Here is a 66135-nt window from a genome sequence, read left to right as displayed (position 1 = left end):
GTAACCTTTGATCCTTAAAAATCAAGAACCCATCAGTCTCTGCTTTTAATACTGTCTACCTAATGACATGCCCTCCACAACATCTGTGGCAATGGATTCCACAGATTCAGCACCTTCCCGCTATAGAAATTCCTCCTCATCTCTGCTCTTCTAATTGGAGCATCAGGTTCTAGACTCCCTCACTGTAGGAAACATTGGCTCCATGTCCACTCTATCCAGGCCTTCCAATTTTTCAATAGGTTTCAATGAGTTCCTTCCTCATTCTTCTAAACTCCAGTGAGTACAGACCCAGAGCCATCAAAAAACGCCTCAATCATATACCTTTTCATTCCTGGGCTTATTCTTGTGAACCTTCTCCGCACCCTCTCCAGTGTCAGCTCATTCTTTCGTATACATGGGGCCCAAAACTGCTCAGAATACTCCAAGTGCAGTCTAGCTATTGTTCTGTCAAGCCTCAGCACTGCATCTTCACTTTTATATTCTGTTCCTCTTGAAATGAAGGATGCACTGCAGCATCCCTAAACCTTCTGAAGATACAGAGCCAGGAAGTCTAGTACACTACCAAAAGCCTCCAGTGTGACAACGACAAGGAAGGGGGCTAGATGGAGAATAATGAGGACGAATGTGAGCTTATCTTTTTCTTGCGAGGAAGAACAAGGGAACTACTTCAACAAAATGTGAAACATTGGCGAAGAGTCTCAGCCTGAAGCGACGACTGTTTATTCCTTCCCTTTTCATGCCTGATCTGCTGAGTTCCTCCAGCATTTTGTGCATGTTATCCAGGTATTGGCATGCTGGTTCCTGAGCAGCAGAGATAAACGTGCAAATGCCACAATAAATCAACAAGGCATACACTGCCCTCCATTGTAACTGAGTTGCCAAATGCAAGCACCAAACGCTTCCTTTGGACAGGAGGCACAAACTCCTGAGAGCCTGGGCCACCAGGCTCAAGCACAGCTTCTATATCATTATATGACTGTTAAACGTTTCCTGGTATGATATGATAGACTCTTGACTTCACAATCTACCTTGTTATGCACTTTCTCCTCTGCTTTTAACATCAGGTAGCAGATGCGAGAGCCACAAGGCTCGTGAACAAAAGGGGAAAACTCCACTCATTTGCCCCATCACTGCAATTCTCCTACAACCAATGATCTCACTTTAAGGACTCTTCATTTCATTATCTTGTGTTCTCGGTATTTATTGCTATTTATTTATATTTGCATTTGCATGGTTTGTCGTCTTCTGCACCTTGACTGATCTTTCATTGATCCTGTTACAGTTACTATTCTATAGGTTTGCTGAGTATTCCACAGGAAAATGAATCTCAGGGTTGTATATGGTGACATAACTGTCCTTGATGATAAATTTTCTTTGAACTTCATTAGGCATTGTGAATGTTTTATCTTGTAATGATTTGATCTGTAGGAACGGTATGCAAGTCAGGCTTCTCACTGTAGTTCGGTTCATGGGACATTAATAAACCCTTTTCAGATTTCATTGTCTCCTTTTTGAGGTGTTGCCTCTTGAAGACGACCTTGATGGTGGGTAGGTTTGTGCCTGTATTGAGTCTACAACCCTCTGCAGCCTCAAATGGAAACCTCCATACCAGGCTGTGATTTAACAGTGAAAATTCTCTTCACTGTACATCTGTAACATATTTGGTAACAACCCAAATCATAAAATTAACTGCAGCCTCATGAATTTATCTGAGATATTTATCAGGAGTGCTAAGTATGGAGGTCTCTCAGCATTGTCAATGATCCTTCCAAAGGTCCTTCACTGAAGGTCATGAATCTCTTTGACCCCTGACCTTCAGGCAGGAGGTACCGTAGCATTAGGACAAGGACTGTTAGGATGGGAAACAGCCTCTTCCCCCAGGCTGTGAGACTATTGAACTCCCTGCCACCACCCAGGCCTCATCACACATGAAGTACCAGTAGTGTTTTACTGTTTACTTTTCAATGTGTATAAAACACATGGTATTATTAGTTAATTTATTAGTGGTAATATTACTTTATGTGTTGTGCATCTTGGTCTGGAGGAACGTTGTTTCATTTGGCGACATACAGGTATATGTTTAAAATGACAATCAACTTGAACTTGAAATTTAACGAATTGTTTTGGCCAGTTACTTCGATGTTCGTTTCAGATAAATATGCGGTTATTTCACAAAGACTGTGTGTGTTGGACTATAGTTTGACATTTGCTTCCAAAGCTCTCAGTATGGCATGTGGGAAATTAATCCTGCTAACACGTTAGCTACGAATGTGAGAGGATCTGATGGATTTAGCCAGTTTGTACTAATGACAAAATAATTAAATCCATATAAATTGATGCAGAGCATGAAATTGCAAATTCTCTGAAATCCCAGGATTAAATGGATTGTTTTAGATTGTGAGGGAGTTTTGAAGTGCTAAAGAGTGTTGGGTCACTTGGCACTCGATCCCCTCATTCAGTTTCGTAACTTCAAAGGGTTAAATGTCTGACTGGCTGAATATTTCTCTCTTGAGATGGATGCACAAACATGCACAGAATAAACATGTATTTCTGAACCACCCTTGCAAACATTGCAACACACAGTAGCCAATGAAACACTTTGGAAGGTGCTGTGGAGGAATGCTGGAGAAGTCAAGTGCAGAAATCACTAAGAATTCAGCAATTCAAACTATATGCAATCTTGATTAACAGAAATCACTGGCGATACGCTGAAGAACTCAGTTTCAGTTTCATCCAGCAAAGAACCACAACAACCCAACAAAGAGGGGTTGGCATGCTCCCCTGAAATATATCCTGGAGCAGGTACGAATTCTGGACATTGGCAATACTGTGCTCAAATTGAATACAAGTGGTAAAAACAAAGAGCATTTAACAATCCAAAAGGGACACCTGCGAAATAAAGTGAAAAACTAGAGCGAGAGCAAAGACAATTGGTCATAAAAGGTAAACAACCAAAGGACAACACATACCCATGTGGTGACTACAGTCCACATACTAACTGACAAAAACTTGTTTTTGAAACAGTCTCTGGTTGTGACAGGTACTGTCACAGTTGTAGGTGATATTGCAGACACAGCAGAAACATGGAAATGAGCAATCCAGCTGATGGTGCGGTGTTGACTGGCAGACCAGCACTGACCAATGTACTGGAGCTTCTTCCTTTGCACTGCTGTAACGGATCCTTCACCTGTGGTGGACGCTTCTCAGCCAAGAAACAGTACTGTCACCGGCTGGGCAGCACTAGGCACTGCAGTACTAGCCAAAGCATCTGTTCTCAACTGATGGAGTGGCAGATGAAACCAGAAACCCCCCGTCCCCAGCATTTGAATCCAGCAATGAAGAAGGAATAGTTATAAGTTTCTCAGTAGAATGGTGTTCAGGTACAAACAGCTAATCAGATAATGATGTTCACTCCAACCCTTGTCCTTTCACCGCAGAGATTGCAGAGTTATGAGGTGACATCAGAATCAGGTTTACTGTCACTGACATAAGTCATTCAATTTGTTGCTTTGTGGCAACAGTATTGTGCAGGCACAACAAATTACAATGAGTTACAATAAATAAACAAATAAATAATGCAAAAAGAGGTATAGTGAGGTAGTGTTCATAGGCTCATGGGCCATTCAGAAATCTGATGGTGGAGGGGAAGAAGCTGTTGCTAAAGCATTGAGTGTGGATCTTCAGGCTTCTATACCTCCTCCCTGATGAGAAGAGGGCCTATCCCAATGGTAAAGATGCTTCATGATGGATGCTGCCTTCTTGAGGCATCGACTTTCGAAGATGTCCTCAGTGGTGGGGAGAGTTGTACCCGCGATGAAGCTGGCTGAGTCCACATCACTCTGCAGTCTCTTAGCGTTCTGTGCAGTGGCCCCTCCATGCCAGACATTGGTGCAACCAGTCAGAATGCTCTCCATGGTACATCTGTAGAGATTTGCTAGAGCCTTTGGTGACAAACAATATCTTCAGGCAAGCAACTGCAATACATTTTGGAAAAGATGGACGCTGCGGCCATAGTGTGTTACTGGTGTTGAGGGCAAATATTTAAGATGGAGGATGAGGTTCCAAATTAATAACATTATTGTCTATCACCTCCCTCTAGTACCCTCCTCCTTCCCTTTCTCCCATTGTCCCCTCTCTTCTCTGATCAGATTCTTTTTTTCTTCAGCCCTTTACCTTTTCCACCTATCACCTCCCAGCTTCTCATTTCATTTCTCCACTTTCCCCCTCACCTGGTCCTACCTATCACCTGCCAGCTTGACACACTTCTTATTCTGGCTTCTTCCCCTTTCCTTTCCAGTCCTGATTACAGGTCTTGACCCAAAACATTACTGGTCTATTTCTCCCCATTGTTGCTGCCTGACCTGCTGAATTCTTCCTGCTCTGGATTTCCAGCATCTGTGGAATCACTTGTGCTTATCATTTTTTTTCTTGCAATTATTCTCCTGTGTTTATTTCTCTAGAGGTGCAGATTTGTGATCAAAGGGGTTGGTCAGCACTGGAATGGCCTCTGCGTCAAGACCTTCCTCTCTCGATGATGCTTGTTGGTGGGCCATTTCACTTCTTCTCTGAGGATCATCACCTTGTCGTGGTGAGGGGCTTATGAGATCGGGAGATCAAAGCTGTCAGGAGCATAACCCCTGGTAGGATCAAGCATGGTGGTAAGGTCAAGGGGCAGGTTCCAGACAAAGGACGATCCAACCAAGGCCTCAGCAGTGGAGCTGGTGGAAGATGATGAAACATCCCAACGGCAGTGAATGCAGAGGAAGGGTCCCCAGTCATCTTGTATTCCATGCCACTGGACTCTGACTCTGTCAAGGATAGCGTGGTGGCTGCATGTGCATCAGCCTGCCTACATTAAGCACAGTCACACACAGGTGTTCTCCATGAAGGGAATAACTTCCTTAAGAGAACATCAAACTCAACTCAAGCAAATGCACTACTACTAATTCCAGTAAGACATGCATCACGCTGAATATTAGCTGTGGATTAGGAGTAACTCTTGATAAATGGAAACTTACAAAGTTTGTTGCCGAGAATGACTACACTTTCCAGTAAGTGCTATAACTGAGCTCTCTTTGGGTTGAAGTAACTGTTAAACAAAACCCTGTGCCTGACAGAAATGTTTAAAAAGTTTGAATTATAAATACTAAAAGTTAAAGCTGTGCTAACTTCATATTCATAAATTTTAAGCTAAGCATGTGATCAGAAAATTGAAAAAAACATATGAAAAAGCAAAGTTGATGAAATACAAACTCCACGTCAAGAGAAAAATGCAACCAACCCATAGAAATATCTTGCAGGCATAGATCTACACACAGTGGCCACTTTGTTAGGTACACCTGCTCATTAGTTCAAATATCGAATTAGCCAATCATGCTGCAGCAACTCACATAAAAGCATGGAGATGTGGTCAAGAGGTTCAGTTGTTGTTTAAACCAAAACATCAGAATGGGGAAGAAATGTGATCTAAATGACTTTGACTGTGGAATGATTGTTGGTGCCAGACGGGGTGGTTTGAGTATCTCGAAAACTGCTGATCTCCTGGGATTTTCACACAAACAGACTCTATAGCTTACAGAGAATGGTACAAAAAATAAAAAATAACACCCAGTGAATGGCAGTTCTGTGGGTGAAAATGCCTTGTAAATGAGAGAGGTCAGAGGAAAATGACCAGACTGGTTCAAGCTGACAGTAATTCAAATAACTACACATTACAACAGTGGTGTGCAGAAGAGCATCTCTGACTGTACAACATGTTGAACCTTAAGTGGATGGGTTACAGCAGCAGAAGACCTCAAATGTACACTCAGTGAGCACTGTATTAGGGACAGAAGGTGGTTAATAAAGTGGCCTCAGAGTGCATCTGTTGCAGCTTTTATGAAATATCCATTAAACATTTAGGCTAATGTGTTCTTGAGCTGTGCATATCATAAGTGGTTTCAAACTGTTTGTGACTTAAATGCCTCAGAAACAATCAGCACAACACAGTGTGAAGGATATTCATACAGTCTTTAACAACAGATCCTTTTTAAAATCGTGATTGATTTGCTGGCTTGTAACTTCCCACGAGGTCAATTCAGACCAGCCCTCTGAAGGAATATCAGCAGAGACAAACCAGGACCTTGTTCGAGAAATTCACTGAAAGCATTCTTGTTCACAGTGGGAACATGAACCGCAAATACAGCTGGCGCTGAAAATAATGGCAATAGGCAAACTAAGTCCAGATATTTGCAGTCGTAACTAGCTTCCAGTTGAGCTGCAGTATTTTGGTAAGACTAATACCTATGTCAGGCTAAGAAAAGAAAATCTACAGATGCTGGAAATCCAAGCAACACCCACAAAATGCTGGAGGAACTCAGCAGGCCAGGCAGCATCTATGGAACTGAGTAAAATAGTTGCTATTTCAGGCTGAGACCCTTCATCAGGATTGACAAATAAAGCTTATCTTTTCCCCGTTTACAGCTGGATTCTATTCCTGAGAGTGGATCAATACTCAATAGATCGTAAATGGGAAATAAACAGGAACAGTGGTGACGGGAGAGCGAGCACTGGAAGGCAGCACCAATGGGAGAGGCCTGTCACTAACCGAACAAGGATGCCACGCTAGACCACCTCTGGCTGGACTGTAGCAGTAGACAAACCTGTGGCTTGAGGCCTTGTCCTTACTACAACCATTCAGCCCCTTCAAAAGGAACTACAAATCAACGAAGTAATTCCAATGTGTAGCCACTGTTGTGAAGTAGGTGTGCACAGAAAACTCTATCAACAGGGATATTTTGATGACCAGACCTTTGTTTGTACTGTTGGTTCAGATATAAACATTAAGCTCAATATTGTCCTTCTTCAACATATACTCAGTGACCACTTTATCAGGTAGACCTCTAGATGGGCTTGTTAATGCAAATGTCTAATCAACCAATCAGGTGGCAGCAATTCAATATATAAAAATATGCAGATGTAGTCATGAGGTTCAGTTGTTGTTTAGACCAAACATCACAATGGGAACGGAATGTGATCTATGTGACTTTGACCATGGAATGATTGTTGTGCCAGATGGGGTGGTTTGAGTATCTCAGAAACTGCTGATCTCCTGGGATTTTCATGCACAACATTGTCTAGAGTTTACAGAGAATGGTGCAAAAAACAAAAAAAAATCCAGAAAGCAGAAGTTCTGTGAGTGAAAATGCCTTGTTAATGAGAGAGGTCAGAGGAGAATGGCTGGACTGGTTCAAGCTGACAGTAACTGAAATAACCATGCATTACAACAGGGGCGTGCAGAAGAGCATCTCTGAATGCACAGCATGTCGAACATTGAAGTGGATGGGCCACGCGGGTTCCTGATAAAGTGGCCATTGAGAGCTGGACACAGCTCAGCACATCATAGAAACCAGCTGCCCCTCCTCGGACTCTGCCTACCCTTCTCGTATCCAGCATAACCAAATACCCCACTCACCTCAGGCATTCTCTCTCCTCCGCACCCCCCCCCCAAATCAGGCAAAAGATAGGAGAGTATGTACCACCAGGTTCAAGGACAGCTTCAACCCCATTGTTATACGACCATTGGTAATAGATGGACTCTTGACCTCACAATCTACCTTGTTACGATCTTGCACCGCTCTGTCTACCTGCACTGCACTTCCTCCATAGCTGTTACACTTTATTCTGCATTCTGTTATTGTTTTACCCTGTTCTACTTCAATGCTCTGTGCAAGCTGATCTGCATGGGCAGTACACAAGACAAGCTTTTCACTGTATCTCAGTGCACGAGACAGTAGTAACCCAGTTTCAGAAGTAGAACCATGGGTACTACACCCGCACAGTCATGTAGATGGGGCTGAGTACCAGTATTCTGGCACTGCAGACTGAATCAGAATCAGGTTTAGTATCACTGGCATATGGCATGAAATTTGTTGACTTTGTGGCAGCAGGACAATGCAATACATAATAATAGAAAAAATCATGAATTACAGTATGTGTATATATATATATATTCAATAGCTAAATTTACTAAGTAGTGCAAAAACAGAAATAAATAAAAGTAGTGAGGTTGTGTTCTTGGGTTCAATGTCCATTCAGAAATCAGATGGGAGATGGGAAGAAGCTGTTCCTGAATTATTGAGCATGTACCTTTAAGCTCCTGTATCTCCTCTCTGATGGTAGTGGTGAGTTGGGGCATGTCCTGGGTGATCCATCCTTAATGATGGATGCTGCCTTTTTGAGGCACTGCTCCCTGAAGATGTCCTGGATACCACAGCAACTAGTTTTCATGATGGAGCTGACTAAGTTTACAACTCCGCAGCTTATTTTGGTCCTGTGTCATACACCACCCCCCAGCCCCCATACCAGATGGTGATGCAGCCAGTTTGAATGCCCTCCACAAAACATCTGTAGAAATTTACAAGTATCTTTGGTGACAGTGTGGCACTCCTGAAGTGACTCAAGGATTAAACACTGCTGTTACTGGGTCTGAGTGGACAATGCTGTGTCAAACATCAATAATGAATAGATCTCGAGGGATAAGTCAGAGGGACCAGTCCAACTGACTTAGACATTCTGTAGATGAGAGAAAGAATCCACATTTCCTGATCTTCTTTATGCCATGGACCAGTATCTTTAAGCAAAGGGTCTGTGAACCCCATGTTGGGAAGCCCTGGTCTAGGGCAGGCACTCCTGAACAAAAGAAATGGGCAAGAGTTGAAGCTGGTGGACAGAGGACTCTCCATCATGCTCACCTGGAATATATTAAGATGGAAAATGAAGCGGAGGGCCCTGAATGACGTTTGTTGCTGCTCTCTTGTGAAGTGAAAAAGGGATTCCTTCTCTTCTGATAGAGATGTAGCAGTAAAATGCTGGAGATACCCAGTGGGTCTGGCTGCATCTGCGGCAAGAGAAAGTGTTCCAGTGAAGGGTCTTCAAATTGAAACGTTAACTCTGTTTCTCTTTCCACAGATGCTGTCTGACCTGGTGAGTGTTTCCAACTCTTTCTCTTTTTGGTTTAGATCTCTAACACTTTCATTTACTAAGAGAATTAGCGGAATGGAAATAGACTGTTTTGCTGAACTACCTCATCTGGGTGTGTACGTCCCACACCGACCTCCCCTCCCTCTACTTAGCACAGCTCTGTAAAACCCAACTGGCTAACACAGGAAAATCTCCAGATGCTGTAAATCCAAAGCAACACACACAAAATGCTGGAGGAACTCAGCAGGCCAGGCAGCATCTATAGAAAAGAGTTAACAGTCAACGTTTCGGGCCAAGACCTTTCATCAGGACTGGAAAGGAAGGGGAGAAGTCAGAGTTAGGAGGGGAGGGGAGAAAGAAGTGCAAGGTAGGTGATAGGTGAAACTGGGAGAGGGGGAGCGGTGAAGTAAAGAGCTGGGGTTGATGGTTGAAAGAGATAACAGGCTGGAGAAGGAGGAGTCTGATAGGAGAGGACAAAGAACCATGGAAGAAAGGGAAGGGACAGGAGCACCAGAGGAAGGTGATGGGCAGGTAAGGAGATAAGGTGAGAGAGGGAAACTTTGGCTCAATATCTTTATAACCCCTTCTTCCATTGCCTGCTATTGCTTAGCCTTAGTAACTTGTCAGGCATACAGATGCCTCACTCACTACTGATCATTCAATTCCCCTAAGACAGCAGCTCCTCTCAATATTCTGTGCACAATTACACCAAGTCCAGGCGACGCTGACCCCAGGGAAGGTGGATTATATTTTCTTTTACGTCTCCTCTGCATTATTCTCTTGCTTTTGCTTCCTAACAGGGTGGCGTAGCAGTCAGCACAAAACTTTACAATGTCAGCGATCAGCGGCTGGGTTCAATTCTCACCACCCTCTGTAAGGAGTTTGTACAGTTCTGTGCAAAGCCTGAAGGCACCCTAGATTTTGTATATGGTTTCAGATAGTATGGCTTCCAGAATTCTGATCTCGATATCGTCGAGGCTGTCTGGGATTACCTGGCAAGACAGAAGCAAGCGAGACAGCCAAGGTCTGCAGAAGAACTGTGGCAAGTTCTCCAAGATACTTGGGACAACCTATCAGCCGATTTTCTTATAGAACTGCACAACAGTGTACCTAAGAGAATTGAAGCAGTTTTAAAGGCAAAGGGTGGTCGCACCAAATATTGATTTGATTTAGATTTTTTTTACTGCTTTATGGATATTTTTGGATATCTCTTTGGATATTTAGAAACTCATTTCTTTATTTTTGAGACCATCTTCTCTATTTTTTACGTGTGCAGTACTGTATGTTGTCTCCCATGAACGCATGAGCTCCCTCCAGGTGGTACAGTTTCCTCCTACTTCCCAAAAATGTATGGGTAAGAATTTGTATGTTGGTGCTGGAAGCAACTGCTCACCAGCGGGCTGCCCCCAGAACATCCTTGGACTGATGCACTGTATGTTTCCACATAGGTCCTCACTTCATCTGCCCTCACTCACCCACCCTCCTTCCCCCTCACCTGGCTCCACCTATCACTTGCCAGTTTGTACTCCTCCTCCTCCCCCACCTTCTTATTCTGGCTTCTGCCCCCTTCCATTCCAATCCTGATGGAGGGTCTCGACCCAAAACGATGACTGTTTCCCCTTTCGATGGTTGCTGCTGACTTACTCGGCTCCTCCAGCGTAGTGCGTGTGTTACTGTTTATCTTTCCCTCTTTTCTCAGTAATGTTAGTTATTATTTAAACCACAATACATTCCAGTTGGAGAATTTTAGCTCAACGTGAAGAGCTCCTGCCAGGGACGTTTGATTGCCAGACTTTCCATCTCTACCTCAGCTGAGAAAATCCCAGAATGTGAATATAAGTGCTCATATTCACACAGTCACTCCAGATGTGGACACATGTGCAGAGGGCAATGCTTCAGGAAAGTAAATTTATTCTCAAAGTACATACACTCAGTGGGCACTTTATTAGGTGCATCAGTGGAACCTGGTGCAGTCCCTTTATTTATCTATTTATTTATTTATTAGGATACAGCGTGGAATAGGCTCTTCAGGCCACACCATCCAGCAAACTGCACCTCCTCCCTCACCACTAATCCTAGCCTAATCACTAGACAATCTACAATGACCAATTAACCTACAAATTGGTACATCTTAGGACTCTGGGAGGAAACCAGAGCTCCCAGACGAAATCCATGCAGTCACAGGGTACAAATTCTTACAGGAATTGAACCTGGGGTTGCCTATACTGTAAAGCATTGTGCTAACCCCTATGCCCTTCTCCTCTGCTGCTGTAGCTCATCTACTTCAAAGTTCAACATATTGTGTATTCAATAGAGATGCTCTTCTGCACACCACTGTTGTTACGCGTGGTTATTTGAGTTATTGTCAGTTTGAACCCATCTGGCCATTCGCCTCTCATCTCTGTCATTAACAAGGCATTTTTGCCCACAGAACTGAATATGTTTTTTTTTGTTTTTCTCACAGTTCCTTGTAAATTCTGGAGACTGTCGTGTGTGAAAATCCCAGGAGATTAGCAGGTTCTGAAATACTCAAACCAGCCCATCTGGCACCAACAATCATTCCACAGTCAAAGTCACTTAGATCACATTTGTACCCCATTCTGATGTTTGCTCTGAACAACAATAGGACCTCTTGATCACATCCGCATGCTTTTATGCATTGAATTGCTGCCCCATGATTGGCCGATTAGACTTTAGTGTTAACGAGCAGGTGCATAGCTGTAGCAAGTAAAATGGCCATTGAGTGTGAGTATAGGTCACCATATACTACCTGGAGATTCATTCTCTTGCAGGCATTTACAGGGAAATAAAGAAATACAATAGAATTTTTGAAAAAAAACTATACATGCACAAAAACTGACAAACAACCAACGTGCAAAATAAGATAAATAATGCAAATAAGAAAAATAAATAAATATTAAATAAAATGCTGAGAATGTGTAAGTGAGTCCATTGGTTGTGGAACCAGTTCAGTGCTAAGGTGAGAGAAGTTATATTATGTTAAACCTCATTGGCCATTATCTGCCCAATTGACCAAGCCATTTGTGTCAACTGGCTGTATAAACTTTTTGTTCTCACTCCCAACCACACAAACAACACGTATTTCACTGCAGACTTCGTTCATGTGTTCCCTGAATCCTCGAAAGTTAGTCCATTTGATCAGTGATGAGGTGAGTGAAGTTATCCACGCTGGTCAGAGGTGGTGTGGGACCTAGGGGTCCTGCACATTCTGCCCGATGGCAGTAGCAAGAAGAGAGCATGGCCCGGATGGCAGGCTTCTTGACTGTGGGTGCTACTTTCTTGTGGTACTGTTCATTGTAGATGCGTTCAGTAGTGGGGAGGGTTTTGCCTGTGATGGATTGGTCTGTATCCACTACTTTTTGTAGAATTTTCCATTCCTGGGGATTGGTGTTTCCATACCATCCACCATCCAAACTCTCAAGTATCTACACAGAAGCAGAGCATAACAAATTAGCAGGTCAGTGCAGAAAACAAGATGCCAATCAGACACAAAGCCATCCTGAATACAGGTGATTCTGCAGATGCTGAAAATTCAGAACAACACACACAACCTGCTGGAGGAACCCAACAGGTCAGGCAGCATCTACGGAGGGAAATCAACACACTTCTATAGATGTGTATGGGAAAGTGTATAAACTGGGGGCATCACAGCCTGGTATAGGAACACCAATGCCCTGGAATGGAAAATTCTACAAAGGGTAATAGCTTTGGCCCAGTCTGCCATGGTTAAAATCCTTCCAACCATTGAGCACATCTACATGAAATGTTGCTGTTGCCACCAGGAATGTTGAAATGTTGCTGTAGAAAAGCAACATCCATCAACAAAGATCCTTACCACCCAGGCCAGGCTCTTTTCTTGCTGTTGCCATCAGGTAGAAGGTACAGGAGCCTCAGGACTCACACCACCAGGTTCAAGAGGAGTTACTAATACTAACAATCTGCCTCTTGAACAAAAGGGCCTCATCTGCTGAGATGTTCCCACAACTAAATTATTTCATTTTAAGGACTCCTTATCGTGTTATTTCACTATTTATTGCTATTTATTTACATTTGCATTTGCACAGTTTGTCTTCTATGCTCTTGCACTTTAATAGATCATGTTTACAGTTACTATTCTATAGATTAGCACACAGGGAAAAGAATCTCAGGGCTGTATTTTGGTGACATGTATGTACTCTGATAATAAATTTTTACTTTAAATAGCCATGAATAAACTATCCTGACTTTTCTATGGTTCATTTTTAATGAAGAGCAGTACTCTGGCAGTTGACTTAACAGCTGGCTTCCTCCAAGTGAGTTATAAATCAGACTCAGTTATTGCATGAGCCTTGAATCAGATAACACATGGAAAAAAACATAAAAAGGAGAATGATTAAAACGGCGTTTTGTGCCAATCTAAATACACAAATACTAATGGATAATGAACTCAAACAGATGAATCCCTTTAAACATGTGTCAGGCAAAACCGTCTTCAGAATGTTTGAAGATTGAATAGGTTAGGACTTATACCCTAGAAAGTAGAAGATTGAGAGGAGTTTTGATAGAGGTTTACAAAATTATGAGAGGTATAGATAGTATAAGTGTAGTGTTTTCCACTGAGAGTGGGTGGGACTACAACTAGAGGTCATGGGTTAAGGGTGAAAGGTGAGAAGTTTAAGGGGAACATGATGGAAAACATCGTCAGTCAGAGTGTGGAACGAGCTGCCAACATAAATGGCGAATGTGAGCTTGATTTCTACATTGAAGAGAAGTTTGGATAGTTACATGGATGGGAGGGGTATGAGGGCTATGGTCCAGCTGCAGATCGATGGCAGTAGGCAGTTTGAGTGGTTTTGGCATGGACTAGATGGGCTGAAGGGCCTGTTTCTGTGCTGTACTTCTCTATGACTCTTTGACTCTAATGTGCTATCTTTATCAGACTATACAAAAAGATTTAAATAAGAGTGAAAGATATAAAGCAATCAAAATTAGTGAGGAGAAAGTACTGAATATGTTATGGATTTAAAAGCTAACTGAGTTCCTGGAGAATCTAGTCTGTACATTAAGGTTAAAAGATTTGGCAACTGCTTTTGGATGCTTCAGTGGTAATAGATAAGATCTCCTTGAATTCTGGAACTACACCAGAGGAAAGAATATGACACTGATATTTAAGAAGTGGTTGAGGCAGTTTTTAAAAGACAGTTGGACAAGCACATGGGTTGGAGAGGTTTAGAAGTTTAGGGACTGAACTCTCGTAGAGATTAAGGAATCCTGATAAAGAATCCGGGCACAAATCAACTGTTTACCTTTTTCCACAGATGCTGCCTGGCCTGGAGTTCCTGCAGCATTTTGTGTGTGTTGCATTGGATTTTCGGCATCTGCAGGTGTCCTCATGCTCCTGGTAGAGACTAGTTTAGACGGGGCAGTTGGGTTAGCACAGATAGACTGGGCCGAAGAGCATGTTTCCATGCTGTCTATTTATTCTTTAGAGATACAGCACTGAACAGGCTCTTCCGGCCCAATGAGATGTGACAACCAGCAACCCTCCTTTTTAATCACAGGACAATTTATAATGACCAACTACCCTGCTATCTGTTATGTCATAGAACTGTGGAAGGAAACCAGAGCACCCAGAGGAAATCTACATGGTCACAGGGAAACTCCTTACAGGTGGTGCCAGAATTGAACTCTGACCTCTGCTGTCTCAAGCTGTAATAGCAAAGCACTAGCCACTAAGCTACCATGACACCCATGGGCACTAGTCTATGACTCTCAAGAAATACATTCTGAAATACTGGGAAAATAATGCTTCCCATATTTTCACACAGGTTCAGTTATACAACTACCTAATCAAGTCTACAAAAGCCCATCATGTCCCTCTGGTCCCCTTCCTCCTTCCCTTTCTCCCATGGTCTACTCTTCTACTTCCTTCTACTTCTGCCCTTTACCTCTTCCAGCTATCAACTCCCAGTTTCTCACCTCATCCTCTCTCTCCCACTCACAAGGTCTCATCTCACCAGCCAGCTTGTACTCCTTCCCTTCCCTCACATTCTGTCTTTCCCCCCTTCCTTTCAAGTCCTGATGAAGGGTCTCAGCCTGAAACTTTGACTATTTATTCCTCTCCATAGATGCTGCCTGACCATCAGCACTTTATCTGTGTTGCTCTGGATTTCCAACATCTGCATTTATGATTTTCACCCAATTTCACCATTGTGCCTCAGAGTTCCTCTGCATCAGTTTACATTTCTCTGTTTCTCACCCTGGCATCTACCTACCAAACTTGCCTGCTACCTTGCACTTGACTGCCTGAGACAAATACATTGCATTTCAAACACTTCCAATCAGAGTGGTGACCTCGGCCATGATTAAACAGAAACGGGAATGTGACATCTCCTTTCTCTCAGAGTTATTTCAACCTTTGTATCAGCACTATTTAACCACAGTAAGGTTACAGAGTCATAGAACTCTACTGCACAGAAACAGGCTATTCAGCCCATCAAGTCTGTACCAGACTGTCAATCTGCCTAGTCCCATCAACCTACCCCCAGACCATTGCCCTCCATATCCCTCTCATCCATGTATCTATCCAAATTTCTCTGAAATGTTGGAATTGAACCCTCATCCATCACTTGTTCCACACTTTCACCACCTTCTGAGTGAAGAAATTGTCCCTGATGTTTCTCTTAAACATTTCACCTTTCACACTTAATCCATGATCTCTAGTTGTAGTTACACCCAAGCTCAGTGGAAAAAGCCTGCTACATTTACCCTATCTATACCCCTCATGATTTAGTATACCTCTATCAAATCTTGCCTTAATCTTCTATGTTCAAGTAAATAAAGTCCTAACTAATTCAATCTCTCTATATATTTCTGGTAGATGTTGAACATTCAGAACCATTCTTCTGGAGAGGAAGAAGCTTGTATTCGATACCAAAGTGCGCATACAAAGAGGAACACACACTCACTCGGTCTGAAACGTCAACATTGTGAGCATGCTATGTTGATGCCGGGATGTGTGACAACACTTTTGAGATGCCCCTGTTGGTGTTAACAGAAATGATTTCATTTCACTGCTGCCATCAGGTAGAAGGTACAAGTGTCTCAGGATATGCACCAACAGGTTCAAGAACAGTATTCTCATCAGGTTCTTGAACAAAAGAGGAAAACTACACTCGACTTTTGGGATGTTCCCACAACCAATGATCTCATGTTAAGGACGTTTTATCTTGTCATTTCATGCTCTCATTATTTCTTGCTATTTATTAATATTTGTATTTGCATAGTTTGTTGTCTTCTATGCTCTACTTGATCTTTCATTGATTCTGTTACAGGTACTATTCTATAGATTTGCGGAATATGCCTGCAGGACAAAAGAACCTCAGGGTTGTATGTGGTGACATATATGGACTCTGATAATAAAAATGTCCTTTGAACTTTGCACTTCTGAACTTTGAGCCACTACCCTCCATTCCCTGCACGTTTGAAGAGCCTCTGAAACGCCTCTATTGCATCAGCCTTTCCCACCATCCCTGACAACATATCCCACATACCCACTACTCTGTGTGTGAAACAACATCTCCTCCAAACTAAATAGTGGAAAGTGAAAAGCATATGGGATTGACATTAATAGACCATTAAAATGCCATGGACAGCTGTGGAAAATAATTCAGAAAGTTGGTAGTCGACCTGTTTATCAGCAGAAATGGGAGACATGCAGATGGATTGTACTACACCATACTGAGAAGGGGGTCAACAGTTACCCAAGGTGGGATACACTGAGGAACCCAGTAGATCAGGCAGCATCTATTGGGTGGAATAAACGGTCAATGTTTTGGACCAAGACCTTTCCTTGGAACTGGTAAGGAAGGGGGAAGAAGGTAGGGGGAGGACAAGGAGTGCAAGCTGGCAGGTGATTGGTGAGACCAGGTGAGGGGGAAGATGGGTGAGTGGGGTTCATCAGGTTGGAGGCTACCCAGACAGAGTATGAAGTGTTGCTCCTCCAGTCTGAGCGTGGCTTCCCCTTGGCAGTCGAGGAGACCGTGGACCGAAATGTCAGAAAGGGAATAGGGAGTTGAATTAAGATGGTTGGCCACCGGGAAATCCTGCTTCTTATGGACAGAGCAAAGGTGCTCAGCGCAGCTCTTCCCCAATCAAGGTTGGGTCTCACTGGCTGCACAGGGAGCACTGGCAGATAACAGAGACATCAGTCAGCTTCTTCTACCAGAGGAGCTAATACAAATTTGGAATTCTTTACTCGAGTATGTTTCCTTGACCTGAGCCTGACAGGACAGATTCTGTACATTGTGTTCAGACCGGGTCAAGTGTGCGTTCTGGGAAAATATTTTGGTTCTGATCAGTGTCAGAGTGACCCCTGCCAGACTGACCCAGCACACAAAATGCTGGAGGATCTCGGTGGGTCAGGCTGCATCTGTGGAGCTATGATAGTATTGGATTGCTGACTCTGAAGTTCTAAACTCAATTAAAGACCTTAAGCCCTAACCGATCTAAATAACTATGAGTGCTCTCTCTAAAGAATGGCTATACTGTACTTGCCCATTCGTCAAAGACTAGTTCACTTGTATATTCTCCACGGCAAGTTTAGCTGCCATACCCGCTATCTGCATGGTGGGACCCACCTCCCTCCCAAGGAGGAGCTACTTCCAGCTAACAAAGTAGTTTAAACATAGTCCATTCATTTTCAGTGATACTCATTTAAATCCAAACATTGAATACACTTACAAGTCTCAGAAAATTTTTATCTTATAAAAGTCTTCCAAATTACAAACCATTTCTAAAACACAAAGGATTTCCAAAACACAGGTACAATTCCAATCAGCTTAAAAGACACAACAGTGAGCTACAGATGAAATCGAAGGTGGAGGCATAGATTTTAATGTACTCCGCTTTTCTGTCATGTTTCTTGATGCTCATTAGCCATTCTTAATCACCCTGAACTGCTGCCTACATTTAGACTATTTTTCTGCCATTGGGGTGACTTCACGTACATATGATATTTTTTCAAATACCTTTTAACTCAAGTGATGTAAAAGCCATAGGTACAAGCACTGTCGACATATCGGGCCGAGACCCTTCATCAGGTTAAATAACCCATTGTCTTGTGCTGCACCTCTTGAGCAGTTAGACCAGCAACTGTGGACAGTAAGTCTGTGGCTCTATATTCTATATAGTGCATTTATTCAGCTGTTTTTTCAACTTCAAAATGATTATTACTTTCCACTTACATTAAATACTGAAGACGAGCTCCCATTCATGACAAGAAGCTAAACAAAGAATAATAGTTGGACATTTAACTTATTCAAAAATAACACTTTGATCTTTAGAAGTGTCAGCTACTGTGTTTACAAAGATTAGCTGGGCAAAAAAAAAGCAAGAACCTAGGACACAGATGAGGCTGCTTAACAAGATAAAATCTGATTATGGAAAAGATACTGGCATGGATAGAGGAACGGTTGATAGGCAGGAGACAGTGAGTGGGAAAGGGGCCTTTTCTGGTTGGCTGCCAGTAACTAGTGGTGTTCCTCAGGGGTCAGTATTGGGACTGCTACTTTTCACATTGTTTGTCGACTGATTTGGATAATGGAATTGATAGTTTTGTGGCAAAGCTTGCGGATGATACGAAGATAGGTAGAGGAGTAGGTAGTGCTGAGGAAGCAATTTGTTTCCAGCAGGAATTAGGCAAATTGGAAGAATGGGCAAAAAAAGTTGCAGATAGAAGACATGGTTGGGAAGTGGATGATAATGCATTTTGGTAAAAGGAACAATAGTGCAGACTATTATCTAAATGGAGAGAAGGTTCAAACATCAGAGGTGTGCATAGGGACTGTGGAATCCTCGTGCAAGACTCCCAAAAGGTCAATCTACGGGTTGAGTCTGTGGTAAAGAAGGCAAATGCAACGTTGGCATTTATTTTCAGGGGAATAGAATATAAAAGCATGGAAATAATACTGAGTCTTTATAAGACACTTGTCAAGATGCACTTGGAGTATTGTCTACAATTTTGGGCCCCATATCTCAGAAAGGATGTGTTGTTATTGGAGAGAGTCCAGAGGAGGTTCACGAGGATGATTCCAGGACTGAAGGGGTTAACATATGAGGAACTTATGGCAGCTTTGGGTCTGCACTCACCAGAATTTAGAAGAATGCAAGGGGATCTCATTGGAACCTACCAAATATTGAGAGGACTAGATAAGTTGGATGTGGAGACGATAATTCCTGTGCTGGGGTATCCAGAACTGGAGGTGCACAGTCTCAAAGTTGAGGGGTGAGCTTTTAGAAGGAAGAATTTGTTTAGCCAGAGAGTAGTGAATCTGTAGAATGCTCTGCCACAGGCTGTGTTGGAGGCCAAGTCATGAACACCCTGTCATTCACGGTATTGATCCCAACCTGGTTTGACTGTTAAAAATGTGACAACTTACACATATAATGGCATTTGCCATTGCTCAACCCATCTCCTAACTGATCAAAGTCTCCTTGGAAATTACTCAGAAAATCTGTAGCTCAGGTGATTAATACCTGGGTTGAGTTGTTCTCTGATCTTGGCAATCCATTTTTAAACATTTTGTCACCATACGTTGCGCTGTTCTCTTGTGATGTGTCCTCCGAAAGCCTGACCTATATACTGTATACTTATCAATCAGTTGATTGGTCGTCATTTTGGAAACTCAGTTGTGACATAGGCAGGGGGTCTTGTCACTGATTGGCTGTGTTTTGTGTGGAATTCTGCCCACATTGGCTTATAGATGGCCAGGCATTTGGAGGACACACCACAAGTGATGACACACACTGATGACGTCTCCTCGTATGCGGGCGAAATGTTTGCAAATGGATTGCTGAGATCAGAGAACAACTCAACCCAACCGAGGTCTCTTTGTAATTCTACGTAACCTGCCTCACTATCAGCAAAACTGTCGAATGTCGTATCATCAGTAAACTTGCTAATTTCTCCAAGTGCATCCACATCCCGAATGTTTACATAACATATAGATTAACTCCTGTATGTCACTTGTTTTTAATCAGTACTTGGTATTTTGACCTCAAACAAATCAGTGACATTATCTGAGCTTCTTACATTTACAGCAGAGATCAGATGGGACACACAGAACGTTAATGGTGCAGAGGCCAGGCACAGGAAGCGTTAGTAGCAGCCAGATTTAATTTTTAGATCTGCGCACTGCTATCCTCCAGTGCAAACACCATTGAAGCTGAGCCAATTGGCAGTTTAATTGTGATTAATAGATTTAGAATTTAGAATTAGATTGTAGGGTAACACAATTTGGCAAAACGTACCTAATTCACACCACTGACATTGAGTTGACATGATGTCATTATTATGCAAAAGGTTTATAGTGTGCTTTGGATGTAGATTTTGGAGTTCAATAAAATGTGTTATGTGTTTCATAAAACACATCACTATTTTATTTGTGAAAACCTACAAGTTTATTGTATTGTATTCCCCATTGACAATTGAGGTTGTACCATTGGGCAGGAGGTTCAGGAGCTTAGGTCCCTCACCACCAACTCCAGGAACAGTTGTTACCCTTCAAACTATAGGTTCCTGAATCAGTGTGCATAACCTCACTCACCTCAATACTGAACTGATTCCTGAACCAATGGAAACACGAGGAAATCTACAGATTCAAGCAACACACACAAAATGCTGGTGGAACGCAGCAGGCCAGGCAGCATCTATAGGAAGAAGCACAGTCGACATTTCGGGCCGAGACCCTTCATCAGCCCTTCATCAGTCACGGCCCAAAACGTCAACTGTACTTCTTCCTGAACTTATGGGCTCACTTTTAAGGACTCTATAACTCATCTTCTCAGTATAATTTTTATTTGGATATTTTGTCTTCTTTTGCATGCTGGTTGCTTGTCTGTCTTTGTATCTGTAAAGTTTTTCATAAATGCTATTGTATTTCTTTATTTTCCTGCAAATTTTTGCAAGGTTCCTTAAGGTTGTTATAGCTGGGGGTGGAAATGGGGACAAACTCCCACTACCTATTAAATGCTCCCAATGGCATGCATCTCAAATAACCTCTGACAACCAAGACCAGCTCCTAACCTTCACGTGTGGCTTAGCTACTAAACCCGGCAAAACCACTTCTACTGACAGGAGAAGGGGCAAAGGCAGGCTACTTGCTTTTTAAAACCAATTGCTTACAAGGCTACCTGAGATACTTAAACCACCCCGCCTGGCACCAGCAGTAATTCCATGGCATAAGTCACTTAGATCACATTTCCTCCCCATTCCGATGTTTGGTCTGCACAACTGAACCTCTCGATCATGTCTACATGTTTTTATGTACTGAGTTGCTACCACATTACTGGCTGATTAGATATTTGCATGAATGTTCCTAACAAAGTGGCCATTAAGTGCACACGGGGGTGCAGTGAAATCTGTTGCTCTCAGGAAACTGACAGAGTAAAAAATACACGTAGTAATAACAAATATAACAATAAGCGCAGGAGAAGCACAAGACATCAGAATGGTGCAAAGATTGGAGTGCAATCTTTGATGTCTCTGTGCCTACTCACTGGAATTCTGACGAATGAGGGGGGATCACATTGAAACCTATCAAATGTTGAAAGGCCTTCACTGCGTCAATGTGGAGAGGATGCTTCTTATCTTTAGGGAGTCTACCAGAGGACATAGCCACAGAATTGAGGGATATCCTTTTGGAACAGAGATGAGGAGGCATTTATTTCGCCAGAGAGTTGTGAACCTGTGGAATTTGTTGCTGCAGGTGGCTGTGAAGGTCAAGTCACTGGGCATATTTAAGGCAGTGTTTGATAGATTCTTGATTAGCCAGGGCATGAAGGGGTACAGGGAGAAAGCAGCAGATTGCTGCTGAGAGGGAAATGGACCAGCCATAATGAATTGGCGGACGGACTCTATGGGCCAAATGGTCTAATTCTGCTCCTATATCTTATGGTCTTAAAGTCAATCTGAGGTAGTGCAACAGGGTCATGTCACAAATGAATCAGAACACAGGAAGGAGATAGAGAGCTTAGTGACACTGTGTCATGACCACAACATTGAGGACCTTTCATTCAACATCAACAAGACTGTTTGAGCTGGTCATTGCCTACTGGAAGGGAGGCAGTGCAATCTCCTTCAGTTTACATCAACAATCATCAGCATTATATACTGTCGTATGACGTGGGTGATCATGGTCTTTCCATGACCATGATTGTTCTTGGAAAATTTTTCTGCAGAAGTGGATTGCTATTACCTTCTGTCTTTACAAAACAGGTGACCCCAGACATTATCAATAGTCTTCAGAGATTATCTGCCTGGTATCGGTGGTTGCATAACCAGGGGACATGATATGCACCAGCTGCTCGTATGACTATCCACTACCTGGTCCCATAGCTTCACATGACCCTGATCCGGCGGGGGGGGGGGGAGGGTAGTGGTAGGTCAGTGTAAGTAGGTGCTAGATTTTGTCCAAGGGTGATCTGTAGGCTAGTAGAGGGAAGGAGTTCCTTCCACCTCCTTTGGTAGAGACATATCCACATATCTCTACCCCACCACCCTTCGTCAACAATGCTGAAGGCAATAGAGTTGAAAGATTCAACCTCCTGGGTGTGAACATAACCAATAGTCTGTCCTGGTGTGACTATATATCCTATGGCCTGGAAAACTCCCCAACGCCTCTACATCCTCAGAAGGTTAAAGAAATGTGTCATACCCTGTTGGTCCTTACCAATTTTATCAAAGCATCATGGCTTGTATGGCAACTGCTCTGCATGTGACCACAAGAAACTTCAGAGAGTCATGGGCACAGCTCAGCACCTTACGGAAACCAGCCTCCCCTCCACGGGCTCTGTCTGTACCCTCACTGTCTCAGTAAAGCAGCCAATATAATCAAAGACCCCTCCCACTCTGGACATTCTGTCTTCTCCCCTCTCCCATTGGGCAGGAGATAGGAATGTCTGAAACCATGTACTATCAGGCTCAAGATCAACTTCCAACCCACTGTTGAGTGACTATTGAATGGTCTCCGAATCCCATAAGACGGACCCTTGATCTTACCGTCTACCTCATTATCACGTTGCCCCTTATTGCTTACCTGCACTGCACTTTTGCTGTAGCTGTAACACTTCATCTGGCGTTTGGTTATTACTTCACTGTGTTCTACTTCAGTGCACTGTTGATGATTTGATCTGTATGAAGACAAGCTTTTTACTGCATCTCAGTTCAGAGGGACAACTGGTGGACAGGGGAAAATGCCATTTTCCCAGAACGTACCAGTATAATTCTACACTGCCATCATAGAGAGTGTCCTCACATCAGCCATTACTCTCTAGTTTGGTGCAGTATCCTCTCTCATAATATACAAAAACTACAGTGAACTGTCAGGTCAGCAGAATAGGTCAATGACTGCAGACTACCATCACTGCAGGACGTGTCCGTGTCCGTGTCCGAGTCAAGGAAGCGGGCAAGAAAAATCATTGCAGGCATTACCCACCCAGCAAACTACCCCACCAAATGCTCCCTTCCGGAAAGCAGCATCGAGCTATTAAAACAAAAACTCCACACCATCTTAAAAGTTTCTTCCTCCAGTAAGTTAATAACCTGATCAACCATTCTAGTTAGCCCTCCCCCCACCCCACCATCACCTCAGCTGCTGCACTGCAAACACATTAAGCAACTTCTTTGTCGTTTACATTGAAAATACATGTTGGTATTTATGCACATTTTATCCCATATCTGTACTTCTAACTTTAATCATACATAGTTTTAATTTCTGTATAATTGTTGAACGTTGTTTCTGTTGCATGTCATACCCTGACCAACACACCACAGCAAATTCCTAATAAGTGTAAATGTGTATGGCAAACAAAATTGAACCTTGGTCCTTGTTGAAAGTAGTTTATGGCCTGTGTTTTGCTGCCACCTTGTGGGAATCTCACCATCAAAGTGGCCCCCAAATGAGCAGCACCGGGAACCAGTCAACTTAACCAACACCATTAGTACCACCATTTCACCGCTGTTCACTACTGGTTCCCCTCACAGTGCGATCCTAACCAAGCAGCTGCCCAGGTAGTCATTCCAACCAGAATGTAGGGGGTCATACTGGATTCATAGAAACATAGAAAATAGGTGCAGGAGTAGGCCATTCGACCCTTCGAGCCTGCACCGCCATTCAGTATGATCATGGCTGATCATCCAACTCAGAACCCTGTACCTGCTTTCTCTCCATACCCCCTGATCCCTTTAGCCACAAGGGCCACATCTAACTTGCTCTTAAATATAGCCAATAAACTGGCCTCAACTGTTTCCTGTGGCAGAGAATTCCACAGATTTCTGGTGACTCAATATGCACCAGGAGTATAATCTTGTAAGGATTAGTAAGGGTGTCAAAGGTTATAGAATGGTGTTGAGAGGGAAAATAGCTCAGCCATGATGGAAATTCGGACCAGACTGAACAGGCTGAATGTTCTAATTCTGCTCCTATGTCTTATGGTCTTCGAAAGCATTTGGCGCTATGTCTAGATGAGGTCAAATTGTTTAGTACCACTGCATGTATGCTCTCTGTTCTTGGACAATGGCAATGGGTTAGCAACACAAGAAGTTTGTTCGCCTGCGTTACTCTGAATGTATTCACGTGTGTCGAGTCTGGATAAAAGTTGTAACAGGAGGGGAAGAAGTTTTAATTATGTCACTGAGCAAAACTCTAAGGTACAGATGAAATGAGGTGATGACGTGCCACGACAGTGTGCACCAGGGAGGTACGATTGTAAGTCATCATGAGAGGCCACCTTGTTCCCATTCCAGCGTCTGCTGAACGGGAATCCTGTTGTCCCAAAAGGTTCTGGAAAAGTTGGGAGGGATCTGCCCTCGGAAAATGATGTGCCACTGCCTATGGGTGACCAAGAGGGTGTTCACGTTCTGCAGTCAGTTACTGAGGACAAAGACTTCATAACATCGACCTGCCCAACAACTCCAGAGACCCAAGTTCAATCCCGTGACCCAGCGGTGCCTGTACAGAGTTTGCGCATCCCTTCTGTCCCCAGGTAGGTTTTCTCACACATCCCAAAGTGTGCTGGTATGTTGACTGGCCACGATCCATTACCTGCTGTGGAGGCTAGGGCCAGAGAAGACTTTGAAGGATATTGTGTGTGAGAAAGAAGGGGATGCAGGGACTGAAGAGGGGGAATGGCCTTTTGGGATTCACATCTGGAAAATGAGTGGCAGACTTCTTGAAGTGTTTCAAATTACTAGATGAAGAGATAAGGTGGACAGTTTTAGTCTTTTCCCCAAGTTTCGGACAATAAGAGAAATATTTGAGAGATCTGACTGTCAACGTTTCCACCTAGAGGTTGATGAGTTTATGGAACCAGCTGCGGAGGAAGTGGGTGAAACAGGTACAATCGATGCACTTCGATAGGTACTTGGATGGGGCTTGGAGAGAGAGAGGGGCTGGATGCAAGAAATTGGGACTAGTTGGGTGGGCACTTGTGGTGAACTATGTGCCTGTCTGGACACGCCCCCTGCTGAATGCTCCTGTGGCTCCTCCCACAGGCCCCTGTATAAAGGCGATCTGAGGCCTGACGCACGGCCTCAGTCTCCAGGACATAGTACGATGGACACTCACTCCTGGTTCCTTCTTCCAGTCAATAAAAGCTGATATCTCGCCTTACGTCTCAGTGTGAGTTATTGATGGTGCATCAGCACTGTTGTCCGCAGGGACTCGATGGGCCGAAGAGACTATCTGTGCTGAATTGCTCTATAACAACGATTCTTCTGCACAAGATTCCCTCGCACTCCTCCAACCCTCCAGGTCAGACTATCAATACCTCAAAGGTGAGATCCAGTTATAGAAAGTATATGAGATTGTTTGAAATCACTTCTCAGCTCATTTCCCTGGGGTATCTGAGGGGGTCTCATACTCTCAGTTGCTTCACACCACAGAAACCAGCATAAGCACTGGCCTGATGGGCCTATAAGGCTTGGGTCGGACTTTAACTTTAATACAACCATGAAGAGTTCAGACAGAACAAAACCACTGTCTATTTCCCAGGGTCGTGGAATCAAGAACCAGAGGGTACAGATTTAGGATGAGAGGGGAGAGTTTAATAGGAACCTGGTGGCAACTTTCCCACCCAGAGGGTGGTTTAATGAGCTCTCAGAAGAAATGGTTGAGGTAGATACATAACAACATTTAAAAGGCACTTGGACAAGTATGGAGCAGGGATTCCAAACCATTTTTATGCCATGGACTGCTACCATTAACTGAAGCGTCCATGGACCCCAGGTTGGGGTCCTCTAGTTTACAAGGATACAGGGAAAATGCAGGTAAATGAGACTAGCTCCCGCATCCTGAGGACTGTGTATTGAAATTTCAAACTGTTTCTACTGCAGTGGTTAAGGGAGGCAAATTATGCCTCTCACCTTGCCAGTGATGCCCACAAAGAGTAAACCCTTGGGAAGAGCCCCAGTAGTAAAAGGTAGAGCTCCTCCAGTGCCTCAGTTGGCACATTGGGTGGCAACTTTGCTGTTCCTTTAGCATTTGTCTGTTTTACGAGGCCAAGTTGCTACCTTGGTGCTCAAGCCAACACTGGTGGAACTTGTGCAAGGAGCCAGATGGATTCGAGCTGAGGACCTCTCGCCCTGAAGTCTAGAGTAGATGCCACAAAACCACCAGTACAACTTCCCAAATAGTGCCACCTTGGTTAACTCAGCAGTCTAAAACAATAAACTTGAAATTAACATCAAACAGAAGTATCAACAGATTGGAAGTTCCAAATGGTCATATTTTATTCAAACTGTGTGATCCCAGTCACAAACATTTTAGGACAACTGTCCGCAGTCAGTGATGGTAATGGTCTTTGTTGGTACACCATCTTCACTGCCATAGCACTCCATCTTGGAAACAATCTTCATGCCTTCCACCACAGAACCAAACACAACATGTTTGTCATTCAACCTGCAAATATGATGGATTGCCAGTGAATACTTTACAAATGAAAGGTATTGGTATTGGTTTCAAAGAAAAATGACCACTACTGTACCATTTAGTTTTGGCTGTGGAAATGAAGAACTGGGAACCATTTGTATTTTTCCCAGAATTGGCCATGGACAAAATGCCTGCAAGAGGAAAAATAGCAAATGTATTCTGATTCACTTAAAAGGTGCAGATGGCAAGTGATGGACAATGAGCATGAGTGGAGAGGAAATTCAGGAGAGAGGAATAGGGGTCAGCATGGAAAATGGTAGAAAAACAGTGGGGAGGGGGTACAAAGCTATGCATTTTCCTTCTCCCCAACAGATACAGCTCTCTTCATCTCACTCACTGCCTTTAGGGGAGGGGATTCCAAAACCAGGTGCATAGATTTATGATGAGAGGGGAAAGATTTAAAAAGATATCTGAGATCATTTGACAGCTGTGCGTCTGTACTCATTGGAGTTTAGAAGAATGAGAGGGGAATCTCATTGAAACCTACCGAACATTGAAAAGCTTAGATAGAGTGGATGTGGAGAGGATGTTTCCAATAGTGGGAGAGTCTGGGACCAGAGGGCTCAGTCTCAGAATAAAGGGTGTCCCTTTTGAACAGAGCTGAGGAGGAATTTCTTTAGCCAGAGAGTGGTGAATCTGTGGAATACATTACCACAGATAACTGTAGTGGCCAAGTCATTGGGTACAATTAAAGCAGAGGTTGATAGGTTCTTGATGATTAAAGGCCTCAAAGGTTACAGGGACAAGGCAGGAGCATGGATTGATTGAGAGGAATAATAAATCAACCATGATTGAACAGCAGTGCAGATTCAGTGGGCCAAATGGCCTAATTCTGCCCCTATGTGTTATGCTCTAACTTATGGTCTTTCACTCCAGCCATGGAGATCATCTATACAATCAGATCAAATATCTCGCTTACCTTTCCCCTCGTGCTTCAGTTCAAAATTCTCATCATCAAATGTTTCCCCGTAGATGGACTTGCCTCCAGTGCCATTATTTGCTGTGAAGTCACCACCCTGTAAGTTTCAAAGTTGCATGCATCATCAGTGAAGCTGCTAGCTGAATCAAGATCAGAAATAGGTGTTGAAAGTTCAAAGTAAATTTATTATCAAAGAACATATACATCACCATATACAACCCTGCCTGAGATTCATACTCGACAAATCCGTAACAGAATAATAACCATAATAAAATCAATGGAAGACTACACCAGTTCAACCAGTGTGCAAACACAAAAGGAAAGAAATAACAGTGATAAATACATAAGCAATATATATCTCGAACATGAGATGAAGAGCCCTTGAAAGTGAGTACATTGGTAGTGGGAACATTTCAGTGAACAGGCAACTGAAGTTGAGAGAAGTTATCCTCTCTGGTGCACAAACCTGATGTTGAAAGGGTAATAACTGTTCCTGAGCCAGGCGGCATGAGTCTTGACAACACACACAAAATGTGGAGGAATTCAGTAGGCCAGGCAGCAAAGAGCAAACAGTCGACATTTTGGGTTGGGACCCTTCATCAGGACAAGGCTCTCAGCCTGAAGCCTCTTTTTCATAGAAGCTGCCTGGCCTGTTGAATTCCTCCAGCATTTTGTGTGTGTTGCTCTGGATTTCCAGTATCTGCAGATTTTCTTGTGAGTCCTGAGGCTCCAGTACCTTCTTCCTGATGGCAGCTGCAAGAAGAGAGCATGTCATGGGCGGTGGAGGTCCTGATAAAGAATGCAGTTTTCCTGCAATGATGCTCTATACAGATGTGCTCATTAGTGGGGAAGGCTTTACCCGTGATGGACTGGGCTATATCCCTGAGCATTGGTCCTCACCTGACACATGAATTCAGGAATGATTCTGTGGAACGTTGATCCTTTGTAACCAAATCCCTTCTCACCTGTGCATAACGCACGGAAGTTTTCTGCAAGATACAACATTGAACAGTACAGCACAGGGACAGGCCCTTTGGCACACAATGTTAATGCTCACCTAATTAAAGTTTAAAGTTCAAACTACATTTATTATCAAAGTATGTGTACATTATACAAGCTTGAGATTCGTCTCCTAACAGACAGACACAAAACAAAGAAACCCAAAAGAACCCATAAAAATAAAGACCAGCAAACACCCAATGTGGATTAAAAAGAAAGCAAATCATGTGAACAATAAACACAACCCATAGCCTTCTGATCTTAAGTCCATCCCCAAACCCCTTGTCTAGTGCAGAGTGGAGCAGCAAGCTGAACCAGCCTGTCTCTTGCCGACATCATAACCTTTTCAATCTGGCCTGGCACCTGAATCATCGTCCAAACAGCGGGTTCAGTCACTTCAGTACGCCCCAAGGCCTGGACTCCACCACCTCAATTTGGCTTTCCCAATTCAGCTCAGCACTAAATCATTGGGTTCAGTGGCTATGATACGCTCTGGGGCCCAGGTACCCAACCCTTCCAATTCAGCCTGGCGCTTAAATCAATCAAACCTCAAATCTTCCTCATTCTCGGAGAAGGACCTGCTGCCTCGCCTTGTATCAGCATTTAATTATACTAGTAATTAAATGCCTAAATAAACTAATCTATCGTGCGTACACAAAGTCCACGTCCCTCTATTCTCTGCACATTCATCTGCTTATTTAAGAGGCTCTTAAACCTCTCTATTGTATCTGCCTCCACTACCACCCCAGCAGCAAATTCCAGGTACCAATCTTTGTGTAAAAAATTTGCCCTACACATCTCCCTCTCTCACCTTAAATGCAAGTCCTCTGGCATTATACATTCCAACCTTGGGAAGAAGTTACCGGCTGTCTATGTACAGCTTTCATTATTATATAAATCTCTCAGATCACCAACGGCAACAAAGCCATTCAGAGTATGACCGCATATTTAAATGACTGAGATGTTCTCATCTCAACACTGTCTGTTCCTGAGGCTCACCTGCCGTCTTTGGGACAACATCAGCTCTCAGCTGGAAGAAGCAAGAGGGACACAGCATAAGAATATCAATTGTGTACAATAATAACAATTTATCATTACAGCTGAAAACAATATCATCAAGAGCAAGATCCAAACAGCACTCCAAAGGTAGTATTGCAGCTCTAGAATACCCCTGTCAGACCACACTTAGGAGTACTGTGTTCAGTTCCAGTCATCTCATTATAGGAAGAATATGGAAGCGTTAGAGAGGGTGCAGAGATTTACCTGGACCCTGTCTGGATTAGAGAGCCTGTCTTATAAGGATACATTGAGCAGACTAGGGATTTTCTCCTTGGAGCGAAGGAGGATGAGAGGTGATTTGATAGAGATGTACAAGATAATAGGAGGAATAGATCAAGTGGATAGCCAGAGACTTTTTCCCAGGGTGGAAATGGTTAATTCGATGGTGTATAATTTTAAGGTGATTGGAGGAAAGTATGATATCAAAGTATCAAAGGTAATTTTTTTTTACTAAAGAGTGGTCGGTAATTGGAACATGTTGCCAAAGATGGTGATAGAGGGACGTTTAAGAGACTCTTAGAGAGCACATCGGTGATAGAAAAATGGAGGACCATGTAGGAGGGAAGCATGAGTTGTATCTTAGTACAAACAAGTTGGATGAACTCAGCAGGTCGGGCAGCATCTGTTGAAATGAGCAGTCAACGTTTCGGGCCGAGACCCTTCGTTAGGACTGATGAAGGGTCTCGGCCCGAAACGTTGACTGCTGATTTCAACGGATGCTGCCCGACCTGCTGAGTTCATCCAGCTTGTTTGTTCGTGTTGATTTGACCACAGGATCTGCAGTGTACTTTGAGTTGTATCTTAGGGTAGATTAAAAGGTCAGCACAACATTGCAACAGTACAGTGTTTCATGTTTGTACACTCCAAAACTCATCTTCAAACACACTCACAGCTCCCACATTGAAGATTCAAGATTGCTAATGTCATTTTCAGTACACAAATGTAAGGAGAACGAAATATTTGTTACTCCAGATCTGATGCAGCACAAAAAAACCCACAAAAGATAAAGAACACAATAATACTAAAAATACACACAATAAATATAAATACATAAGAAAGCTTATGTACATGGATTGAATGTATGTCCTTAAAGAGGCTGTACATAAGGTGACTGACAGGCAATAATAAAGTAGTGGAAGAGTTAATTGGTGGAGGTGTTGATTAACTTTACTGCTTGAAGAAAGTAACTGTTTTTGAGTCTGGTGGTCCTGTTGTGGATGCTACATAGCCTCCTCCTTGATGAGAGTCCATGAGCTGGGTGGGTGGGATCCTTCATGATGTTACTGGCACCTTTCTGTATAAATGCCATTGATGGCGGGTAGGCTGGTGCCAGTGATGCGTTGGGTGGATCTGACTAATGTAGAGCCTTCCTGTCTGCCACAGTGCAGTTTCTCCACCAAGCACTGATGCAGCTTGTTGGGATGTTCTCTGCTGTGCATCTGCAGAATGATGCGAGTATAAATCTGTAAAGTCGTCAGCCTCCTCAGAAAGTGGAAGCATTGATGAGCTTTCTTGACTGTGTAGGATGTGTTCTGACTAGCTAAAAGGTCAGCACAATATTGTGGGCCGAAGGGCCTCTACTGTGCTGTAGGATTAGAAGTTCTAACGCTCCAACACACATCTCCAAACACACTCACAGCCACTAGCTGATGCAATCTCTTGGGCTTTTTCTTCCAGCAGGTGCTTGCAATGGAACAGCCTGAACCCTAGATCAATTAATCCCTCAGTGCATTATCTCCCCACACTCTTCCTGATACCACCTGCAGTAACACCACACTAATTTAACAGCACCCAGCTCGACATAACCATCTGAAACTGACTGCCCACATCTGTAGCTATCTCCAGTAGGCCTTCTAAATCTCGCCTAAGCATTGCTCCTGAATCTGAAACATCACCTTTCCTCACCTATGTTGGCACTGTGTAAACTGCAATAATTTGCATTTGCTTCAGTGTCCTTTGTTTAATGTCATTTCCCGTACACAAGTGTAAAGCAGAACAAAATAATTGTTAATCTGGATACGATGCAGCACAAAAACAAACATAATAAAATAAAGAACACAATGATTTTAAAACACTATAAATGTAAATACAGTACATAGGAAAGCTTATATACATAGATTGACTGTATGTAAATAAAGTGACTCTAGGTAGAGGAGTGTCTGTAGGTAAGGTGACTATGACAGGAAATGATAATTGAGTGCCGTTAGGGATGTGGTGGGGTGGTTTAATGGGTGAGGGGGTTGATCAGCCTTACTCCTTGGGTAAGTAACAGTTTTTGAGTCTGGTGGTCCTGGCATGGTTGCGACAAGGCTTCTCCCCTGATGGGAATGGGACAAACAGTCCATGAGCAGGGTGGGTGGGATATGGCTGGCCTTTTTCTGTATATATGTCCTCAGTGGTGGAGAGGCTGTAGCCAGCTTTGATTCACTGTGCAGCAGAGAGAAAGGCGCTACACTGGGTAGTCAAAGCTGCCCAATATATCACTGGCACCAGCCCACGCTTTGCAAGCTGGCATCTGTTTGTAAATATTGAGTCAATTCTTGCATAATGTACTACTGAATCAGAGGGCTGCAGTAGGCTACAGACTGACCTTTACCTTGCTGAGCTGCCAGATGACAGCTCTGTGACACCCCTTCTTACTTACCCCTTGACCAGAACTCCATTGAGAAGAATCAGATCACTGTCCCACACACCATCACTGAATGCATCATCTCTGGCGATCTCCCATCTATGACTTCCTACCTTATTGTTCCCCTATCCAACACTCCCTGTATCTATCTTCTACCCCTTGCACATTTAGCTAGCTCCACCACACTTTCTCTCTAATACTCTGACACTATACTCTGTCATTCATTCAGCGTACTCGTCGTTCAGGCTTCCTTCATCGCCTAGTCCAGGGCTCAATACCCAGGATCAAAAGCCACAGGTTAATTGGTAGGTCATAGGTTGAAGCCTGATAGCCAAAACCTGGAGAGTGGAAACCTGTGCTGAAATTGAAGGACTGACCTGAAGTGTTGTTCTGCTGAACATTGTGGGCTTGCTATTTTGGCACCAGAATGTGTGGTGACACTAGTGGGCTGTGTCCAGTACATCCTTGGATTGCGTTCATTGTTACGGCAAACAAGGCATTTCACTGTATGCTTTGATGTACACATGATAAATAAATGAATCTGAGTCACTGTCATGTTTTTCCTTTTGTACTACCTTGATGTATGTACATTGGTATGCAATGATCTGTCTGGATGACCTTCAAACAAAAGCTTTTCACTGTATTTTGGAACATCTGGCAATAATAAACCAATTACCAACTACCAGCTGCTTGTTTATGCTTACCAGAATATACTTTATAACTTAACCCTTTGAGTGCTAATTCTTTTAACTGTTAAGTTGCTATTAAAACTTTACCAGAATCAGAATCAGAACCTTTCAGGCCTGCTCCCAGTGTACACATGCAGGCACTTCCCAGCTCACAGGATTCACCTGTCACTCATTCCAGAGTCGTCACCTGCAGCCTATTTAACCCCAGTTCTCATCCACAGGCCTTGTTCACTCATTCCGACCTTTCACTCACCCTGCCTAAAGTTCATCTTGCTATCTCTTGTGTTTAGTTTCTGTTCTCTCTCACGGCCCCTTGTTCACCATGTTGTCTCTGCTGGTTTTGGGTCAAGCCTCCTCTACATTTCCTGACAAAATCTCATTTAATTTCACTGGCACATGTCATGAAATTTGATGTTTTGCAGCAGCAGAATATTGCAATACATAATATATCTAATAAAATATAAATTAAAGTAAGAAATATATATTAACAATAAATTAAGTAAGCAGTGCAAAAATAGTTAGGTAGTGTACATGGGTTAATTTTCCATTCAGAAACCTGATGGCCGATGGAAAGAAACTGTTGCTGAAACTTTAAGAGTGCAGGCTCTAGTTCTCTTCCTTGCTGGTAGCCATGAGAAGAGGACATGTCCTGTGGATGGGGTCCTCAATGATAGAATGATAATACTTGCTGTGTACTGACAGTTCAGCATTCAACACAATCATCCCTCAGAAAATGATTGGAAAGCTGAGCCTACTGGGTCTGAACACTTCCCTCTGCAAATGGATCCTAGACTTCCTGACTGGGAGACCTCAGTCAGTCCGGATCGGGAGCAACATCTCCAACATCATCACACTGAGCACGGGGGCCCCCTAGGGCTGTGTGCTCAGTCCACTGCTGTTCACTCTGCTGACCCACAACCGTGCTGCAACACACAGCTCGAACCATATCATCAAGTTCACCAATGACACGACCGTAGTGGGTCTCATCAGCAAGAACGATGAGTCAGCTTACAGAGAGGAGGTGCAGTGGCTAACGGACTGGTGCAGAGCCAACAACCTGTCTCTTAATGTGAAGAGAACAAAAGAGATGGTTGTTGACTTCAGGAGGGCACGGAGCAACCACTCCCCGCTGAACATCGACGGCTCCTTGGTAGAGATTGTAAAGAGCACCAAATTTCTCGGTGTTCACCTGGTAGAGAATCTCACCTGGTCTCTCAACACTAGCTCCATAGCAAAGAAAGCCCAGCAGTGTCTCTACTTTCTGTGAAGGCTGAGGAAAGTCCATCTCCCACCCCCCATCCTCATCACATTCTACAGGGGTTGTATTGAGAGCATCCTGAGCAGCTGCATCACTGCCTGGTTCAGAAATTGCACCATCTCGGATCGCAAGACCCTGCAGCAGATAGTGAGGTCAGCCAAGAAGACCATCGGAGTCTCTCCTCCCACCATCACGGACATTTACACTACACGCTGCATCTGCAAAGCAAACAGCATTATGAAGGACCCCACGCATCCCCCCGATACAATCTCTTCTCCCTCCTGCCGTCTGGGAAAAGGCACCGAAGCATTTGGGCTCTCACAACCGGACTATGTAGCAGTTTCTTCCCCCAAGCTATCAGACTCCTCAATACCCAGAGCCTGGACTGACACCAACTTACTGCTCTATTGACCTGTTTATTATTTATTATAACGCCTGCACTGTTTGGTGCACTTTATGCCGTCCTGGGTAGGTCTGCAGTCTAGTGTAGTTGTTGTGTGTTTTTTTTCTCTGTGTTGTGTTTTTTGTTTACATAGCTCAGTCTAGTTTTTGTACTGTGTCAGGTAACACTATGGTCCTGAAAAACGTTGTCTCATTTTCACTATGTACTGTACCAGCAGTTATGGTCGAAATGACAATAAAAGTGACTTGCCTTGATTTCTTCTTAAACAAGTCAATGACTTTTGCATACTTAGTGTGCTGGTTCAATGGCATCAGGAACAACTGATCTCCCGGGATTTTCACGCATTAACAGTCTCCGGAGTTTACAGAGAATGGTGCGTAAAACAAAAACATCAAGTGAGTGGCATTTATATTTATTGTGTCCTTTTTCTTTTGTGCAGCATCGATCCGGGGCAACAATTATTTAGCTCTCCTTTGCCCTTGTCTACTGAAAATGTCTTAAAACAATAAAGTAGGAGCCTCATTTTACTTTGAATAAAAAAGGGGGAAATTAATGCATGGCTTTCGCGAGGGACAATCAATTAACAGCATCTCCCTCTAAGGTAAGCGGGAGGAACCAGAGTTTGTTTTTGTCTGGAAGATCTGTTCTCTTCTCATTCTACAAAGTTCAAGCGTGGCGCTCTGTGTTATTTTCAGCATGAGAATTGCTGATCGTAATTGCAACAACAGATGCTTCAGTGAGGTTTGTGAGAGGAATATGAAGTCAGAGATGTCTCAGCTGGAGAGAGGCAACTCAACTTGTCCAAATGTGGATTTCGAAGCAAAGCTTGGGAGAGAGTCTGTCGAGATTGCGGGGGTTGGAACAAGGTGTGGGTGACCGGGGGGTTCGGAGGACCGTAGGGGTTGGAACAGAACGTAGAAGTTTGCAGGATTGGGTGGACACACAGTAGGTGATCCGGAGGAGTTGCGACAGATTCGGTGATTTTGCATGTTTGGGACAAACTGGACGGTATCCAGAGCGTTGGGACAGATTGGGGGGTGCGAGAGAGTTGGGGCAGGCTGCAGGGGGCTTGGGGGGACGAACAATGTGCCAGGGTTGCACTTTCCTCGGCACTTACCTCCATAACGATACGGCCCAGTGCTTTCTTCCCTACTGACACGTCCATGTAAACTCGGGGATTCGCCATCGCTCTGCTTCGGTCCGCGGCTCCCGGCAACTAAAGGCACGAGGACCGAACACACCTGTAATATCACCCGGGGGCGGGACAGGACAGTCACACCTGTCAGTCACCCAGGGACAGGATTGGTCAGACAATCTTGTCAATCATACACGGGCGGGACTATACTCGCAACACCTACCTAGATGGGCCTTAATAATCAGTATCAGAATCACATTTAATATCAGTGGCATAGTCGTGAAATTTGTTGCTTTGCGGCAGTAGTACATTGTAATTCATAATAAAATATTTAAATAAGAATAAGAAATATATAAAAATTAAATAAGTAGAGCAAAAAAGAACTAGTGAGGTAGTGTAGCAGGGTAAATTGTGCATTCAGAAATCTGATGGTGGAAGGGGAGAAGCTGTTCCTAAAAACTGAGTGAGTGTCTTCAGACTCCTGTATCTCCTAAAGCACAAGCCCCTAAAGAGACCCTGATCTGGAATCCATCGAAAACGACAGTCCATAACCTAGCACTCCGGTATCTCAAACGTACTCTCTCACCAGTGTGGAAGAGAGATCGTTCTTGCAGCAACGAGAGTGACAGACCATCAGCTCGATGTTCCGATGTTACAATCTTCCATGTTGCTTCTCCGAGCTCCCCTTTTCGAGGACCAACGGGAGACAGAGAAGGGGGGAGCGAGGGGGGAGAGGGAGGGGGGAAAGAAAGTCGAGAGAGTGAGAGGAGGGAGAAAGAGAGAGATAGGGGTGGAGAGAGATAGATTTGTGGGTTTGTGGGTTCTTAAATGATTGTTCACAGCATGAAACAGGCTCTTCTGCCCAACTCTTTCACACTGACAAGGGTCCCCATCTAAGCTGGTCGCCAAATATTCAATTGAATACCGAAAGGCCTGGATAGAATGGACATGGAGAAGATTATTCCTATGGGTAGGTCCAGAGGGCACCGCCTCAGAATGCAAGGACGTCTATTTAGAACAGAGATGAGGAGGAATTTCTTTAGCCAGAGTCTGTGAAATGCATTGCCATAGATGGCTGAGGAGGCCAAATTATTGGGTACATTTAAAGTGGAGGTTGATAGGTTCTTGATTATTAAGAGTGTCAAAGGTTATGGGGAGAAGGCAGGAGAATGAGGTTAAAAGTGCTAATAAGTCAGCCATAATGGAATGGCAGAGCAGACTGCACTGGCCAAGTCGCTTAATTATGTTCCTATATCTCATGGTCTCAAATTACATTCAAAGTCAAAGTAAATTTTATTATTAAGGTAAATGTCACCATATACAACCATGAGATCCATTTACCTGCAGGCATACTTAGCAATTCAATAAAATAGTAACTACAATAGGATCAATGAAAGATCAACAGAGTGCAGAAGACACCAAACTGTTCAAGCACAAATATAAAAAATAGAATAAATAAAAAGAACATGAGGTAAAGAGTCCTTGAAGTGAGATCATTTGTTGTGGGAACATTTCAATGTCGGAGCAAGGGTGTGTAGCTATCCCCTTTGTTCAAGAGCCTGATGGTTGAGGGGTAGTAACTGTTCTTGAACCTGGCGTACAAGTTAGTGATAACAAACATAATTCTGAAAGTCTGTACTTCACTCAGTGCAGAACTCCCTCAGCAATGAACTAGACTCCCAGCCTTGACTAAAGCTTGGGTTTTCCAAGCAGAGCTACCTCCTGTGTGAGAGACAGGATCTGCCAGACGAGCCACAGGTGCCACTGTTATTGACTTCCAAATAGTGGCAACAACACAGCTCTGTTGTTGGAAATGTTTCTTGGTCTCTGATGGGAATGTTTGCATGAAGATCACCGACCTTATTTACCAGGCTGTGTGCTTTCACAAACATGCATCCCAAAATGTTGAATCATTAAAAACAAATACTGCAACAAGGAAATTAAGCTAAAACTTCATGAAACACAGGTTATGTAAAGCTGGAGAATTCTGTTCAGCTCCGGACTGCAATTGACTGGAAGACATGAAATCTTGGAATACTTCAGAATCAGATTTATTATCACTGAATTACATGATGTGTTGTGTTGTGGCAGGAGTACAGTGCAGACATAAAATACTACAAATTATAAAAAGTAAATAAATAGTGTAACAGAAAGGAATCATGAGGTAGAATGGCACCAACAATGACTTCTCTAACTTTTTTACCATTCTCCCTTCCTTCTTTTTCCTTTCCCCACTCTGGTTCCCCTCTTAGCTCTTCTCTTCTCATCACCTCTCTATCACCTCCCCATGGGGTCCCTCCTCATTCCCTTTTTACCACAGTCCTCTCTCCTCTCCTTTCAGATTCCGTTGTCTTCAGTCCTTCACCTTTTCCACCTCTAAGCCTCTTACTTCAACCCCTCTCTTCACCTGGCTTCACCTATCACCTCTGGCTTGTCCTCCTTCTCCTTCCCACACTAACTTGTTCTGGCTACTTCCCATACTTTTCCAGTCCTGTTGAAGGGTCTCAACCCAAAAGATCAACTGTTTATTTCCCCTCCAGAGATGCTGCCTGACCTGCTGAGTTCTCTAGCATTTTGCGTGTGTTGCCTTGCATTACAAAAAGTTGACTTCATTTAAAAACAATTATTGAAACAAGGAAGTTACGCTTATTTTTTATATATTGTAGGTTATATAAAATGGGAGGAGTCTGCTCAGTTCTGGGCTTTGTACTTGATTGGCAGACATCAAATCATGGGATCTTTCAAAATCAGATTCAGATTTATTAAAACCATGAGACACAGGAGCAGAATTAGGCCATTTAGCCCCCCCAAGTCTACTCTGCCATTCAATCATGGCTGATCGTTTTCCCCCCTCCTCAGCCCCACTCTCCGGCCTTCTCCCTGAATCCTTTGATGCTGTGTCCAATCAATCTCTGCATTAAATACACCCAATGACCAGGCCTCCACAGCTGCCTTTGGTAACAAATTCCACAAATTCACCACCCTTTGGCTAAAGAAATGTTTCTGCATCTCTGCATTAAAGGGACACCCCTCTATCCTGTGGCTGTGCCCTCTTGTCCTAGACACTATGGGAAACATCCTTTACTCATCTACAATGTCTAGGCCTTTCAACATTCAAAAGGTTTCAATGAAATTCACTCTCATCCTTCTAAATTCCAGCGAGTACAGACCCAGAGCCATGAAACGTTCCTTGTATGATATCCCTTTCATTCCCAGAATCATCTGTGTGAATCCCTTCTGTACCCTTTCCAATGCCAGCACATCTTTTCTCTGATGAGGAGCCCAAAACTGTTCACAATACTCAAGGTGAGGCCTCACCAATGCCTTACTAAGACTCAGCATCACATCCCTGCTCTTGTATTCTAGACCTCTTGAAGTAAATGCTAACATTTCATTTGCCTTCCTCACCATTGACTCAACCTGCAAGTTAACCTTTAGGGTGTTCTACACAAGAATACCCAAGTCCCTCTGCATCTCATATTTTTGGATTTTCTCCCCATTTAGAAAATAGTTTGCACACTTATTTCTTCTACCAAAGTGCATGACTGTGCATTTTCCAAAATTGTATTTCATTTGCCAATTTCTTGCCCATTCTCCTAATCTGTCTAAGTCACTCTGCAGCCTTCCTGTTTCCTCAACACTACTGGCCCCTCCACCAATCTTCGTATCATCTGCAACTTGGCATCAAAGCCATCTAATTCATCTAGATCATTGATATACGGCATTAAAAGAAGCGGTCCCAACACCAGCAGCTGCAGAACACCACTAGTCACTGACCGCCAACCAGAAAAGGATAATTTTATTCCCACTTCCCACCAATCACCCAATGCTCTACCCATGCCAGTAACTTTCCTGTAATTCCATGGGCTCTTAACTTGTTGAGCATCCCCATATGTGGCACCTTGTCAAAGGTCTTTGGAAAATCCAAATATACAACATCCAGTGCATCTCCTTTATCTATCCTACTTGTAATCCCCTCAAAGAATTCCAAGAAGTTTGTCAGGCAAGATTTTCCCTTAAGGAAACCATGCTGATTTTGTCCTATCTTATCCTGAGTCACCAAATACTCTATAACCACATCCTCAACAATTGACTCCAACACCTTCCCAACCACTAGGGTCAGGCTTACTGGTCTATAATTTCCTTTCTGTTGCCTCCCTCCTTTCTTAAAGAGTGGACTGACATTTGCAATTTCCAGTCCTCTGGCTCCATGCCAGAGTCCAATGATTTTTGAAAGATCATTACTAATATCTCCATAATTTCTACTGCTTCAAAACCCTTGGGTGCAGTTCATCTGGTCCAGGTGACTTATATACCTTCAGATCTTTCAGCTTTTTGAGCACCTTCTCCTTTGTAATAGTAACTGCACTTAATAGTATAAAAAAGGAATAATGAGAAAGTATTCAATGTCCCATGGACCATTCAGTTATCTGATGGTGGAAGGGAAAAACCTGAATCACCAAGTGTAGGTTTTTAGGCTCTACTGCCTCCTCCCTGATGGCACCAGATAGTGAGGGTTTTTTAATGATGTATGTCATCTTCTTGAGGCACTGTCTCTTGAAGAGGTCCTCGATGGTTAGAGTTGATGGAGCTGAATGAATCTACAGCCCTCGTACCCCTTTCCTTCTCTCCCACCATCATGACCTGCTCATCACCTCCCTCAGTTCACCATTTCCTTTGTTTAATCCCTCTGTCCTTTCCAATCAAATTGTTTCTGCTCCTATCAGATTGCTTCTTTTTCAGCCATTTACCTCTTCCACCAACCACCTCCCTGCTTATTTCTTCCCCCTCACCATGTTCCAACTGTCATAATCTCCCTGGCTTGTATTTCCCCTCTCCCTACCCTCTTATTCTTACCCCTTCCTTTCCAGTTCTGATGAACGTCTCAGCCCAGATAGATGAGTCTCAACCATTCCATAGATGCTGCCTGACCCGTTGAGTTCCTCCAGCACTTGTGCATGTTGTTCAAGATTTCCAGCATCTGCAGATTGTCCAGAACCCTCTGCAGCCGCTTATGATCCTGCACATTGGAGGCTCCGTACTGGGCAGTGATGTAACCAGTCAGAAGGCTCTCCACTGTAAATGGGGGGGGGGGGGGGGGTTGGGTTGGGGGAGGGGGAGAACAAGCACATAAAATGACCACTTCTACACTGTAACCTTCCACGGTGGCTTAGGCAAAAGTGCCAGACTTGAGACTTTTTTATATATAGACTTGATTTATCATGGCCATGCTGCATGAAAGAGTGGATGAAGGTTCAGTGTTAATATTCACGGACAACTGGATAAATATCTAAGGAAGATGTTTTTTGGGCAATGGGGAAAGAACAGGATGGTTTTCTCAGGAGCCAGCACCAGGAGAAGGCACCGAATCACCGTATCTGCGCGTGCAGGGTCAGAGAAGTGTGGAAACGGGCCGTTCGGGCCCATGCTGACCACGATATAGAATATGGAACACAAAACATCTCAGCAACAGGCCCTTCGGCCCACGGTGTTGTACCAGACAGAACAAACCAGTAATTAAACGCCGGACTAAGCTATTCAGGGTGTATGGTAGTTCAGGGAGGGGGAGCAGCTCGATGGGGCGCGCACGTCGCGCTTCCTTTGGAGTGGCTCGTCCACCACTGGTCTTCACTTGGCACTCAGCTCTCTCCGGTGCCTCCAAGCAGCGGTTCGTTAGCAGCGGCAGCCACACCCTGCTCGACCGCTCGGACGAGCGAACTGAAGCAGGTGAAGGCAACTCTCGGTGCATTTGGGCTTGCCTGCCCGAGCTGGCAAAGACTGGACCAGGTAGACTGCGCAGAGGTAACCAGCAGTCTGGCTTAGCGGGCAGGAAGGCAGACACGGCAAGGCAGTGTGGAGGGCTTAGAGCATGACGAGGCACTAAGGACGTCATGGTAAATCCCAGCATCCGACTGCATCCCCAGCTGTCGGGCCACTGGATACAGATGGTCTCAAGCGAATCAGTGAGGTCGACAATGCAAAGCTCTTCTCACTTTAAAGTAATTCTTTGGTAAGTCATTCATCCCAAACCAAAGTAACCCCGGTGCGTGGCGACAGGCTCGTGCCGATGCGGAAGGTGCGGGTACACCGGGAGCAGGAGCAGTAACCCTGTACGCTGGTGGCCCAGGCATGGAGCCCAGTACCTTTCGGCAGCCACCTGGTCGAGTCAGGAATGCACTGCCCGCCTCCGTGGTATGAGGAGGGCGCTAGAAAAAAGTGCAAAAAACGCTGCATGATGCATTCTTTCTTTGACCAGTTTGCTACAGCTGGCGGGGACCCTACCACAGCAGTCGGAATACATCAAAGGGAAAAACAAGGATTATTCCTCTCACTCTCGATGCGAAGAATGTGCGCGCAGAAGCGATGCCGACAGAGCTCAGAGGAGAACCGTTCTGATAGGAAGTTCGCCCGATATAACATCGATATGACAGTCTGGGTCGGTATGATTTGGGGTTCAACCAAACAGGAACGTCGAGATGTTCAGATTAAAGCAAACTCGATTTGAGCGAATGCTGCGTGAGTACTGCTGTCGGCTAGAGGGAAACGCCAGGACTTTCTGCTGATCCAGGCGTTAAGCAACACGGACACAGAGTTCTCTAGTCTGGCCAAGGTATCTACCCGACCCAGCTGGCCAAAGTCCTCCACAGTCCCGACCTTTTTGATCATTCTGATCAATTCAGCTCCTGGGGAAAAGAGGGTTCACATGAAGGGCGGAAGGGACGCATGGCCAGACGGGCTTCCTCATCATACTCCGGATCGCTGGTCTGTCTCTTGTCCGGTAACTCGGATCCCCGGGTTAACTGGGGAAAGATACCATTCCCGAAGGGGTGCGCGGAGCAAGAGTTCAGGAGGGGCACTGCAGGGTAACCTAACGGTTACCAAGAACCAGATTAGGTCGTAAAGAGCAATCGTTGCCTCCCCCCCGGGCCGTCACCCTCCTTTTGGGTTGTAGTCATGGAATCCCTCACCCACATTCCGAATTTGTTCTACGTTTCTCTGTATGTAGTCAGCTAGATGGGTGACATTCTCAGATTCATCTGGGATGTAGGTGCAACACTCTTATAACCATATAACCATAACCATATAACAATCACAGCACGGAAACAGGCCATCTCGGCCCTCCTAGTCCGTGCCAAACTCTTAATCTCACCTAGTCCCACCTACCCGCACTCAGCCCATAACCCTCCACTCCTTTCCTGTCCATATACCTATCCAATTTTACCTTAAATGACACAACTGAACTGGCCTCTACTACTTCTACAGGAAGCTCATTCCACACAGCTATCACTCACTGAGTAAAGAAATACCCCCTCGTGTTTCCCTTAAACTTCTGCCCCCTAACTCTCAAATCATGTCCTCTCATTTGAATCTCCCCTACTCTCAATGGAAACAGCCTATTCACATCAACTCTATCTATCCCTCTCAAAATTTTAAATACCTCGATCAAATCCCCCCTCAACCTTCTACGCTCCAATGAATAGAGACCTAACTTGTTCAACCTTTCTCTGTAACTTAAGTGCTGAAACCCAGGTAACATCCTAGTAAATCGTCTCTGCACTCTCTCTAATTTATTGATATCTTTCCTATAATTCGGTGACCAGAACTGCACACAATATTCTAAATTTGGCCTTACCAATGCCTTGTACAATTTTAACATTACATCCCAACTCCTATACTCAATCCTCTGATTTATAAAGGCCAGCATACCAAAAGCCTTCTTCACCACCCTACCTACATGAGACTCCACCTTCAGGGAACTATGCACTGTTATTCCTAGATCTCTCTGTTCCTCTGCATTCCTCAATGCCCTACCATTTACTCTGTATGTTCTATTTGGATTATTCCTGCCAAAATGTAGAACCTCACACTTCTCAGCATTAAACTCCATCTGCCAACGTTCAGCCCATTCTTCTAACCGGCATAAATCTCCCTGCAAGCTTTGAAAACCCACCTCATTATCCACAACACCTCCTACCTTAGTATCATCGGCATACTTACTAATCCAATTTACCACCCCATCATCCAGGTCATTTATGTATATTACAAACAACATTGGGCCCAAAACAGATCCCTGAGGCACCCCGCTAGTCACCGGCCTCCATCCCTATAAACAATTATCCGCCACTACCCTCTGGCATCTCCCATCTAGCCACTGTTGAATCCATTTTATTACTCCAGCATTAATACCTAATGACTGAACCTTCTTAACTAACCTTCCATGTGGAACTTTGTCAAAGGTTTTGCTGAAGTCCATATAGACTACATCCACTGCCTTACCCTCGTCAACATTCCTCGTAACTTCTTCAAAAAATTCAATAAGGTTTGTCAAACATGACCTTCCACGCACAAATCCATGCTGGCTACTCCTAATCAGATCCTGTCTATCCAGATAATTATTAATACTATCTCTAAGAATACTTTCCATTAATTTACCCACCACTGATGTCAAACTGACAGGTCTATAATTGCTAGGCTTACTTCTAGAACCCTTTTTAAACAATGGAACCACATGAGCAATATGCCAATCCTCCAGCACAATCCCCGTTTCTAATGACATCTTAAAGATCTCCGTCAGAGCTCCTGCTATCTCTACACAAACTTCCCTCAAGATCCTGGGGAATATCCTGTCAGGACCCGGAGATTTATCCACTTTTAAATTTCTTTAAAGTGCCAGTACTTCCACCTCTTTAATTGTTATAGGTTCCATAACTTTCTTACTTGTTTCCCACACCTTACACAATTCAATATCCTTCTCTTTAGTGAATACCGAAGAAGAAATCGTTCAAAATCTCTCCCATCTCCCTCGGCTCCACACATAGCTGACCACTCTGATTCTCTAAGGGGCCAATTTTATCTCTCTCTATCCTCTTGCTTTTAATATAACTGTAGAAACCTTTCGGATTTACTTTCACCTTATTTGCCAAACCAACCTCGTATCTTCTTTTAGCTTTTCTAATCTCTTTTTTAAGATTCCTTTTACATTCTTTATATTCCTCGAGCAAATCCTTTACTCCATGCTGCCTATATCTATTGTAGACATCCCTCTTTTTCCGAACCAAATTTCTAATATCCCTTGAAAACCATGGTGCTTTCAAACCTTTAACCTTTCCTTTCAACCTAACAGGAACATAAATATTCTGTACCGTCATAATTTCACCCTTAAATGACCTCCATTTCTCTATTACATCCTTCCCATAAAACAACTTGACCCAATCCACTCTCTCTAAATCCCTTCGCATCTCCTCAAAGTTAGCCTTTCTCCAATCAAAAATCTCAACTCTAGGTCCTGTCCTGTCCTGTCCTTCTCCATAATTATACTGAAGCTAATGCTATTGTGATCACTGGACCCGAAGTGCTCCCCAACACATACATCTGTCAGCTGACCTATCGCATTCCCTAACAGGAGATCCAACACTGCCCCATCTCTAGTCGGTACTTCTATGTATTGTTGCAAAAAACTATCCTGCACACATTTCACAAACTCTAAACCATCCAGCCCTTTTACAGAATGAGCTTCCCAGTCTACATATGGAAAATTAAAATCTCCCACAATCACCACCTTGTGTTTACTACAAATATCTGCTATCTCCTTACACATTTGCTCTTCCAACTCACGCTCCCCATTAGGTGGCCTATAATACACTCCTATCAGTGTTACTACACCTTTCCCATTCCTCAATTCCACCCAAATAGCCTCCCTAGAGGAGCTCTCTGATCTATCCTTCCAAAGCACCGCCATAAGATTTTCTCAGACAAGCAATGCAACACCTCCTCCTCTGGCCCCTCCTACTCTATCACACCTGAAGCAACTAAATCCAGGAATATTTAGTTGCCAATCACACCCTTCCTGCAACTCTTGCCCTAAAATCATGCAAACTCCTCTCTTTTTGGCCGGTATGAAGTCCAAGACCACCCTATTCTGCAAACTACTTCAGCTGTGACAGCTTCTATTTCCTTCTGGTTTCTTTCCAAAGCTAGCATATTCATAGGTCACACCCATAAAATTTTTATGTGGTAAGAGTGCTATGATCTCCTGTTCCCTGTCCCCCTCCCCTCAATGTTCCCTTCAGTCCTGTCAATATTATGAATGGTCTGAGTCAGAGTGGTGAGTTAAGTAGGTAGGAGCACTAGGTGTTTTCCTTGCAATTTTTTTCCTGGAGGAATGAAGAGCACTTCTGTAGGGTTAGTACTTTGCTCTGGGTGCCAGATGTGGGAATCCCAGGAATCTTCCAGTCTCCCAGATGGCCACATCTGCACCAGGTACACCAGGTGCAGCTCCTGAGAGACCACGTTAGGGATCTGGAGCTGTGGCTTGATGACCTACTGCTTGTTAGGGAAAGTGAGCAGGAGATGGATAGGAGCTAGAGGGAGTTAGTCACCCCGAGTCTGCAGGAGTTACACAAGTAGGTGTCTGTCAGGGAAGGGAAGGGAAGAGCTCAAATAGTAGAGAGCAGCCCTGTGGCCATCCCCTCTCAGTAATCATTATCTCATTTTGATTGCTGTGGGGGGGGGGGGGTGACCTGACAGAGGACAACCATGACGATCGGGTCTCTGGCACTGAGCCTGGTTCCGTGGTGCAGAAGGGAGAGAAAAAGATGAGGAATGTGTAGCCATAGGGAATTTCATAGTGAGGGGAACAGACAGGAGGTTCTGCCAGCCTGATAGAGATACCCGCATGGTGTGTTGCCTCCCAGGTGCCAGGGTACGGGTTGTCTCGGATCGGGTGCAGAGTATTCTGAAGGGAGAGGGTGAACAGCCAGAAGTCTTGGTACACATTGGTACCAATGACATAGGTAGGAAAAGGGAAGAGGTCCTGAAGAGAGATTTCAGGGATTTGGGTAGGAAGCAGATAAGCAGGGCCTCCGGGGCAGTAATGTCAGGATTGCTGCCTGTGCCACGTGCTAACCAGCACAAGAATAGCATGATCTGGCATATTAATGCGTGGCTGAGAGTCTGGTGTAGGGGCAGGGCTTTGGGTTCCTGGATCATTGGGGCCATTTCTGGGGGAGGTACAACCCGCACCTGAACCCAAAGGGGTCCAATATCCCAGCAGGCAGGGTTACTAGAGCTGTGAGGGAGGGTTTAAATTAATTTGGCAGGGGGATGGGAACTGGTGTGATAGGGTTGAGGAAGGGGAAAACAAAAATAAATCAAAGATTGCGTGCAACAGAGATGATAGAAAGGACAGGCAGGAGATGAGGCATAATCACAGCCAGTGGGATGATTTACAATAGAAAGCAACAAATACTGGACTTAACGTGTTAGTTGTATTTGAATGCACACAGCATAAGAAATAAAATGGATGATCTTGAAATTCAGCTGCAGATTGGCAGGTATGGCATGGTGGCCATCTCTGAAACCTGGCTAAAGGATGGCTGCCATTGGGAGCTGAACGTCCAGGGATATACGGTGTATCAGAAATATAGATTAGCAGGCAGAGGTGGTAGTGTGGCCCTGTGTATAAGAAATAATATTAAACCATTAGAAAGGAATGACATAGGATTGGAAGGTGTAGAGTCAGTATGGGTTGTGTTAAGAAATAGCAAAGGTAAAAGGACCCTAATGGCAGTTGTCTGCCAGCCTCCAAACAGCAGCCGGGATGTGGATTGCAAATTACATCAGAAGATAGAAACGGCATGTCAGATGGGCAATATCATGATAATCGTTGGGGATTTTAACATGAAAGTAGATTGGGAAAACCAGGCCAGTACTGGACCTCAAGAGAGAGAATTTGTAGAATGTCTAAATGTTTTAGAACAGCTTGTTGTTGAGCCCACTGGGGGATCAGCTGTGCTGGGTTGGGTGTTGTCCAATGATCCAGAGGTGATAAGAGAGTATAAGGTTAAGGGACCCTTAGGGAACTTCGATCACAATATGATCGAGTTCACTTTGAAATTTGAGAAGGAGAAATTAAATTCCGACGTGTTGGTAGTTCAGTGGAGTAAAGGAAATTGCAATGGGGAACTGGCCAAAGTTGACTGGAAAGGAACTAGCATGAAGGACAGCAGACCAGTAATGGCTGAAATTTCTGTGCAAAATGAGGGAAGTACAAGACAGATATATTCCAAATAAGAAGAAATTTTCGAATGGAAGAAGGACACTACCGTGGCTGACAAATGAAGTCAGAGCCAAAGTAAAAGCAAAGAGAGGGCATACAAAGAAGCCAGAGCCAGTGGGAAGAAAGACGATTGGGAAGCTTTTAAATTCTTGCAGAAGGAAACTAAGAAGGTCATTAGGAAGGAAAAGATGACTTATGAAAGGAAGCTGGCGACCAATATCAAAGAAGACACTAAAAGCTTTTTTAAGTGTATAAAGAGAGCTGAAGGTAGATATAGGACCAATACAAAATGACGCTGGAGATATTGTAATGAGAGACACAGAGATGGCAGAGGAATAGAATGCGTATTTTGCATCAGCTTTCACAGTGGAAAGCATCTGGATTATATCGGACATTCAAGAGTGTTGGGGAAGTGAAGTAGGTGCAGTGAAAATTGCGACTGAAAAGGTGCTCAGGAGGCTTAATGGTCTGAGGGTGGATAAATCTCCCAGACCTGATGGAATGCACCCTAGGGTTCTGAAGGAAGTAGCTGGAGAGATGGCGGAAGCATTAACAGTGATCTTTCAAGAATTGATAGATTCTGGCATTGTTCCAGATGACTGGAAACTTGCAAATACACTATTTAGGAAGGGTGGGAGGCACCAGAAAGGAAACTATAGATTTGTTAGCCTGACATCAGTAGATGTGGCATACTTGGATTCTCAGAAGGCCTTTGACAAGGTGCCGAATATGAGGCTGCTTAGCAAGGTAAGAGTCCATGGAATTACAGGGGAGTTACTAGCATGGCTAATCGGCAGAAGGCAGAGAGTGGGAATAAAGGGATCCTATTCTGCCTGGCTGCCGGTTACCAGTGGAGTTCCACTGGGGTTGGTGTTGGAACTGTTGTTTTTTATGGTGTATGCCAATGATTTGGACTATGGGATTAATGGATTTGTGGCTAAATTTGCCAATGATGCAAAGATAGGTGGAGGAGTGGGAAGTGTTGAGGTAACAGAGAGCCTACAGAAAGACTTAGATAGTTTAGCGGAATGGGCAAAGAAGTGGCAAACGAAATATAATGTTGGAAAGTCATGCACTTTGGTGGAAGAAATAAATGGGCAGACTATTATTTAGATGAGGAGAGAATTCAAAATGCAGAGATCAAAAGGACTTGGGAATCCTTGAGCAGGATACCCTAAAAGGTTAAACCTCCAGGTTAAGTTGGTGGTGCAGAAGGCTATTGCAATGTTGGCATTCATTTCTAAAGCTATAGAATTTAAGAGCAGGGATGTGATGTTGAGGAACTCGTGAGACCACTCTTGGAGTATTGTGTTGTTACGTACCTCGTAACTGGGTCACTTACCAGCAAAGATAGAGAAGTCCGTTGAAGTCTGATGGTACTATTTTTAACAGTATTTATTGATAAAAATACACAAAAATAATATCAATGCAAACATACAGATAATATACGTCGCCAATACTAAATCTAAAAGCGCGGGTATAATATTAATCAATAAGAAATAGCTCTGTCGTTGTCTAGGGGTTAATGTATTGTCTGATGGAAATATAAAAGTCACTCAAGTTCATTCAAGCTGCAGCTTTATGGTTGGAGAGACAGACAGAGGTTTAACTTGCCCATTCCTTTTATGATGTCAATCCTTCGAGAGTCGTTGGGGAACTGATTTCCCCTTTGTGTTCAGCTAAAGCCGTGCTTCCGTGGTAAAGACACACCGATTCTGAGACAAATGGAAAAAGACGCACGTGGGCTTTTCCACCGGCTTTCGCTATTACGCTGTTACAGGAGTTCTAGCATTTTTTCTGGTGCGTCTGAAGAGGCTGTTCCCCAGACCCTCTTTTATCCTGACTCACAGGGTCTCAGATGTCAATCAGGTTGGGATGATGCAATCCCTCCACCAACCCCCTCGGTTCATTGCCTGGGGGCTTCGATGAATTGTACAGTATTCAATACACAATTCCGTCTCCAAGAGTTAATAGCCGTTATCAATGGTTCCGCCTTTTGGAGGCCAGGACACATTCCAAACTCTTTGTGGATTCTGCATGTCTTTCTCTCATTTCCTGGGTCTCCTGACCTGACTTAAGAGTGATCTTGCGATTCTCAAAAAGGAGGGGGCAAGGGCGTAACAGTATGCAGTTTTAGGCTCCTTATTTTAGAAAGGATATACTGCTACCTACCCCGTAACTAGGTCACTTACCAGCAAAGAAAGAGAGGTCCGTTGAAGTCTGATGGTACTATTTTTAAAAGTCTTTATTTATAAAGGAGCACAAAAATAAGATTAATACAAACATTCAGATAATATACGTCATCACTACTCAATCTAAAAGCGCGGGTCTAATAATAACCATAAATAAGAAACAGCTCAATCGTTTGTCTAGGGGATAATATATTGTCCGATGGAAATATAAAAGTCACTCAGTTCCTGCAGGCTTCAGCCTTTGGGGACCGCTGGGTTTTCACTTGTTGGAGAGAGAGAGATTTGTGAGAAAAGAAACTTGCCCGGGTCTTTTATGAAGCAAATCCGTTGAATCAGGGGAGCAGGCTTCCCCGTTGTTAGCTGAAAACTGTTTTCCATGGTTCCAGCCACCGATTCCAGCCACGGAATCGAATGCACGTGGTTTCCTTCAAATGGCTTCCCGCTACTACGGGATCGTTAGCGTTTCTTCTGATGCATCTGAAGGGGTTGTTCTTCCCAGACCCTCTTTTTTACCTCCTCACGGGGTCTCAGATGTCAATCAGGTTGGGATGATGCAATCTCTCTCTCAAACAGCCCACTTTGCCCGCGGGCTTGCACATAGCATAGTCCCCAATCCACAAACGTGGTCTCCAGGAGACAATGGTCGATGTCGTGTTAATTTGCATCACCGGGGAACGAGGCATCCGGCACATCTCTCTACCATTTCCTGGGTCTACTGACCCCCCCTCAACTAGTGCTCTTGCGATTCTCACAAAGGAGGGGGCTGCGGACATAACAATACAAACATTGGAGAGGGCTCAGAGAAGATTCACGAGAATGATTCCAGAAATGAAAGGTTTACAGTATGAAGAACCTGGTAGCTCTTGGACTGTATTCCCTGGAGTTCAGGAGAATGAGGAGGAATCTCATAGAAACATTCTGAATGTTAAAAGGCCTGAACAGATCATATATGACAAAGTTATTTCCCATGGTAGGGGAGTCTAGGATAAAATGATACGAATTCAGGATTGAAGGATGCCCATTTAGAACAGAGATGTGGAGAAATTACTTTAGTCAGAGGGTGGTAAATCTGTGGAATTTATTGTCACAAGCGGCTGTGGAGGCCAAGTCATTGGATATATTTAAGGCAGGGATAGATAGGTTCTTGATTAGCCAGGGCATCAAAGGGTATGGGGAGAAGACAGGAAAAGTGAGAGGGATAATGTATCAGTCATGGTGGAATGGCAGAGCAGAAATGATGGGTTGAATGGCTTACTTCTGCTCCTACAGTGCCATGCAAAAGTTTGGGTACCCCTGGTCAAAATTTCTGTTACTGTGAATAGCTAAGTGAGTAAAAGATGACCTGATTTCCAAAAGGCATAAAGTTAAAGATGACACATTTCTTTAATATTTTAAGTAAGAAAACATTTTTATTTCCATCTTTTACCGTTCCAAAATAACAAAAAAGGAAAAGGGCCCAAAGCAAAAGTTTGGGCACCCTGTATGGCAGTACTTAGTAACACCCCCTTTGGCAAGTATCACAGCTTGTAAACACTTTCTACAGCCAGCTAAGAGTCTTTCAATTGCTATTTGGGGGATTTTCACCCATCCTTCCTCGCAAAAGGCTTCTAGTTCTGTGAGATTCTTGGGCCGTCTTGCATGCACTGCTCTTTTGAGGTCTATCCACAGATTCTCGATGATGTTTATGTCAGGGGACTGTGAGGACCAGGGCAAAACCTTCAGCTTGTGCCTCTTGAGGTAGTCCATTGTGGATTTTGAGGTGTGTTTAGGATCATTATCCTGTTGTAGAAGCCATTCTCTTTACATTTTCAGCTTTTTTACAGATGGTGTGATGTTTGCTTCCAGAATTTGCTGGAATTTAATTCATTCCTCCCTCTACCAGTGAAATGTTTCCCATGCCACTGGCTGCAACACAAGCCCAAAGCATGATCAATCCACCCTCGTGCTTAACAATTGGAGAGCTGTCCTTTTCGTGAAATTCAGCACCTTTTTTCCAATCATACCTTTGCTCATTGCGGCCAAGAAGTTCTATTTAATTTCATCAGTCCACAGAACTTGTTTCCAAAATGCATCAGGCTTATTTAGATGTTCCTTTGAACCTTTTGAATAGAACTTTTTGGCAATGATTATGCAAGATATTTTGGCGGCCCTTGCATAGTTCCAATCCACTCTGTGACTGCTTTTTTTGCAGTATATTTATATTTTCATATAGTTCTTCAGGTATATGAATGCAAAGAAAACATTAAATTAAAATGTGATCAAGGATACATTCTCGATAACCATTACCCAAATACCACTCAGTTGGTCCGGCCTTCAGCTTACTAATCACCAATGAGCACACAATATTGGGCCCTGTCGATCAGTCCCCACCCTCCATTGTGAATGACAGCCCTGTCTCAGCAATCATCAATTGGTGAGTCGAGGTGCACGGCCCAGGTGTTAAATTTGCGGCTGAGTCCCCACAGCGGCTGCCCGACACACTAAGTTCCAATAGCTCTTGGTTTTATTATTTGCTTCAGATTCCCGTATCGGCTGGTCATAAAAATTCACAACGCACCCTGACACCTTACATTTCATGATGTCGCAGTGCTCTGCCCCATGATTGACATCATGCCTCCCAAATGGCGTCACGCTTTATAGTGACTGATGTCAGTCGTCGCCCTGCCCTGATGAGCAGATGACAGCCACTTCGTATTTTACATTGGAGTTTGAATTAATTATACCTGTTCCCTCGGGGTCCCCTCATTGGATATAGGTGAGGAGTTTCATCAGGCCAAATTGGGCAGAAGTACAGGTACACTGTTGATAGCCAGACCCCCTGTGCAGAGGAATCTTGGGGTCCAAGTCTACAGTTCCCTGAACAGGCGCCACAAGTTCGTAGTGTGGTATAGAAGGCGTATGGTTCCCTGGCCTTTACTAATGATATTTTAAAAAATTAGCTGTATTGTCACGTGTACATCGAAACATAAAGTGAAATACGTTGTTGGTGTGAACAAGTCTGTTGCTCTGGATGCATTTGGCTACGTTGTAAACAATATCCTATTGAATTGCACTAGTAGCTGTTCCATGCAGTTTGCCACCCCAGAGTTTATACTTACTGTGTATACACATTTTGATTAAGTTAGTTAACTTTCTTCCAGATTTAGAAACATTTAAGTCAATTGTACATGGACCTTAGAAAAATAGAGGGTTAAGGGTAACCGCAGGTAATTTCTAAGTTAAGGACAAGTTCAGCACAGCTTTATGGGCCGAAGGGCCTGTATTGTGCTGTAAGGTTTCTATGTAACCCTAACTCGTAAGGTGTTGGAACATGGGAGTACCGAGAGGAAACCCATCTGGTTGGGGGGGTGGGGGCAATAATGTACAGATAGCAGCACAATGATTTTACAGCCGACGCTGAGGTAATGTGCTAGCCACGACCACCCAGTGCAATTAAAAGACCCACTATTCTTCTACTACAAACCAAAATATTGAATGTAACATTTTTCCTTCAGCCAGCACACCACATGAAATTGATAGAACAACCAGGATTGAATACTGGAAAGTCTCTGAGAAGGTACCCGAATGATTTGCCAAAAATTATGGACTTTAAAACTCAAAATTGATGTTCCAAGCAATCACACTTTATTTAAATTCAAATAATTCAGGACAACTGCCCACAATCAGTGATTGTAACCGTGGCCTTGGGATTTCCACTCACACTGCCATAATTGTCCATCTTCCTTACCACGTCCAAGCCTTCTAGCACTGATCCAAACACAACATGCTTCCCATCCAACCTGTAACATCAAGCAGGCAATATTATTTACTTCCAACATTCTCCGTAAAAAACAGAACAAAGTAAACAAGAACACCACCTACCAAGTATTCTTTGAGGTGCATATGAAGAACTGGGATCCATTTGTATTTGGTCCGGCATTGGCCATGGACAGGATGCCTGCAATGGGAAATGGCAGACAGGTGTTCAGATCTACAGCAATGACAAAGAAGGCAGCAGCTACATTTAACTAGGAGTTTGAGGGGATTTGTTATGTCACCAAAGACTGGCACATTTCAAGTGTGGAGAGCATTCTAACTGGTTGCCTCACCATCTGGTATGGAGAAGCCCCTGCACGGGATCAGAAAAAGCTCAACCAGTTCCATCACTGGAATTACCCATCCCACCATCAAGGATCTGATAGAGGTTTATACAATTACAAGAGGCAGAGTAGACTGGGAGCACTCCCCCCCCAACCCCCACCCCCCGCCAGGGTCGAAATGTCAGCACCAGAGGGCATTCATTGAAGGTGAGAGGGCCTAGGTTCAAAGGGGATGTGAGGGCTAAGTATTTAAAAGATGAGTGGTGGATGCCTGGTATGGGGGTAGAGGCAAATACATTAGAGGCTTTTAGGATATGTTTAGATATGCAACGAATGTGAGGAAGCTAGGGGGGATATGGATGTTGTGTAGGTAGGAGGGATTCATTTTTTTGAGGGGGTTTTGATTTGCTTTTCAGCTGGTTCGGCACAACTGTGGGTCAAAGGGCCTACTCCCATGTTGCACTGCTCAATGTTCCAAAACAAATTTTGTGATGTATTACAGCAATGCTGATGTTCTTAATGGGCACTGAGCAAAAACAGAGGGGAAATAGATGCCAACAATAAAGATGACAGGAACGCAAAGGAAAATCAAATGTAAAGTGACAAGTGATTCACCAAATCCCCTCCCCTGAAAAAGGTATACACGCGGTCCCCGGGTTATGAACGAGTCCTGTTCCTGAGTCCCACATTAAGTCGGATTTGTACGTAAGTCGGAACAAGTACATCCGGTATTATTTAGCATCAGTTCGTCAAATGTTTGTCTTAGGATATAGTATATACTTTACCTTTCTATGCATATAAAACACTTAAGAAACAAGGTGTTCGTAAGTTGGACGTTCTTAACTCGGGGACTATCTGTATTAATTTATGATTTTCAACACGTTTGTCCTTGTAAAGTACTGTGCTGCTGCAAAAAGCTCATTTTCATGGCATTTATACGCTGGGTGTGTAGGCCTGTGAAAATTAACTTGAGGTTGAATATGTTACTCCCTACATCACCACACCAACCTTGGAAAGCACCACTACAATCCAAGCAAACATCCCACTTACCTGCATCTGTGTGCTTCAGCTGAAAATTCTCATCTTTAAACTTCTCCCCATAGATGGACTTGCCTCCAGTGCCGTTATGCCTTGTGAAGTCACCACCCTAGAAGATTCAAAGTTGAATGCGTCATCATTGCAGCGGCTGGATCAAGATCAGAACGGGGAGACGTCCCTGAACATTGGTCCTCACCTGGCACATGAATTCAGGAATGATTCTGTGGAATGTTGAGCCTTTGTAACCGAAACCCTTCTCACCTGTGCATAACGCACGGAAGTTTTCTGCAACAAAGCCATTCACAGTAAGACTGCCCATCAAAACACAGATGCAATTGTACGAAGGTAATGAAAAAGACACACTTCCCTTTGGTGGTTAAGGAGGTATGGCTTCTTTGTTAGTTTGTGGCAACTAATACAGATGTACTGTTAAAATAACAAAACTGATTGCATCCTAGTCTGCTACAGCAATTTCAATGCACAGAAATATAAAAGGTTGTAGAAAGCAGAGCACTGGACATTGCAGGCACACCCTTCCACACTACTGGTAGTATCACTACCTCAAGGTGGCAGCACCCATCAAAAGTCCCCACAATCCAGGCCGTGCCATCTTTATTTTGAAATACAGTGCAGGATGGACCCTTCCAGCCCTCTGAGCCACCACTCAGCAACCACCATCGTCCCCCCACCCCCGATTTAATCCCAGTCTAATCGTGGGATAATTTACAATGGTCAATTAACCTACGAATCCATACATGTCTGGACTGCAGGAAGGAATTGGGAGCACCCAGAGGAAAGCCATGTGGTCACATGGGGGACATACAAACCCTTTATCAGCAGCGGGGGGGGGGGGGGGGGAATTGAATCCAAACCACACCACAACCCTAATCACTACAGTTCAGCAACACTATGACCACTTTGCACTTTGCACATTTTGTTTTAATTGCATTCCCTTTAAAAAAGTTACATCCAAGTTTTTGTGAATGCTGTTGATGTGATTTCTGTGTGTCTGTGTCTGATGCTGCTGCAAGTTCTCTCTCCAGCACTCGTTATTTGTGCATGTACAAACTATTTTTTCTTGTTGTTATTCCCCAAACAATACAGTATAACAACCATTTACATTGTATTAGGTATTATAAGTAAACTAGAAATGTATTAAAAGTACAGGCAGTCCCCAGGTTATGAATGAGTTCCATTCCTGAGTCCGTCTGTTAGTTGGATTTGCAGTCGGAACAGGTACATCTGGTATTATTTAGCGTCAGTTAGTCAAACGGTTTTCTTTGTGTATAGTACATACTTTGCCTTTCTATGCATATAAAACACTTCAGAAACATACGTATTTCAATAATTAAACCACTGCATTGCTCAGTAATAACTGTAGCTTTCATCTGGGCAGTGCCTTTCAAATGCTCCGTTGAAATTGGTCTGACGCTGACCGACTGTAGCCTAACACCTTTCCAATGACCAATGGCGTTTCACCTCTTTCCAATCGCTTTATTACTTCCACCTTGCTTTCAGTCGTGATCCTGATTATTTTCGTGAACAGAAACACGACAGATTCAGAGCTGAACCTCCAGGTCCTAATGTCCACCGCACTGAGCATGTTAAATAAAGTCCTGGGTTCCGCTGGTCCGAAAGACCACCGCACTGAGACAGGTTAATAAAGGACTTGAGCATCTGCAATGTTTGGTATCCGTAGGAGGTCTCAGAACCAATCTCCCGCGGATAAGAAGGGCCGACTGTAAGTGTGTTTGTGCATTTGATAATAAACTTGAATTTGGTACAAACTGTGATCTTCAATTCAATGGCTAGTTCCTGAGACTCACCTGCAGTCATTGGGACAACATCTGCTCTTAGCTGAAAGAGACAAAAGAGAGACAGCATGAGGTTATCAATTGTGTGTAATTAATCAAATAGTCCAGTTGGGTTCTACAACTCAATAAAAGGTTCAATGTACAAACAACCCTGAGACCCGTCTTCTGCAGACAGCCACAAAACAAAGATAGCCATGGAGGCTGTTCAAAGGAATATATCAACCGGCCCCATGCACAAAAATGAAACAACTGTGCAAATGGCAACAAAAACATCAAACCCCAGTGCAAAAAGATCACGCAAACAACAAGAATATCAAACCCACCCTCTGCCTTTGTGTGCAAATAAAGATACAGATTAGGTTGTCACATTGAGAACTAAAGTGAAAGGCCTCATTTTGTGTTAACGAGCAACATAGACCAAGGACGTAGAGCTTAGAGTAAGGGGACATTTGACAGGTATACAGAATTATGAGTTTAAATGCAAGCGGGCTGTTTCCACTGAGGCTGTGCTAGAAGTAATGGTCTAAAAGACTAGAAGTAATGGTCATGGTGAAAAGTGAAATATTCAGGGGAAATTCTTCACTCAGAACGAGTGGTGTGAGGGTGACACAGGATACCACCATAAGTGATGGATGCAAGCTCAATTTCACCATCTGAGAGAAATTAGGATAAATACATAGGCTGTAAGGCTATGCTCCAGGTCTGGGTCAATGGGCTAGCATGGAATAGATGGACCAAAGAGCCACAATTCATTACTCCATGTGCTAGGGCAAGCCCATGTGTGTCACCATGCTTCTGGTGCTAACACAGCATGCCCACAATTTATTAACCCTTACTAACCTGTTTATCTTGGGGCTCTGGGTGTGAACCAGAGCACCCAGAGGAAACCCACACAGAGACGGGCGCAGTAGACACAAGAGACTGCTAATGCTAAAAGCCTGGAGGAAGATATAGTTTACTGGAGGAATTCAGCAGGCAAACAGCATCCGTGTTCGTCCTGCTGCTCCGCAAGTGGATTCAGTTCCTATCTGCTTTATGTTAGGAGAAATGCAGAAAAAGCAAGTGCGAGTTCGAGAAAGCAGGAAAATGCTGTAAACTGGTAGATCCGGCTTTGATTATCTGTCGAGAATCAAAGGCACCTGAAGAAGCTTCTCCCCAAGTTGAAAGTAAATGTATTTCATGTAGAGACACAGCGCAAAACACGCCCTTATGGCCCATGAACCACATCGCCCGGCAACCCACCCATTTAACCTTAGCACAGGTGATGCACCATCAATAACTCACACTGAGACGTAAGGCGAGATATCGGCTTTTATTGTCTGGAAGAAGGAACCAGGAGTGAGTGTCTATCATACAAGGTCTTGGAGACTCAGGCCGAGCGTCAGGCCGCAGGTCTCCTTTATACAGGGGCCTGTGGGAGGAGCCACAGGAGCAGTCAGCAGGGGCGTGTCCCGACAGGCACATAGTTCACCACAACAGGACAACTTAAAATCATCAGTTAATGTCTTGATGGGGAGGGCGGAAAAACTCCTGACAGACGATGCGGGAATTGAACTCCGCCCGAGCTACCGCGGCATGTCACCATACTACCTCGAGCGAGAGGCTTCACAGTAGTGAATTTTAAAAAACGCAAAACACGAGGAAATCTGCAGATGCTGGAATTTCAAGCAACACACACAAAAAGTGTTACTACCCCGAGGTTCGTTTTCTTGCAGGCATTCACAGAAGAACTACAACAGAATTGATGAAAAACTACACACGAAGACTGACAAACAACCAAAACAAAAAAAAAACCCAAAAAGAACATTAAGAGTAGAGTCCTTGAGAAGGACTCCATGTGGAATCGGTTCAGTATTGGTGTGCAATTATCCACGGCGGTTCGGGAAGCGGCTCCTTAACCCAGTGGGGTGGGACCCACGGATCTCCTCCCCGATGGACTGACTGGACTCTCTCTCTCTACAGAAGCTAACCTGCACTTTAGGCTCCCCGTACCCGCGGCGGAGCCAGCGCCATCACGCCCGGAGGTCGCCGCAAATGAACGCCCAGCTCCGCCTCCCCCCGTCTCGGTCTGTCGGGGCTCAGCTTTGCTTCGGCACCCAATTCCTCCCGAAGCCACCGCGAAAACAAAACAGCGCTGATTCTGGAGGAAGGCTGTCGCCGATCTCCGTCTAATGTTCCACAAGCTGGCCCACACGTCCCAAAGCACACAATCGGATTTTTAAAAATCGCATTAACCACCCTCTTGCCGAAATATCAACTGCTTATAAAATCGGCCCCTGCAGCAAAATCCTGATCCCGCTTTCGATCCCATTCTAGGTGGCAGAAAATTCAGTAACAATTCATTTCATCTAAATTTTCAACTTTACATCTGCCGGAAGTAAATTCCTTGTATGTGCACGGGTACTTGGCGATTAAAGTCTGATTCTGATTCTGATAATCTGCAAAAACAGCCACAACTCTTATTTCAACTTGCGGTAACTCGTTTTAGCGGGTTTGGCTCCAATTGTGTGACATTTCCGGGTTTTTTTTTCAGACCTTAAGGTTTCACCGAATGCTCCCACTTTTTCTAGATAGTTTTCTGCAAATATAATTTGTTTCTGTTGATCTTATAGACAATAGGTGCAGGAGTGGGCCATTCACCCCTTCGAGCCAGCACCGCCATTCAATGTGATCGTGGCTGATCATCCACAATCAATCAGCACCCCGTTCCTGCCTTCTCCCCATATCCCTTGACTCCGCCATCTTTAAGAGCTCTCTCTAACTTTTTCTTGAAAGCATCCGGAGAATTGGGCCCCACTGCCTTCTGAGGCAGAGCATTCTATAGATCCACAACTCTCTGGGTGAAAAAGTTTTTCCTCAACTCTGTTCTAAGTGGCCTACCCCTTATTCTTAAACTGTGGCCTCTGGTTCTGGACTCCCCCAAATCGGGAACATATTTCCTGCCTCGAGCATGCCCAATCCCTTAATAATCTTATATGTCTCAATCAGATCCCCTCTCATCCTTCTAAATTCCAGTGTATACAAGCCCAGTCGCTGCAATCTTTCAACATATGACAGTCCCGCCATCCCGGGAATTAACGTCGTGAACCTACGCTGCACTCCCAATCTTCGCACAATGTTTTCTTTTATTTTCTTCCACTCTCCTCGAAAACGGTTCGGAGTTGTTCTTTTATTTGGGAACATTGTCCGTCCGTCACTTACCTCCATCACTATGCGACCCTGGGGTTTACCCCCAGTAGAGATGTCCATAAAGACTCTGGGGTTCTTGCTGGCCATGGTGCTGCGCTTCTGAGTCCGGAGAGAAATGCGGGCGGTAGGCCGTACGCTGACTTTGTCACTCCGTGACAATGCAGGAAGTATTGGGCTGAGCCGAGAAACATTTTAGCTACTTCCTTGCTCTAGGGCTGTATTCCCTGGAATTCAGAGAGTTAGGAGGGTTCTCAAAGAAACATTCTGAATGTCAAAAGGCCTGAACAGATCATATATGACAAAGTTATTTCCCATGGTAGGAGAGTCTAGGATAAGAGGACACGAATTCAGGATTGAAGGACGTCCATTTAGAACAGAGATGCGGAGAAATCACTTTTAGTCAGAGAGCGGTAAATCTGTGGAATTTGTTGTCACGAGCGGCTGTGGAGGCCGTCATTGGGTGTATTTAAGGCAGAGATAGATAGGCTCTTGATTAGCCAGGGGTATGGGGAGAAAACAGGAAAAGTGAGAGGTGGAATGGGATAGCAGACATGATGGGTCGAATGGCTTATTTCTGCTTCTGTATCTTATGGTCTTATAAGCAGGTGGGTCCTCATTCTTGTCAGAAGTCCACGAGTATTTCGGCTTCAACCGGGTACCGTAGATATATTCGGCCTTCCCTTCGAGATTGACGGCAGTTCGAGTGACGATGAGTACCTGATGTGGTCCTTTCCACCTGGGACAGAAGGGATCATTTTTAAACCTTTTTACATATACCACGTCAGCTGGTATAAATGGATATGCTTCCTTCTCCAGGTGGAGATAGTGCCGCCTCTAATTATTTCTAGTTTATTCGAATGTTCCCCCCCCCCCACCCCGCCAAGGCTTTCACTGATTTAATAGTCTTTCCTTCTGTCAAAATTAGAGGGGTGTTACCTCCTCGCAATGAAGGAAGGGATCCAGCCGGCATGGGGCGTCCCATTTGGACCTTGAACGGTGTCAGTTTGGATGTTCGGTTGGTCTGATTTCGTAAGGTGTACAGGACGACAGGCCATTTTAACCCAGTTTCTTGACAAGTTTTAACCAGACTATCTTTTAGTACCCCTTTCATTCGCACCACCAGCCCAGAAGACTGAGGTGGTGGGGAGATGGTATTCCCAGAGCCTATCTCAATTCCTTAATCAACTTCCCAGTAAAGTGGGTTCTCCTGTCACTATTGATTTGGTAAGGGACCCCGAAGCGGGCCATGATGTTCCTCGTGAGTGCCTTGACCAGAAATCTGATATCATCTTTACGGGTCAGAAATCCCTCCACCCAATTAGAAAACGCACTAATTATTACTAACAAATATTAAACCTCGCTACTGTTGGACGCTACTAGGTCCTCCAGGGTGAGCCCCGTGGGAGGGGTAATTTTTCACACAGCTTGGACGCGGACCTGCAGGTGCACCGTGGTCTCCCTTGGTATCTGCCATGTGTTACGGGATCCAGCGTGGGCGTCGCACTTGCTTATTGCTAAACTATTTGGCAGCTGCACCGCCTGTAGCAGCTTCGCGATCGAACTGGCGTGTTGTTTCGGCTTCCCAGATGAGGGAATAGATCCCCCATGTTTCCACAGGGTTCCGAAATCGCGGACCACACCAAAGGCGGAACGAGAGTCAGTATAGATATTGGCGGTCTTCCCGGCGGCCAGGAAACAGGCTCGGGTTAACGCCAATAGCACAGGTGCCTCAGTGGATGTCCCTAGGGGAGGGGCCGCTAACTCCAGTGTCTCGAAGAGTGTGACAATTCCGTAGAATACGGTCTCGACTACTTTCAGACAAGTATGAGGTTCGGGCAGAACCAAGGAGATGCATTAAGGTGAAAAGATTTAAGTCTGGTGCTCTTTACTTAACAACATTACTTCACAGCCCGTTTGCTGAGCCATTTCCTTCATCCATTTTGTATCAAAGACTCCCAAAGGGTGGCGTCGTTGATCCTATATTCAGGGAGACAAGTGCCTGCAATAGTTTGTCATGCCTGGAAAGATCACCATCTGCTTCTTGGTGGAACGCTTGGTGCCCGTGTGAAGCACGTTCCGAGCCCTGATCTTTGCATGCCCACCTTCAATATACAGTATACCCCAAGTAGGTGACTATTGTTTGGTTGTAGTGTAATTTGGACTGAGGGGTCCGCCCAGTGGTTTAACAGTGTAATGGATCCTTTCTCGGATGGCTGGAGAGTGAGAAGCAAATAACAAGTCAGCGTATTGCAACAGAACGCCCTCTTCCGAGAGGGGTACATCAGCCAGGTGGTCTCGGACTGCAGCAGCGAGGGCAGCCGGGCTTTTCCGTGTATCCCCGAGAAATTCGATTCCGTGTGTATTGTTGGCCATTGTAAGTAAAGGCAAATCGCGACTGGCTGTCTTGGAGAAGAAGGCAGAACGCAAGTTGACTACGGTGAACCAGCGACTTTGGAAGGGAAAAGGCCACGGTATAACATCGGGGACCGGCACAACGGGCGAAACCGGTTGCACGATTTGATTAATGGCCATTAGGTCCTTTACCAACCGCCATTACTCAGGACTTTACTGTTAAGGGACTGGCAAGATAGGTGTGCTGCAAGGGCTCTGATTGGGCGAAAGAACTTTTTGTTGCAGCCTGGGCTCGGTCACTGGCCTGATGCCCTGCCGGGCGTCCGGCGACAGGCGGTACCGTCGGACGGAGGCTAGGCGGTGGTCTGCTTCAGAGTTACCCGGTCGGTGGGGGGGGGCGGGGGCGGGGGCTACCTGATTTCTGCTTTGAGCCCATAATTCTAGGTTGAATTGGTGTGTGTCGGCAGGTCCTGAACTTTGGAGTTCGGGAGGGGGATGATGATAAGAAAATATCCCATCGGATCGCAGGTGGTAATTGTAATAATGCCCATTTTGGGGTTCAGGAAGTGTACCCCGGTTTCCCGGCATTGCGATCTGCACTCTCTTCACCATGGGGCCCAAATCCTTCTGCGGGAGAGGAGGTTTTGGGACTAACGGGGCATGGGGCGTCTGTGTCTCTAGGAATAATTGCGACTGGCCATGGAAAAGGCCGGGGTCTCGTCCCTCCGGGCCAAAAATAATAGCCCCACTAAAGAAAACAGACCCTAACCTGCCCTCATATTCGGAAGCCTTGTTACTGTAAAGGGGGTTTCTTTTTTTCTTTATTACTGTTGGGAAAGGGTTTCCTTTTGTTAACTAGCAGGAATGCTAATTTACTGATAACGAGAATGGTATTCCTTTGTAAACCAAATGGGGAGTAATGTTCTTTCTTCTGAGTCTGTAAGCTTTTGTTGACGGGCTTTTGGGCAGATCGGCGCGAGGGGGTCGAGAGAGAGGACGCAATGCTCTAAGCTGGGCGAGGATCGGACCCCAAAGGGGGGTCCGAGGCTGGGAGATTCTCCGAGGAGGGGGGGATGAAGCTAGCTGTGCTTGGTTGACCACTCGGAGGGTCCTGAGCTGTTTGGAGAGTCGAGGAGTTCGAAGGGATCTGAGCTGCGAGTCGAGGAGTTCGGAGGGGATCGAATGGTGGCCAGAAGACTTCAGTAATTGAGCTCCAACGGCTGTGCACGAAGTGGTTTGGACTTTGATGTTTGGCGCCTTTTCTTTAATTTTCTCTTCATATATACTGTATCGTTATTAATCACTTAGTTATAGTAACCTTTATAAATTGTACTCATTTAATCGCATATGGTGTACTGTCTGGTTTTGGGCGAGGCGGGGACATCACACAGCATCCACACCGGCTGATTACCCAGTTTGGCGGGGCCGAAGGCTGCTCCCCCTAGACAAGAACGAGCTGAGCGAGGCTGAGGCGACCCAGGGAGTTACATTGTGGGGTGCTCGTCCGGGGTTGATTTCTGTGGAAGCTGTGTGATCACCCTCTTTAAATTGTGTCTGCGGCGAAGAGCTGGTGTGCCTTTGTGGGTGTGCGATTGCTGGTTATCGCTGTGTGTGTGTTGGGTGGGATGGTTGCTGTTGGCTGACGAAATGGTGGTGGGACCATGGGTTGTCCGTACTGTTTGGAGATTGAGGAGTGACAGGTTGGGATGTTTCAGCAGTGGTGAGCTCCGCCCGGTTATTGAAATAATGTCCAGCCCTAAAGGGGCGGAGGCGTGGGCGGAGCGGACCTCTCAGTTGTTGGGTGAGTGGCAGTGCTTGGCTGAGGAAAAGCGACAGGGACGGGTTGAAAGTTTGAGTAGGCGGGCTGGTGACTTTGTTAGAACTGTCGGGCGCAATTACCTCGAAGTGACCGCTGCCAGTTCTGGGAAAGTGTGGGAAAATGCGTGTGGTTCGACTGGAAGTCAAATGCCGCAGCTGGGGGGCTTATTGTATCTGTGGCAGGAGATTGGTGGGAAGTTTTTAGGGTATCCCTTTTTGCCTAGGGGGGCAGATAAATTGCTTGTGGTGCCAAGGGGATCTGTCAAGGGGATCAGTTGTTCCGTTGATTCGAGAGGTGTCGGGAAACTTAGAGGAGGCCCAGTGGGGGAACGGCTTGGGGTCTCTGGGGGAGCACATTCCCAGCAATGTACCAAGGAACTCCCGAAAGGAACAGACCGTATTCCTGAAGGCTTAGAGGGGCCATGCGCACAGGTGTTGTTACGGATGGATGGAAGTCAAGTTAAAGCCATCCTCGGCACCGGGGCGCCGGTGAAGTTGCTGTACAGTTTGTTTCATAACCGTTATTGGAAGCATTTACCCTTGACAACATTGAGGACACTGGAGATTCGGGGTACCAGTGCCGGTGATTATCCAGACAACGGTTGTTGGTCAGTGAAAATGGAGTTCTTAGAGGCAAATGTGGAGGAGACTGAGGTTCATGAATCGTTAATGCTGATGTGTCCGGACCCTGTTGAGACGGGCAGCGTTTCTGTTCTAGAGAGAACCAAAATCCTGCTGGTGCGTTTGGGAGCCTGCCCGGAGGAGGCGGGTGAGCGCTGTCTGGAGGCATTGTCGATGCACCCAGCGTTTCGAGCTGCTTGTGCGGACGTGTGTAGCAGCATTGGGCTGATACCGAATTCAAACAAGAGCCAGTGGTGGTACGGCCTGGGGGAAGTATCCTCTGGGGAAGTGAGACCCTCTTCGTGGACGCTGCGAAATACCACAAGGGAGGGGAGTTGACTGCTGAAGACACCTCGGAGAGAGAGAGGTTGCGGCGACTGGCCCCTACAGCCGTGGAAGATGTAGGTAGCGTGTGTATGGATTATATTGCGTTGAAGAGGCGCACTGTCAGTGACCAGAATATGGCCCTGAGGGCCAGAGAGGCGATGGCCTGTCTGAGTGGTGTGAAGTGGTTTAAGGTGCTGGATCTGAGGAGTGGATGTTGCCAGATCCCGATGAGTGGGGCCGACAAGGAGAAGACGGCCGTTATAAATTCCCTAGGAGTCTTCGGGTCCGAAAAGATGCCACAGGGCATATCTGGAGCCCTTGCAACCTTCCTGCGGGGCAGGTGGAAGACCATAGGGGATGTGGAGGCGTTTGGAGTTTTGGTGTATGTGGATGATCTCTTGGTATTTGGATTTGCCTCAGGAGAATATGAAGTGAGGTCGTTGCAGGAGCAGCTGAGAACTACCGAGTTAAAGTGTTTTCGGGACACGTGCCAGGGCTGGCGAAGGTCGCAGCTCGTGAGAGACTGTCTCTACGGAATCAAGTTTGAAATGATGACGGAGAGACTGGAGAAAGTGATCTGGAACCATTCGGAAGACTTACAAGTTGGA

At 44.6% G+C, this 66135-nt stretch overlaps 2 protein-coding genes and 1 long non-coding RNA gene across 5 annotated transcripts; all 3 read right to left on the bottom strand.

Moving 5' to 3' along the window:
* Window positions 1–26758: 26758 nt before the first annotated feature.
* Window positions 26759–36110, bottom strand: LOC132379132 (peptidyl-prolyl cis-trans isomerase-like). Of its 2 annotated transcripts, XM_059946741.1 has the most exons (6): window positions 36022–36110; window positions 29866–29896; window positions 28768–28856; window positions 27868–27964; window positions 27004–27079; window positions 26759–26918 (listed from the first exon to the last, which is right to left on the bottom strand). In XM_059946741.1, exons 1-6 carry the CDS (start codon window positions 36088–36090, stop codon window positions 26783–26785), a joined length of 498 nt encoding a protein of 165 aa, XP_059802724.1. In that variant the 5' UTR covers window positions 36091–36110; the 3' UTR covers window positions 26759–26782. The 2 variants fall into 2 exon arrangements, with proteins under 2 accessions (XP_059802724.1, XP_059802725.1); XM_059946742.1 differs by lacking the exon at window positions 27004–27079 and having other exon boundaries at window positions 26786–26918.
* A 17780-nt stretch (window positions 36111–53890) lies between these two features.
* On the bottom strand, window positions 53891–56069 carry LOC132379130 (peptidyl-prolyl cis-trans isomerase-like). Its single transcript, XM_059946740.1, has 4 exons — window positions 55603–56069; window positions 55419–55515; window positions 54151–54226; window positions 53891–54068 (listed from the first exon to the last, which is right to left on the bottom strand). The coding sequence occupies exons 1-4, from the start codon at window positions 55723–55725 to the stop codon at window positions 53933–53935; spliced, it is 432 nt and encodes a 143-aa protein (XP_059802723.1). The 5' UTR covers window positions 55726–56069; the 3' UTR covers window positions 53891–53932.
* Window positions 56070–57232: 1163 nt separating this feature from the next.
* LOC132379131 (uncharacterized) lies at window positions 57233–59779 on the bottom strand. 2 transcript variants are annotated; one of them, XR_009507306.1, is made up of 3 exons: window positions 59587–59779; window positions 58505–58631; window positions 57233–57263 (listed from the first exon to the last, which is right to left on the bottom strand). It is a non-coding gene; the product is annotated as an uncharacterized LOC132379131 (long non-coding RNA). The 2 variants fall into 2 exon arrangements; XR_009507307.1 differs by lacking the exon at window positions 59587–59779 and adding an exon at window positions 59191–59580.
* Window positions 59780–66135: the final 6356 nt, after the last annotated feature.

The sequence above is a fragment of the Hypanus sabinus genome, chromosome 21 (assembly GCF_030144855.1).
Source record: "Hypanus sabinus isolate sHypSab1 chromosome 21, sHypSab1.hap1, whole genome shotgun sequence".
NCBI lineage: Eukaryota > Metazoa > Chordata > Chondrichthyes > Myliobatiformes > Dasyatidae > Hypanus > Hypanus sabinus.
Note: the sequence above shows the minus strand (reverse complement) of the source record. Positions and strands in the feature narration are given on the sequence as shown.

Bases quoted from the DNA above. Each gene is read 5' to 3' on its own strand.
- LOC132379132 (XM_059946741.1), bottom strand. From the start codon at position 36,090: ATGGCGAATCCCCGAGTTTACATGGACGTGTCAGTAGGGAAGAAAGCA. The intron at 27,965-28,767 runs GTGAGGACCAAT...TGAAACTTACAG, and splicing joins TTCCTGAATTCATGTGTCAG to GGTGGTGACTTCACAGCAAA. The intron at 27,080-27,867 runs GTAAGCGAGATA...TTCCTCTTGCAG, and splicing joins ACTGAAGCACGAGGGGAAAG to GCATTTTGTCCATGGCCAAT.
- LOC132379130 (XM_059946740.1), bottom strand. From the start codon at position 55,725: ATGGGCAGTCTTACTGTGAATGGCTTTGTTGCAGAAAACTTCCGTGCG. The intron at 54,227-55,418 runs GTAAGTGGGATG...TTCCCATTGCAG, and splicing joins GCTGAAGCACACAGATGCAG to GCATCCTGTCCATGGCCAAT. The intron at 54,069-54,150 runs GTAGGTGGTGTT...TTGATGTTACAG, and splicing joins TGCACCTCAAAGAATACTTG to GTTGGATGGGAAGCATGTTG.